Source organism: Hyperolius riggenbachi, chromosome 1 (assembly GCF_040937935.1).
Source record: "Hyperolius riggenbachi isolate aHypRig1 chromosome 1, aHypRig1.pri, whole genome shotgun sequence".
NCBI lineage: Eukaryota > Metazoa > Chordata > Amphibia > Anura > Hyperoliidae > Hyperolius > Hyperolius riggenbachi.
This window is the reverse complement of record NC_090646.1, coordinates 349,270,168-349,342,256: the sequence shown is the minus strand read 5'-3', so window position 1 is coordinate 349,342,256 and position 72,089 is coordinate 349,270,168. Positions and strand designations below refer to the sequence as shown.

At 45.5% G+C, this 72,089-nt stretch overlaps 1 protein-coding gene across 2 annotated transcripts; it reads right to left on the bottom strand.

Annotated features, from left to right (window-relative positions):
* Positions 1-14,666: 14,666 nt before the first annotated feature.
* On the bottom strand, positions 14,667-50,215 carry S1PR4 (sphingosine-1-phosphate receptor 4). Of its 2 annotated transcripts, XM_068271257.1 has the most exons (4): positions 50,158-50,211; positions 35,467-35,519; positions 20,191-20,406; positions 14,667-16,457 (listed from the first exon to the last, which is right to left on the bottom strand). In XM_068271257.1, the coding sequence occupies exons 3-4, from the start codon at positions 20,382-20,384 to the stop codon at positions 15,536-15,538; spliced, it is 1,116 nt and encodes a 371-aa protein (XP_068127358.1). In that variant the 5' UTR covers positions 20,385-20,406; positions 35,467-35,519; positions 50,158-50,211; the 3' UTR covers positions 14,667-15,535. The 2 variants fall into 2 exon arrangements, with proteins under 2 accessions (XP_068127358.1, XP_068127359.1); XM_068271258.1 differs by lacking the exon at positions 35,467-35,519 and having other exon boundaries at positions 50,158-50,215.
* Positions 50,216-72,089: the final 21,874 nt, after the last annotated feature.

Here is a 72,089-nt window from a genome sequence, read left to right as displayed (position 1 = left end):
GGGATTGAGGATGCATTACAGTATATGATAGACAGCATACAAGTGGTCCGTTGCTAGGCTGCGGACCCACGCTTTGTTCTCCGATAGGAGCAGACATTGCGCTTCCTTATTTACATCTCTGTGACGAATGAGCGGGTTCTCCCACTCGCGTCACAAGTTGCCGGGCAGAAGGGGAGTGGGCGGCGTGTTGCCGCCTTCTCCTCTACTTAGTGCGGCAGGTTTCCCATCTGGTCCGCCGGGGGCGTGGCCTGTGGGGACGGACTTCCGCACAGCAGCCCGGCATGTGAAGCAGTTTGCTCCTTCTGAGATAGGAGTTGTGCTGGAGTGGAGGGACTCCATTTCAAACGTTCCAATCAGGTAGGCAGCAACATAGTTCTCTATCAGGTCCACTAGGTAGGACCTGTCCCTATTGGTTGTTGTTTGTATGTGCAAACCAGATTGACTGCCTTGAATACATGTTGTGGGTATATAAAGCTGATTATACACTGTTCCATCTTGTCATGCACAGCCCAGCTTGAGAAAGAGGCTGCGTGCCTTGAAACGTCGCATATTGGCTGTTAGCATGTATTTTATTCATTAAAAAGAGCATTAATACATCCGATGGTGCTGGCTTCATCCTTTTGCCTATACTTTACATTGCAGAAATGCTAACGCTAAACACTACAAATGCTGCATGTCCTGCGTTTTGCGATTTAGTAATTGCAATCGCTCCAGTGGAATTTGACCCATTCATTAACATTTAGCTAAGCGTTTAGTAAAATCGCTAGTGGTTTGAATCGCTCCCTGAACGCTCATAAAATCGCTCTAGTGGGTTCCCACCCTGAGTCAGTGTTTGCACATTGTAAAATCTTTCCTCTCCTCGAGTTGCATTCTGACATTTATCACATGGTGACAGTTTTACTTTTTTGGCAGTTGGAAACTGCTGTTATTTCCCACAATGCAACAAGGCTCCCACAGTGTGATGTCAGAACAATGGTCCTGACATCACACTGCGTGGGAAGGGTTTCACCACAATATCAGCCATACAGAGCCCCCTGATGATCTGTTTGAAATAAGAAAAAAGATTTCTCATGGGAAAGGGGGTATCAGCTACAGATCGGGATGAAGTTCAATCCTTGGTTACGGTTTCTCTTTAAAGATGGACACGTTTAAAGAGCACCTCCAGCATGCTCAAAAATAACAGTGATGCAATTCTCTAAGGATAATTAAAGAATCGGCAATTGTAATGTATTTTCACTTATCCATTCTCCCTTAAAAAAAAAAGCCACCCCCCACTTGACAAAACCGCCATGTCAGTTTCCCCCAAAGACTTTCCGAAGCAGTAAGGAGTTTTGTGGTCATTCCCAGTTGTGAGGCCAAGGCTCACCCGCACCTCTAAGCATGCCTCCATCATAACACTATAAACCAATGACACTGAGCTGCTTCATGTGCATAAAAGTGCTTTAATTATACTGCAAAACAAAGTGTGACAGGATATTACTTTCAACAATAAAATCAAGTCTTGCCGCCAAGCCACGCCCCAATAAAATCAACCTATGTAAAAACATTTCAGAAGGAGTGCTCCATCTTAAGGTGCCTATACATTAGAACAAGTATGGGCAGATTCGACCAAGAGACAAATTTATCTCTAATCGAATCTGATTAGAGATAAATTTGTCTCTAATCGAATCTGCCCATACACTACAGGCCGATTCCCGTCCGATTTCAGCATGAAATCATCATGGAATCGGCTGAGCCGCCGCTGCCAGCCCCGCCGCTGCCCCCAAAATGTGTAAATGTATGTAATGTAGTGCATTTATACATTACCTGTCCTGTAGCAGTGCGCCGGGTCCATTCGTCCATCTAGCCGGGTAAGCTGCATACACACTAGCGGCGCATAGCGTCTGACGTCAGACGCTATGCGCCTTCGTGACGTCAGACATAGCGCCGCCGGCGTGTATGCGGAACCCGGCGAGATGAACGGAAACCGCATCGAGGCTGACACCGGACAGGTAATTTATAAATGCACTACATACATTTATACATTGCGGCGGCAGCGGCGGGGGTTTCGTCGTCTCGTCGCTCGTTCGCAAATCGGCCGCTGTACCATCGCGCACCCTTCCAACCAACTTCGGCCCGAAATTTTCCAACATGTGCGATCGACTGTGCGGCAAATTTCTGTCCCGAAATTGGTCACTTTGTCGGTCAGGCATGCACTTGGCAGCACCAATTTTCATCCAATTCGATTATAATAATTGGATGGTCGATTGGTTGGTTCGTCGCCTAGTGTATGGCCCCCTTAATACGTTCCACTGATCTCTTCAAGGCTTTATATTGTAGTGGGTCACCCCCAGCTACCGCATATGCAAACCATCAACAAATCATGTGTGGACCCATTGCACGTCTGGAATAGGTTGATTTTATTGCTGAAGGGAATATCCTGACACATTTTAATTGTTTTGCAGTATACAGTAATTAGAACCCGAGGCGGCATACTGCAATCCTAATAGGACTCAGAGGCATGTCATGTGCACAAAGACATGCCTCTGGGTGACTGTATCGCCGCTGCCAGCACCCCCCCCCCCCCCCCCTGCGCCGCGCTGCACTCCCTTAAAAGATCGCCAGCCTAGCGACAGTCTGCTTGTCGCTAGTTGACATTATTTATGTGAGGCAGTCAGTCAGCCTCGTAGCATCTCACCCTGATAATGCGTTACCACCCCACCACTCTCCGCCTCTATTAGCTTCCACCAATAGGAAGCCAAGCCGAGACCCAGGAAGTAGGAAGATTTAACTACGGCCGGAATTTGGTTTCTGAAAATCACACACACGCACAAGGTTGGAGCTGTTTATGTCTGAATTCCCAATCCTGATTGGTGTTAATTTAGGATAGAGCTGTTTTGATGGCAAGCACTGGCTTTGGACAACAAGGACCTGAGTTTTGTCAGCATTCAGTTTCAACCAGTTGACATTCATCCATGCGTGTAGCTCAGCTAAGCAAGATTTAATTTTTGGAGTAGGATCTGTTCCACCAGGTTTGATGGACAGGGGGATAGGATTGATCCTTGTGGTACTCCAAATTTTAGAGGTGCAGATTTGGACATGACAGGTCCTAGGGATACTCTCTGTGTTCTGTCAGTCAAGAATGATCTAAACCACTGGAGGACTGAGCCACTGATGCCACAATACTCCGAGGTGGCATACTGCAATCCTAATAGGACCCAGAGGCATGCTAAGTGCACAAAGACATGCCTCTGGGTCACTGTATAGCACCAACATTTTCTTCAGCACTTTACACAGGGGCTGGCAATCTAATCCCTACCATAGTCATGTATACATTATAGTCTAGGGCCAATTTTAGCAGGAAGCCAATGAACTTATCTGTATGTTTTTGGAATGTGTAAGGCGTGCCCAGAGAAAACCCAAACATGCAAACACAGGAAGAACATGCAAACCCAATGCCCGGGCTGGGATTTGAACCAGGAACCCAGTGCTGCAAGGCAAGAGTGCTATCCACTATGCCACCCCCTTGCTTTTTGATATAGGGTTCTTGGTTACTTTATGCCCTTTATATCCAGGTGGTTCTGGGTCACCATGAGCTGTCTGGGTATTCTTATGGGCTGCCAAGATCCTAATACTCAGAACGGTGTAGATAATGTAACATTGACTGGTACAAGCTGGGGCCAGGATCTCCACAGCCCTAATCACTGCATGCTGTGCGTTATTCCATCGGAATCTTCTTACTGCACCACAAAATTACCAATGCGAAAGCCCTCAATGAAATATAACTGCATCAGGTTACGTTGAGATTATAGTGTCTGTTCCACTGTAATGCAACTCAGGTAGTGTGAAAGGAGGCTAACAATGTATAGCTGTATTGTAAACCACAGTTACTTCTCATTGTTTTGTTATGTGGGGCATATTCTACTTCATTTGCAGTATATTAGACCATGAACTAGCAGTAAACTTTCTGCATACATACAATTTTTCGACCTTTTGTTAATAATGAATTAATGCCAGGTAGACCTTTAAAGCAAACATTTAACTTACTTGGGAGAAAATATTAAATACTCAGCACGTCCTTCTCCACCAAGCTGTTTAAGCGCTGGGACCCTGAAGCTTGCAGCCACACTGAACAGGGGCGGTAGCATGGCCCAGCTTGGGCTTCAGCAGAAAAAGCCCAATGAGGTCCATGCTACTGTGCAGGCGCAGATGGCTCCCACCTGCGCAGTAGCATGGACCCACTCTGACTTCGGCAGAAAAAGACAGGGCCTGTGGTACTGTGCAGGCGTGAGCCTTTCTGCTGGACCCAGCAGAGGAACGGCGAGGAGGAACAGGACGGGGGAAGCCTCTTGATAATCCTCCACTTAGGTAAGTACCCAAATTTTGCACTTTTTCACTACAGGTTTCCTTTAAGGGACAACTGAAGCGAGTTGGATATGGAGGCTGCCATATTTATTTCCTTGTAAAGTACCCCTGACCATCGTTTTAATACTGTTTTATTATTGGTGCTGTGACTATGTTACTATGTATATCCTTCCAAACTCAATTATCTCAAGTCTGCACACAGTGCAGCTCCACCTGCGCGCTGTGTGCAGTGAATCAAATGTGGAACTATAGCGGAGAGTGGAGGGGTGGCACCAGTAATAAAACAATATTAAAATATTGTGGGGGGGAGGGGACCAGGTCAGGGGTACTTTAAGCAATGCCAGTTGCCTGGCTGCCCTGCTGAACCTTGGACTTTAATACTTTTAGCCATAGACAATGAACAAGTATACGCAGATCAAGAGTTTCTGACATTATTAGATTAGCTGCATGCTTGTTTCTGTGTTATTTAGACACCACTGCGGCCAAATTAATCAGCAAGGCTGCCAGGCAACTGGTATTGTTTTTTACAGGGGTCCCCAACCCCCGATCCGCGGCCCACTGCCGGTCCATGGGCAGTTTGCTGGTGGTCCGCGGGTCTAGCCTCTTGCCCCCACCTCTCCCCCGCGGCCGCTGCTGCTGTTATCTTAGCTGGCGGCCGCTTTCTTTCTTATATTCTCCTCTCCTGCATGTTATTTTGCTTCACAGCAGTGCGCCACGCGGCTGCTGTGATGAGGCAGAACAGGAGAGCGGCTTCCTGTAGCGGCGATGTGTATCGCCGTTACCAGGGCATCCGCTCTCCTGCTTCATCACAGCAGCCGCAGGGCGCTCTGGGGTAGCTATACTGGGGCACTCTACTACACATACTGGGGTACTATACTAGCTATACTTGGGCACTATACTAGCTATACTGGAGCAACTATACTGGGGCACTTTGATACTAGCTATACTGGAACACTATACTAGTTACACTGGGGCGCTATACTGGCTACACTGGGGCACTACCCATACTGGAGCACTATACTAGCTATACTGGGGTAACTATACTAGCTATACTGGGGCAACTATGGTAGTTATGCTGCCGCCCATCCCCCCCCCCCCCCCCCCCACACACACACGTAACCAGCTGCGCACGACACTGTCCAACCCCGAACTCCCGGGTCCCGAGAGAAAAGTTTGATCGGATAGCAGTCCCTGGGCTGAAAAAGGTTGGAGACCCCTGGTTGAAAAGGAAATAAATATGGAAGCCTCCATATTCTTTTCACTTCATTTGTTCTTTAAAGAGGCACTTAAGCCAACCTTTTTTTTTAAACCTGACAGTCTGCACAGTAGAGGAGCCAGATAAGAGTCTTACCGCAGTGTTTGTTTTCTTATCTGGTCCTCTGTTTCTCATAAATCCGCCCGGATAGCCAGCCCTGTCGGCGCCTGACGGCGAATGACCCAGGATAGTAAACACATAAATCATTCCTCCCTCGCTGGGTTCTACTGCCGCCAGCGCCGCTGCCTGTACTGAGCTGTGCGAGTGCCTGAACATTGGAAGTGTGCGCGCGCGTGTACGGCGCGATTTGCATTGCATAGAAGCAGTGCATGAGCGAGCGTAGCTAGGAGGCAGGAGTCCCAGGAAGCTAACAAGCGCTGGCTAACCCGGAAATAGTTCCGGCCAGCAGCGCCATTTTGAATAAATTATAATTAATCACCTGCCGGTAACAACGTAACTAAAGGCTCCAGTGCGGCGCTACACAAGCGAAATTGCAGGGCTGGGAAAGAAGATTAAGGTAATATCTTCATTTTGAAAAAACGATCCTGGCTTAAGGTTCACTTTAAAGAGGCACTTAAGCCAACCTTTTTTTTTAAACCTGACAGTCTGCACAGTAGAGGAGCCAGATAAGAGTCTTACCGCAGTGTTTGTTTTCTTATCTGGTCCTCTGTTTCTCATAAATCCGCCGGGATAGCCAGCCCTGTCGGCGCCTGACGGCGAATGACCCAGGATAGTAAACACATAAATCATTCCTCCCTCGCTGGGTCCTACTGCCGCCAGCGCCGCTGCCTGTACTGAGCTGTGCGAGTGCCTGAACATTGGAAGTGTGCGCGCGCGTGCACGGCGCGATTTGCATTGCATAGAAGCAGTGCATGAGCGAGCGTAGCTAGGAGGCAGGAGTCCCAGGAAGCTAACAAGCGCTGGCTAACCCGGAAATAGTTCCGGCCAGCAGCGCCATTTTGAATAAATTATAATTAATCACCTGCCGGTAACAACGTAACTAAAGGCTCCAGTGCGGCGCTACACAAGCGAAATTGCAGGGCTGGGAAAGAAGATTAAGGTAATATCTTCATTTTGAAAAACGATCCTGGCTTAAGGTTCACTTTAAAGAGGCACTTAAGCCAACCTTTTTTTTTAAACCTGACAGTCTGCACAGTAGAGGAGCCAGATAAGAGTCTTACCGCAGTGTTTGTTTTCTTATCTGGTCCTCTGTTTCTCATAAATCCGCCGGGATAGCCAGCCCTGTCGGCGCCTGACGGCGAATGACCCAGGATAGTAAACACATAAATCATTCCTCCCTCGCTGGGTCCTACTGCCGCCAGCGCCGCTGCCTGTACTGAGCTGTGCGAGTGCCTGAACATTGGAAGTGTGCGCGCACGTGCACGGCGCGATTTGCATTGCATAGAAGCAGTGCATGAGCGAGAGTAGCTAGGAGGCAGGAGTCCCAGGAAGCTAACAAGCGCTGGCTAACCCGGAAATAGTTCCGGCCAGCAGCGCCATTTTGAATAAATTATAATTAATCACCTGCCGGTAACAACGTAACTAAAGGCTCCAGTGCGGCGCTACACAAGCGAAATTGCAGGGCTGGGAAAGAAGATTAAGGTAATATCTTCATTTTGAAAAACGATCCTGGCTTAAGGTTCACTTTAAGACAAAGAAGCCCTTTCGCAGTTCACCACAACTCCGTTGTCCTGTTCCTCTGTGAAGCACACAAGGCTAGAATCTAGCCACTGAAAACAGAGAAGACGGTTGATGTACTCTAGTGACAGCAGATGGTATTTTTATGTTGCATACAGCAAAATTAAAGGACAACTGTAGTGAGAAGAATGTGGAGGCTGCCATATTTCTTTTCTTTTTAAAGGGGTTCTGTGGAGTGCTGCAAAAAAATAAAATCTATCAGCCCCCTGTAGCTGTCATGACCCGTGCCGTCCTCCTCCAATCACTCGTTCCCCGCCACTGGTTCCGGTCTAATTATGTGTCTAACACTACTGCGGCTGCGTGGCCGCGCGTGCTCGCTCCCGCTTGTGTCTCAGAGAGCTTGCTGTGCCTGCGCACTGAGCTCCCGGAGACGCGAGCGGGAGCACGCACTATTTGTCTTGTTAGACGAATAATTGGCCGGCAGCGGGGAATGGGTGATCAGAGAAGGACGGCGCGGGACATGACTGCTACAGTGGGCTGATAGAAGCCCCAGGTAAGTGTCAGTTATTGTTTTTTGCAGTACTTCACAGAACCCAGGCGGCACCATTTTATTTGAGGTCTTCTATTGACCATTTTATGCGCGCTACTTTTTCGGGGTTCCCAGTGCACGGGCCCCGTATGTGAGTTTCTTTTATCCTTGTTTTTAAATTGTTTTACTTGTTATGTAATAAAGACGGTTTACACTTAGATGTGCCATACATCTCTTTCATGTCACTATCCTACTGGACTCCTCTTTTGCGAGTCTCTGCGACCTCAGGATATCTAATATATTCCGGAGGAATCTGTGGTGTGCAACATCGCTGGTGAAACGACACCATTTGAAAGTTCTGCGGACCATCTATCAAACTCGTTTACAACCTTATAATGTGGGTTGTTGCAATCTGGTAAGCCTTGCTTCTTTACCTTTTTGTTCGAAGATCCTGTATACCAGAAAATGACGAAAGCTGTATTACTATAGACCTGCGCTGACTTTATATATTCATTGCTTGTGTGGACTTTTGGACATTGTCCTTCTCGGCTGCGGTCGCCTTCTGCCTTGGCGCTGACACTTGTTGTTTATTTTAAGCAACTGGTATTGCTTAAAAAGAAATAAATATGGAAGCCTTCATATCCCTCTTGTTACAGTTGTCCTTTAAACAGAACCTGAGGTGGTTTGCTACATAACAAACAGATACTTACCTCTCCTCCAGATGCTGTTCACGTCCTCCTCCAGATCACTGCTCTTGCCCGTAACCCCTTTGAAGTTCACCTGCATGAGTATGGTCATGCCTGTGCACTAAGTCGAAGCCACTGGTATACGAGCAGTGTTCAGCCTTATGCGCAGACACTGCCGTATTCAGGCAGGTGCATTCCGGTTCTGCTTGTCCACTGCAGAGAGCACGGCCCCGTATCCAACAAGCTCTTTCCAAATATGTTCCGGAGGACCACATGCAACAATGGTGGGGGCCAGGGGGACTTGGAAAACTCATGGAGGATCCAGAGACTTCCCTTTTCTTGGTCCACTTTATACTTTATGCTTCAGTGTAGGCAAAACTATGAGCAGTAAAATAGTATGGACAATTGTGTCATGGTTTACTTTTACATTTAAAAAAAAAACACATTTATTTCATCATTGTTATAAAGATATTTATGAGCTTTTTACTCACTTAACCTTTTCCCTTTTCAGAAGGGTTGCCCCTCTTTGTAACAAAATATCGCCTCCACATTTTGTCTTCTATTAGGTCTGATGTACAGATCTATGTAGATTGTTATATTTCTGTATTACAAGTATGACTGTATGACTCCAAAGTTTATTCCCACTCGCTAAGCTGGTTTTTTTGTTTAGTTCCTAACATGAAGATAAGGTAGTGATGACAGAAAGGGCTCTAGTGAATTCTTTATGGTATGCATGACTAGAAGTGTGTGGTTTGAAACTTGATAATTTAGATATGTAAAATAAGTAACACTCACAATAAATGCATTTGACCCCATATATTTCATATATTTAACCCGCAGAAATACCTTTATTTCCATATGAGATTCCTGATTCCTTGTTCAGAGAGAAAGTAACAGTCAGGGATGTACCATCAGGTCCCTGAGTCTCCAAACAAAATTTCCATGGGTTCCTCTGCAACCTTAATACCCCCCCTTCCCCCCCGCAGCAAGAAATGAGGGAGAAGGAACGGGTCCCCATAGCCCCTAGCACCCCATCATAGTGGGGATAATGGCTCTATTGTTACAGTGTCCACACCAGTATTCCTGTATTGACAGGTTTGTTGTAAAATGCAATAAATAAGTATTAGTAATCAAAATGTAAACGTCATATTACATGATGACTCTGGTAAAGATGATACCTTTATAGATATGTCACGGTATCAGCTCCTATACAGTGGGACGTTATAACACAAAAGCAGAACTACACATGGATGTCAGTTTAATCGTAATATATGCCTAAACAAATGTATATTTTGTAAGAACGACATATTTGTGCATTTAAATATATAGAGATATTTACATATATACAAACATACACACCAAGAATATGTTAGTGATGGACATGTCTAGGAGATCTCATGGAGAAGTATGTGATTTGTTTAAACAGCTGACAGATTTGCAAAGCTCGGATTTGCTGTGATCACATCCTGCTTTAGCACATGATCATGACTAGCAAATCAGAGACTTGATATGAATTACCTGACCACACTGATCACATGCTTCTCCATAAGTTCTATTAGACTATCACTATATGTTACATAGCTCATGACATCACATATTCTAACACAGGTGCTCAATAATAAACATTCATGTCAGGTGAGTAATCCATTTCCATTTCTGATGCATAGTACAACAGTTTATAAACCTAAGAGGTATTTGCCCTTTATTGAATACAGTCCATTGTGTCAACAGAAATAAACAATGGCATCAAAGAGAAAGAGAACCTAATGGGTGAGGAATATGGAGGCTTATATCTTCATATGGAGGCTTATATCTTCATTCCCTTATAAACAATGCCAGCTTTAGTTGTTTTTGAGTCACACACCTGCAACAAGCATGCAGCCAGTGGAGTCAGACCAGAGTTAAAGCATCTGCTCTGCATGCTCATTCTGGGCTAGTGTCAAGGAGATAGTCACTAACTAGCTTCACTAGCATAACCGGGATACTTCTAGTGAGGTATCGTGGTCGCACTACTGTACATCACCTCTTGCGCCATTTACAAGGAACGCGCGTAACAAGAGCGCACGCTACACAACAGGATCGTGCGTAGCGTGCGTGCGCTCTTTTTATCCGGAGCTGCTTGTGCGCGTTAGATGTACAGCTAGTTAGTGAATCTACCCCTGACAGTTTTAGAGGCAGAGCATCAGCACACAAGTAAGGCAACTGCAATTGTTAATAAAGAATTGAAGGTGGCAGCCTCTGTATGCCTCTCACTTCAGATTCCCTTTTAACGATTCAAAGGCCTGGTGCACACCAAAACCAGCTAGCAGATCCGCAAAATGCTAGCAGATTTTGAAACGCTTTTTCTTATTTTTCTGTAGCGTTTCACCTAGCATTTTGCGGTTTTGGGATGCGTTTTTGGTGTAGTAGATTTCATATATTGTTACAGTAAAGCTGTTACTGAACAGCTTCTGTAACAAAAACGCCTGCAAAACCGCTCTGAACTGCCGTTTTTCACAGCAGTTTGCGTTTTTCCTATACTTTACATTGGAGGCAGAAACGCCTCTGCAATCCAAACAATGCCTCACCCCGGGAGTATGCGTTTCTGCAAAACGCCTCCCGCTCTGGTGTGAACCACCCCATTGAGATACATTGACCAAGCGTATCTGCAGCAGCAATCGGCTGCAAAAACGGCAAAAAACCAGCTCGGTGTGCACCAGCCCAAAATATGTTTTAAGACTGAGTTGTAATAGTTATTTTAGGCTTCAGTTGTGTTTTAATATTGTGGCCAAGATAATGATATTAACGCATACCTGATTTGACTTTCTGCCCACTCTAATACACATAAATGTGTGATTAGAACAGCTGTCACAGTCTTTCTCTTATGATCTGTGTAATTAACTCCATTATTAGCTGGACTGTCCAGCAGTTAGGTATATGCCCCCAAAAACGACTACCTTTCTTTCCAATCCCTTCCCATGCTCCTCCCATCGCAGGCTGAGCTCCTAAAGTTGGTTTTTCTTAGTGCAGCTCAGTTACAGCAGTTTTTATGAACTAAGACAAGAGGCGCTGCTCTTACACAAATGGAATAACACACATGAGCATTCTCAACTCTGCTATCATAATAATGACCTTGTTATGATGACTAAAAAGTTAATGCCCAGGTGGATTGTGGTTATAAATGAGAGCTGCTAACACACTTTTGTAGATAATTTTTGCTTCAGGTTTACTTTCATGATAACGCTTATGTCACTGAATAGCAGCTCTGTCCAAGAAGTCAAGGGGCTCTAGATCATGATTGCCACAGGAAAACATCCTGATAATCATATTTTACAGAGTACCTAGTTAGGTCATGGGTACCTAGTAAAACTGGTTTACTAGAATTTGACACAGGGCTGAACAGAGCTTAAAAGTCCCCCTACTGAAAAAAAGCTATGCTAAATGAATTTTTGCCTTCTTAAAACAGAAGGTATTTGCAGTTATGTATCTTACATGAGCAAGAAGGTAATCCCATACTGCATCTCTTCTGCTCAGTGAGTGAATTTCCACATCATTCCTATTTTCCACTGAATAGCCATACACACATCCAAAGCTGCTGGTCTTGTATAGTATGGCTATGGGCTTTTAATTCTACAGGTTCACATAATCCAACCTGCAGAAAGCTGTCTGGCTTGGTCCACAGTGCAAACTGTGAGTGGATATGGCTCTATGGTTAAGACTTGGTAAGCAGTTTTACAGAATACCCAGTTTAATTTTGCAGCATTTAGAGAGTGCCCAGTTATGCCATGACAAACCAAAAGAACCACTGTTAAAGGGATACTGTAGGGGGGTCGGGGGAAAATGAGCTGAACTTACCCGGGGCTTCTAAAGGTCCCCCGCAGACATCCTGTGCCCGCGCAGCCGCTCACCGATGCTCCGGCCCCGCTCCGGTTCACTTCTGGAATTTCTGACTTTAAAGTCAGAAAACCACTGCGCCTGCGTTGCCGTGTCCTCGATCCCGCTGATGTCTGCGTTGCCGTGTCCTCGATCCCGCTGATGTCATCAAGAGCGCACAGCGCAGGCCCAGTATGGTCTGTGTCTGCGCAGTACACTCCTGGTGACATCAGCGGGAGCGAGGACACGGCAACGCAGGTGCAGTGGTTTTCTGACTTTAAAGTCAGAAATTCCAGAAGTGAACCGGAGGCGGGGCCGGAGCATTGGGGAGTGGCTGCGCCAACACAGGATGTCTGCGGGGGACCATTAGAAGCCCCGGGTAAGTCCAGCTCATTTTTCCCCGACCCCCCTACAGTATCCCTTTAATTTATAACCAAAAAGCCCCCTCCTCCCCCACTTTACTGACCCATTATTTTATGAGTAGGAATTTTACAGAGTACCCACTTAACTCGTTGCAAACCACTAGAATTTTACAGGGAACTAAATGGAACCAAAAAAACATCCCTACTAAGAAAAAGCTATGCTAAATAAGATTTTGCCTTCTTAAAACAATTGGTAATTGAAAATATTGGGGCCTGTTTCCACTACACGTGGTGCGGTGCGAACACCGCACCACAGGCAAACTGTATTCAGTGTTAGTCAATGGAACCATTTGCATTGATGCAAATTTCCGGTCGTGATGCAATGCGGTGCGGCTAAATTTATGGATAGCATGCTGCAGTTTTCTGCAGTTCACATCCAGGTCCCATAGGGTTTGTATTGAGCCACGCCGCGGCACAATCGGAAATGCCTGCGAGTGTGTGTGGTGCGGTGATCGCGCCACATGGCGGCTGTGCGGCCTGTGGAAACGGGCCCCTAAGCTTTACTTGAGATGTTTTTTATTTTGCTCTGTTCAGCCCTACTAAAACACCAGTGGTTCTGGTTCACCATGATTTAATTGAGTACCCTGTAAAGCTTCTTCTCTCCAAGACTTACTGAAAGCCCACATCAATTCTTGCACTGATGAAGGCCAACATAACCTGAAACAACTGTGGGGTAAGATGACATTTTTATGGTAAATCAATGTACAGACACTTTCCTGTTTCATTCATGAATTCTCTTTTGCTAGCACAAACTCAGTGCAAAATTATTTACATTTCACAATGGGAATATACTGTATGCTGTATTCAGTTTCTGCCTGTGAGCCTAAGTTGATCAAATATCAACATTTGTGTAGCATGAATGATTTAGGGCCAGTTTCCACTTGTGCCGCACGCGTCAGTGAGACGCGTGGTGGCACTTCTGGGTGTGCCATGCACGGCTATGGGATTCGCAGCCTCCCGCGCGAAAACTGTGGGCAATGTCGGGCGAGTCACTAGTGCAAGCGATTCGGCCGGCGGCACCATAGTTTCCTATGGCGGAGTTTCCCCGTGCGATTTGTGTGCGGGGAAACTGCGGAGGATTCGACCGGAAACAGCTCCAGTGGAAACGGGCCCTAAGAAGCTGAATCTGATTTCATTAGGTTGTGTATAATAACGATCTGTATACCACAATACACAGATGTGAAGATATTGCAGAAATAATGTTGATCAGTTTGTATTTACACTTTATATTTGCATTTTTATTGTTGTCCCCGCCCAGAAAAACATTCCTAATTACCTGTCCTGTCTAAATAGGTAGACAGAAATAAAGAAACAAACCCCTCTATTAGCAGACATGGGAAAATGTTCTTGTCACATTGCTATTGCTATCTCCCATGCATTGTCCCCAAGACAACTAGGGCTTTTCCTATGTCGCAGTCACTTACTGTAGGTAGTATTGATCAGATAGCTCAGATCCCTGCGTGGGGTATTCTCAGAAACTCCTGTATTTTTAAATGACATTGGCACAATCCAACAGCCTGAACAGTGCATGCATGCAGGGGCGTAATGAGAAATCACTGGGCCCCCCTGCAAAACCTTAGATGGGCCCATTCCTTCGCTTTCTGCCCAGGTAAACTAAGAACTAATGTTCTTCAATTGGCAAGAGCACACTTGAATATGTTTTCCCAATGCAGATAAAAACAGACAGCAGTGAAGCACTGGGAGCATGTTCTCTATCAATTACATTAGGTTCTGTGATAAAACATGCATGTTTTCACACATACAGTCACATGATTGCTTGAGTCACTAAACCGTGATAACTCATATAACAGCCGTGCTAGCGTTTTTGCGCGCATTTTCGCACATTCCTCTGTCAATTTCCTGTGTCAGTTTTCTGTATGCATTTCCTGCACACCATGGGCTTGATTCACTAAACCATGATAACTCATATCACAGCCGCGGTAGCGTTTTTGCGCGCAGTCGCAAATTTTTGCACGCAAATACTCGTGAAAATTCGCAAAAATAAACACTAGCACGGCTGTGATATGAGTAATCACTGTTTAGTGAATCAAGCCCCATGGTGTGCAGAAAATGCATACAGAAAACTGACACAGGAAATTGACAAAGGAATGTGCTCCCAGCCTCAGCTTCTTATTACACTTACTCTGTCCTCCCCTGATGGAGCAGAACTGGCTCTGCAGACTCCTCCAGCATCACTACAATACATAGCACTTGGGGAGGGGTAGAGAGGTTGGGTGCTGGGCACTGTACACAAGAGCCTTCTGCACACTGAATTAGGACTGTCTACTAATCTTTGTCTACAAAACTTTGTATGATTCGTTATCAGTGGCTGAGTAGATGCAATCATTAGATCGATTATGCAGAGAGCAGAAAGCTTTTTCTCTCCACGCCCTTAGTTGTCAGTCTCTCAGGACAGGCTTCTGGGCCCCCCTGCAGCTGCTGCCCTTGCAAGGTCTATTGTTATGCCCCTGCATGCATGATCAGCTGGCTTCTTTGTGTAGGTCCCTTCCAGGGCAGGACTTTGAAAAGAATAGTGGAAACTATGAGAATATTCAGAAACTTGAAGGACATCAAGAATCTTGAATCACGTTGCCTTGCGATGTGAAATACATATATTGGTAAAAGAACCTGCTTGCTTAATGCTTTCAACCTCTGGGTTCTTTTAGCATGTCTAGATTAGATTAGGCAGGAGAAATGTTTAAATCATACACTTTTGCTTATTTGCAAAACATATTGGATATTTCATAACATTTTCCTTTTTTAACCTACTGTCATGGCCTTTAAGGCTAATAGTAAAGGTAAAAATGCCTTACTGACTGGGAACACTTGAAACACTGGTTACTGGACTTCTGAAACTCATTGTTCGAGAAAGACGAACACTGCTTTTCCGTTTAATAGAACTTTCATTTGAGGAACCTGAAGTTATTTCTGAGGCCTCCTGACAACAGGAAGGTGGTCTAACCCCTGTGTGTATGCAAGCATAGCATAACAGTGCCAGTATTGCCTTACGGACCTCTGAGCTCCTCAGGGAATAAATAAGGGGGTTACAAGCTGAGTTCAGAACTGCTAAAGCCAAAACCCATTCCAGTCCCAGTGGAGACTTGCAGGAAGGGGGAGAACATGCAGCATCCACCAATAGGTAGATAAAAAGTGGACTCCAGCATAAGACAAAACACCCCAAGATTATAAGAACTGTTTTAAGCAAGTGGAATGAGCGCCGGCTCTGATTTGTGACCAATTCACGTTTGGCACTAGAACACACAAAGTAATAAATAGTGCAGTAAAAACCAATTATACCAAGCAGAGTAATTCCTAACAATCCAAGACTAAATACAATGTAGGTCCGTGAGTACAGAGGAAGAAGGCTGGAACACTGCTCTATTTGGCATAGGCAGTTCCATCCAACTAAAGGTAAGGACCCAACAGCAGCAGCCATCACCCAGCACAAGATGATCAATCCCTGAACACGTATCAGCTTGGCAGTGCGGCTCTCTGACATTGGAACTACCATAGTACTGTAACGTTCCACAGCAGTTACCAACAAGCTGAATGTGGAGGCAGCCAGAGTAGTAAACAGGAGGCCTTCTCTTAGAAACCATAGTTCAGGGGTCAGAAGAAATGTAGTAGAACCAGAGAGGCAGATGTTGAGCAGGTATGAAATCCCAGCTAGAAGATCACTGAAAGCAATGTTTGCTAAACAGCAGTGAACCCAACGTCTCAAACGCAGGAACCTGAAAGACAAAGAAGAAAATATATTGTAATTCTAGCAATATGATTTAATAGTGTGTGTTATAAATAGAGATGGCCCAGCCTTGGAGAACACATGGAGAAGCACATGATCAGTTTGATCAGCTGATAGATTTGTAAGCCTCTGATTTGCTGGTCATGATCATGTGTTAAACCAGGAAGTTATCTCAGCAAATCAGAGGCTTACAAATCTGTCAGTTGATCAAACTGTGCTTCTCCATGAGTTCTCCAAAGCTGGGCCATCTCTAGTTATAAATAACATGACTTGCTCATTAGCCAGCAGGGGCACAAGATAAATAACAAACACTGAAAATGTTAAAGGAATTCAGTAATAAAACTGATCTTACTGTCTTTGCTCCTTCATTTACCCTTGACTGTGACCCTTCCTTCATTCTAATTATTCAGCACATTGGCATATACTAGTTCTTCTATGTACATGTCTTCATTACCATCTACCTCAAATGCTGTAACATTCTTCTCTCAGTTTCTCTACCAATTAGAATGCCACTCCTACAATTAGTCAGCTGCAAGACTTCTTCTTCTATGCATTCCCACCATCACCCCTTATCTGTTGTCTGTTTAACCAAATTCCAACTTCGACTTTGACTTTTGATCAACCAAGAATAACCTACTATGCTTTGCCTTGAAATATCTCAAGTAAGAGAATCCCTAGCCAGCTTTATAGATATGTGACTTCTGGGACAGGTTGGTTAAGGAAGGAAATACTGTAGATCTATATGTAAACATATACAGTATTGTTATTGTTGAAATACACCTGTCATTAGAGAAAAATAACGGATGACCTCCCTCTACAATATGCTAGTTTCATGGTAACTCATCCACTGGCTAGAATACTGTCTAAATCATTTACCCAGAACAACCATGCAAATCAGGTGGTGGGATTTTTTGGAATACCTATTCAAGGTAAATCAAAATATATTTTAGCTCCAGGATAATGAATACAACCAGGCAACAAGGATACCCAGATTGTAAGCTGGGAGGGGGCTCATATGTTTAACTAGCTGATTACCCGGCGTTGCCCGGCAATGTATTTGGCTGGTGTCGGCTCCGCCCACTTTTTCTAACCCTAACACACAAACACTCAAGTTTGAGTGTTCAAGACCGAGTTTGTGAGCTTTGGCATCAATAATTTGTATATTCCCATAGAAATTAAACTTAAATCAGATTGACTGTTTGTGACTCTGCCCCTCTCCAGCATTTGAACCCCAGGCACCCAATGACTAACTGCAGCAGGTTCGAGGCATCTTCTATTAACAGTGGCAGCAATTTAAATATTCCCCTTGAAAATCAACAAGTGAATTTTGATTGACAATTATAGGCTCCACCCACTTCCCTGATTATGAATCCCAGTGACCATCTGGGCAAAGTTTTAGAACCCTGCCATTAACAGTGTTAGAAGGCCGCAGTTTATTTTTTTCCCAGTGAAATTTGTATTTGGCTCTGCCCACTTTTTGTAACCTGGAAAATGACGTTTGTGAGCTTTCAGGTCCTCGGCTTCAATAAAAACAAATCTGATTGGCTGTTTGTGGCTCCGACCCCTTTTCTGAATTTGAACCCCAGTGACCCAATGACCAACTGTACCAGGTTTGAGGCTTGTGCCATTAACAGTGCAAGAATGGCAGCAATTTTAATGTTACCTTGAAAATCAACAGATGAATATTGATTGGCTTTTCTCGGCTCCACCCACTTTTCTGAATATTCATCCCAGTCACCCAGTAACCAACTGTACAAAGTTTGAGAACCCTGCCATTAACAGTGAAGAAGGGCTGCAGTTTACATTTTCCCAGGGAAATCTGTTTTTGACTCCACCCAGTGTTTGTAACCTTGACACACAGTCACTCAATGACTAAGTTAGTGAGCTTTCGGGTTCCTTGCATCAAAATTGTGTGAATGGAAGCAGTGTAGCAGCAAATAAATCTGATTGGCTGTTTGTGGCTCTGCCCCTTTAGTGAATTTAAACCCCAGTCACTTAATGACTGACTGTAGCAGGTTTGAGGCCTCTGCCATTAACAGTGCAAGAATGGCAGCAGTTTCAATATTCCCCTTGAAAATCAATTGGTGAATTTTGATTGGCTGTTGTAGGCTCCACCCACTTATCTGAATCTTAATCTCATTCACCCAGTGGCCAAGTGTGCCACGTTTGAGAACCCTGCGATTAACAGTCTAAGAATGGCTGCAGTTTACATTTTCCCATTAAAAATGAATGGATGAAATTTGATTGGCTGTTTTATGCTCCGCCCACTTTTCCTGGATGTGTAACCTCAGTCACCAAGTGACCAACTGTGCCAAGTGTGGGGACTCTGGTTTGATTAACGTGAGAATGGCAGCCTTTTACATTTTTTCCATTGACCTGAATGGGTGAAATGTGATTGGCTGTTTGTAGCTCTGCCCAGGTGTGCAGGGGGCTGCGAGACCCCCAGAACATATCATCCCAGGTAGTAAGGGATCTGTATACCAAGTTCTGTTCAAACTGGTCAAGCCGTTTTACACACACACACACACACACACACACACACACACACACACACACACACACACACACACACACACACACACACACACACACACACACACACACACACACACACACACACACACACACACACACACACACACACACACACACACACACACACACACACACACACACACACACACACACACACACACACACACACCGTCACAGAGCAGCTGTATTTGTACTGACATTAGATTACACACGGGCGCACTCCATTTAGTTATTAGCATTTATCAGGCAATGTCTATGGGCAACTGGCTGCACTCATGCACTTAGACCACCCACCCCACACCCCACTTTGCAGTTATTTATTTAAAAATAAAAAATGTTTGGAATCATGTATGATTTTCGTTCCACTTCTCACGTGTACACCACTTTGTATTGGTCTTTCATGTGGAATTCCAATAAAATTGATTCATGTTTGTGGCAGTAATGTGACAAAATGTGGAAAACTTCAAGGGGGCCGAATACTTTAGCACTGTATTTTACGGTCAGAACCCGAAGTGTGGCCACTTCGCGTTCTGGTCGGCCACTTCGTGTTCTGGTTGGACAATGTTCGAAGTGGCCGCTGCGCTGCGGCCAATGTTAGAAATGGAATGATTCCTGTTAAGATGAATGTATTTTCTTGGCCGTCTCTGGCCAAATGTAGTAAATGTTAGTTAATTTAATGAAATGAAGCCGGCGGCAATGTAACGGATGAAGCCGCCGGCCTCCGTTCTCTCTCCTCCCCCCTGCCTCCTCTCCTCCCCAATACTGGCAGCCGTGGGGGGGGAGACATGCGTGTCCCCCCAGAGTCGTTCATCACGGCAGGCAATCCTGCTGTTCGTTCCTGCCACGAACGACTCTCGGGGACACGCGTGTCCCCTGGCTACCCATAGGAGAGAGAGAGAGGCAGGGGGGAGGAGAGAGAGAGAGCTGAAGCCGCCGGCTTCATTTCATTAAATTGACTCACTTTTGCTACATTTGGCCAGAGATGGCCAAGAAAATACATTAATCTTAACAGGAAACATTCAATTTCTAACATTGGCCGCAGCGCAGCGGCCACTTCGCATATTGACTGGCCAGAATCCGGAGTGGCCGGCCAGAACGCGAAGTGGCCACACTTCTGGTTCTGGCCGTAACATATATAGATAGATTTCTCATAGATTTATTTTAACAAGAACTTAGATGCCTCATACCTGACCAGGGCCACCAGCACTATCAAGTTCTGCACAATGATGAACAAGCTGAGGATTATGAAGAGCATATTCAGGAAAGGGATTCCTGTTCGTGGTCGACCACTAAGCCGTCCAGTCAGATTGTAATGCAGTAGGATAATGTTAATATTCCTCCTGGCTACCATCTCCAGACATTGCTCAGTTGTCAGGTTCATGGTGGGAACCAGGAACCAAAGTCTGAAAAATATAATAAGTGGATTGAATTCTCTAGAAGCTTTTAAACATTCTTATGCTTACAAAAATGAACAATTGTATTACTATTACCACTATATGTGATTAAATATGTATGTACTTAGACAGTGAATCTATTTGGCAAAGTTACAGTTATGTTCCCCCATACCAGACCATTTTACTATACTTAATCAAAGACACATTAGGTATAATTTAATACATTTCAACTATGTTGAAGATCACAAGTGGTCGTAAAGAGCTGACCTGTATTAACCACTTCCCGACCGCCGTATTGACAAATGGCGGCCGGGAAGTGCACCCCGCAAGGACCGCCGTATTGACAAATGGCGGCGGTCCTTGTAGGGGCATGGGCGGAGCGATCGCGTCATTCATGACGCGATCCTCCGCCGGCGCCTGTCTCCGCTCACCCGCCGCAACATCCCGCCGGCCATATGGAAGCGCCGGCGGGATGTTAACCCGACGATCGCCGCATACAAAGTGTATAATACACTTTGTAATGTTTACAAAGTGTATTATACAGGCTGCCTCCTGCCCTGGTGGTCCCAGTGTCCGAGGGACCACCAGGGCAGGCTGCAGCCACCCTATGTCGCACCCAAGCACACTGATTTCTCCCCCTCCCTGCCTCAGATCGCCCACAGCACCCCTCAGACCCCCCCCTGCCCACCCCCCAGACCCCTGTTTGCACCCAATCACCCCCCTAATCACCCATCAATCACTCCCTGTCACTATCTGTCAACGCTAATTTTTTTTACCCCCCCCCAGTGCAATATTTACATCTGTGCTTCCCTGTAATAACCCACTGATTACCTGTCAATCACCTGTCAATCACCCATCAATCACCCCCTGTCACTGCCACCCATCAATCACCCCCTGTCACTGCCACCCATCAATCAGCCCCTAACCTGCCCCTTGCGGGCAATCTGATCACCCACCCACACCAATAGATCGCCCGCAGATCCGACATCAGATCACCACCCAAGCGCAGTGTTTACATCTATTGTCTCCTCTAAACACCCACTAATTACCCATCAATCACCCCCTATCACCACCTGTCACTGTTACCCATCAGATCAGACCCTAATCTGCCCCTTGCAGGCACCCAATCACCCGCCTACACGCTCAGATTGCCCTCAGACCCCCCCTTATCAATTCGCCAGGGCATTATTTACATCTGTCCTTCCCTGTAATAACCCACTGATCACCCATCAATCACCCCCTGTCACTGCCACCCATCAATCACCCCCTGTCACTGCCACCCATCAATCAGCCCCTAACCTGCCCCTTGCGGGCAATCTGATCACCCACCCACACCAATAGATTGCCCGCATATCCGACATCAGATCACCTCCCAAGTGCAGTGTTTACATCTGTTCTCTCCTCCAAACACCCACTAATTACCCATCAATCACCCCCTGTCACTGCTACCCATCAGATTAGACCCCTATCTGCCCCTAGGGCACTCAATCACCCGCCCATACCCTCAGAACGCCCTCAGACCCCAGCCCTGATCACCTCACCAGTGCATTGCTTGCATCTATTCCCCCCTCTAATCACACCTTGCGACACCCATAAATCACCTCCTGTCACACCCTAGCACACCTACCCATCAGATCAGGCCCTAATTTGCCCCGTGTGGGCTCCTGATCACTCGGCCAAACCCTCAGATCCCCCTCAGACCCCCTTCCGATCACCTCCCCAGTGCATTGATTGCATCTATTTTCCCCTCTAACCACCCCCTGAGACACCCATCAATCACCTCCTGTCACCCCCTAGCACTCCTATCCATCAGATCAGGCCCAAAACAACCTGTCATCTAAAAGGCCACCCTGCTTATGACCGGTTCCACAAAATTCGCCCCCTCATAGACCACCTGTCATCAAAATTTTCAGATGCTTATACCCCTAAACAGTCATTTTGAGACATTTGGTTTCCAGACTACTCACGGTTTTGGGCCCGTAAAATGCCAGGGCGGTATAGGAACCCCACAAACTGACCCCATTTTAGAAAAAAGACACCCCAATGTATTCTGTTAGGTGTATGACGAGTTCATAGAAGATTTTATTTTTTGTCAAAAGTTAGCGGAAATTGATTTTTTTTTTTCACAAAGTGTCATTTTTCACTAACTTGTGACAAAAAATAAAATCTTCTATGAGCTCGCCATACACCTAACGGAATACCTTGGGGTGTCTTCTTTCTAAAATGTCTTCTTTCTAAAATTAGGATTTCACAGGTCATTTTGCGACATTTGGTTTCAAGACTACTCCTCACGGTTTAGGGCCCCTAAAATGCCAGGGCAGTATAGGAACCCCACAAATGACCCCATTCTAGAAAGAAAACACCCAAACGTATTCTGTTAGGAGTATGGTGAGTTCATAGAAGATTTTATTTTTTGTCACAAGTTAGCGGAAAATGACACTTTGTGAAAAAAACAATTAAAATCAATTTCCGCTAACTTGTGACAAAAAAATAAAAACTTCTATGAACTCACCATACTCCTAACGGAATACCTTGGGGTGTCTTCTTTCTAAAATGGGGTCATTAGTGGGGTTCCTATACTGCCCTGGCATTTTAGGGGCCCTAAACCGTGAGGAGTAGTCTTGAAACAAAAATGACCTGTGAAATCCTAAAGGTACTCATTGGACTTTGGGCCCCTTAGTGCAGTTAGGCTGCAAAAAAGTGCCAATCATGTGGTATCGCCGTACTCGGGAGAAGTAGTACAATGTGTTTTGGGGTGTATTTTTACACATACCCATGCTGGGTGGGAGAAATACCTCTGTAAATGACAATCTTTTGATTTTTTTTCACACAATTGTCCATTTACAGAGTTATTTCTCCCACCCAGCATGGGTATGAGTAAAAATACATCCCAAAACACATTGTACTACTTCTCCCGAGTACGGCGATACCACATGTGTGGCACTTTTTTGCACCCTAACTGCGCTAAGGGGCCCAAAGTCCAATGAGTACCTTCAGGATTTCACAGGTCATTTTTGAGAAATTTCGTTTCAAGACTACTCCTCACGGTTTAGGGCCCCTAAAATGCCAGGGCAGTATAGGAACCCCACAAATGACCCCATTTTAGAAAGAAGACACCCCAAGGTATTCCGTTAGAAGTACGGTGAGTTCATAGAACATTTTATTTTTTGTCACAAGTTAACGGAAATTGATTTTTATAGGTTTTTTTCACAAAGTGTCATTTTCCGCTAACTTGTGACAAAAAATAAAATCTTCTATGAACTCACCGTACTTCTAACGGAATACCTTGGGGTGTCTTCTTTCTAAAAAATACACCCTAAAACACATTATACTACTTCTCCCGAGTATGGCAATACCACATGTGTGGCACTTTTTTGCAGCCTAACTGCTCTAAGGGGCCCAAAGTCCAATGAGCACCTTTAGGCTTTACAGGGGTGCTTACAAATTAGCACCCCCAAAATGCGAGGACAGTAAACACACCCCACAAATGACCCCATTTTGGAAAGTAGACACTTCAAGGTATTCAGAGAGGGGCATGATGAGTCCGTGGCATATTTAATTTTTTTTTTGTCGCAAGTTAGAAGAAATGGAAACTTTTTTTTTTTTTTTTTCTGTCACAAAGTGTCATTTTCCGCTTACTTGTGACAAAAAATAATATCTTCTATGAACTCACTATGCATCTCAGTGAATACTTTGGGATGTCTTCTTTCCAAAATGGGGTCATTTGGGGGGTATTTATGCTATCCTGGAATTCTAGCCCCTCATGAAACATGACAGGTGGTCAGAAAAGTCATAGATGCTTCAAAATGGGAAAATTCACTTTTTGCACCATAGTTTGTAAACACTAAAATGTTTACCCAAACCAATAAATATACACTGAATGTTTTTTTTTTAATCAAAAACATGTTTGTCCACATTTTTCGCACTGCATGTATGCAGAAATTTTACTTTATTTGAAAAATGTCAGCACAGAAAGTTAAAAAAATCATTTTTTTGCCAAAATTCATGTCTTTTTTGATGAATATAATAAAAAGTAAAAATCGCAGGAGCAATCAAATATCACCAAAAGAAAGCTTTATTAGTGACAAGAAAAGGAGCCAAAATTCATTTAGGTGGTAGGTTGTATGAGCGAGCAATAAACCGTGAAAGCTGCAGTGGTCTGAATGGAAAAAAAGTGGCCGGTCCTTTAGTGGGGTAAAGCCCACGGTCCTCAAGTGGTTAATTATCTGTTATTATATTGCAAGGGTTTGCAACACTTAACTTGGTCAAACTGTACTATATCGAGAGGTGGGGAAAGTTTATGAATGTTTGTGAATAAGAAGTCCTGCAAGAACTTTTTTTTATTAAATGCATGCTACCTGGAATTATTTTAAAAAGTCCTTTACATGTGTATATGTACAAGCCTACAAGTTATAGTGCCTCTAATTATTTACTAACCTTTTGGCAGCTCTTTCTGGGGTGTTATATAAACTACAATAGATGAGGAATGCAAACCTTTGCCACATTTTATTAAATCCGGGTCTGTTTTGCATGATCAATTGTATGTTCAGTAATCTTTGACCCAAAGATGCCTTTGTATTACATTTTTAAAAAAGCAAAGGCTACAATAGGGATGTCTAATTCCTCACGCAGAGCAAAAAAAAAGCACCAAATATCTAATGTTTTTAAGATCTTCTCTACCCTTTTCAAACATGGTACTTGTACATGTACCTGTTCTGATGGATTTCCATTCAAATTCTGACAAGGAGTAGCAAAAACATCAAAACTGAGATTTTAGGTGGTACTGAATGGTGCTCTCAGTATGGAACAAAGCATAAAAAATAGACAATTAATGGTGAAAATTGTATTGCTCAACTGCAATTCCATACCATGTGAAAATCAGCTCAAACGTCAAAGTTATTTTTTTAATTGCACAAGCAGAGTTTTAAGGATGCACCTAATCATGCTTCACTGGAAAATCTGTAATATGCTTTCAGATATCAAATGCTTTGATAGTTCTCAAAGCGTCACGTGTCTCTGAGGTTTCCTGTTATGAGACTTAGGCGTTGTTCACAGACACAGGAAGGGTGGAGTGTGTAAAGTCTCACAAGTACATGGCAAACTGTTATTTCCCAGCAAAGAAAGTGTCGGTAAGATGTTACACTGATATTCATTATATTTCCGCAACACACATCACAATACACACAAGTTCATAAAAATAGGAAAATTTACCATGTACCAATTGGGTATAGTAAGGCCCCAACCATTCTCTCCAGTGTGGCCCCATTAGCCTAAATTCGTTAATTGTGGATTTTATCATAAAAAAAAATATTAACTTCAGGCAGGAACAGATTTCTGAAAAGGCCACAAAGGCCCAGGCCTAAGGCAGCTGCTGCCCAAAATGGGTAGCTGGACGTGTAACTGCAGCTGCTACATATGGAGGTGGAAGCTGCAAATGGAAAACGGAGGCTGCAAATGGGGAACAACAGATGGAAAAAGGGAACTGCTAGCTAAGGGAGTGGTGCATGATAAGGAGGGGCTACCGGACGTGGATGTTACACATGGAAGAGGGGACTGCACATGGAATGGGAGCGTGGCTGCTGCACATGGGAAGGGGAGCCACAGGACATTTGGCTTAGGGCAGGACAAAGTATAAATCCAGCCTTGACTTCAAGCCATTCAGAGAGCATAGCTAAGAGTTTTGTTACATAAATGTTTCTACATTAAGGAATGTTGTTCTCTAACTACTGTTTGCTTAGCTCGGATATTACCTGATTTTAATTTTTTCACGTTTGAATTTTGCCACTTTTTTTGCAGCATTCAGTATGCAGATACAGGTGTAAGGATCCCTCCTGTAGCGTATTCTATCCGTTGCAGTGGAGCTGCAAATGGACAGTTCTGGCTTATCTGCTTGCATTCGGTTGTGCATTCGCAGTAAGTCTCATTGTCATTTGCAATCGCTCTGCAGTTCTGGGAAGCTCAGGATGCTATCATCATTCCACCAATTGCTTGTTGCAGCTGAGCTGCGGCCAGATACCCCTGGATTTCCTGCATGCAAGTTGTTACATAATACTGCATGTATTTCTTACGGGAGTCCTTAGCATTCACAGCCAGCTAGCAAATGGTAATCAAGCCAGCTCAGGATTGAGTGATTACCATTCAGCTGTGTGGAAATTTGCATGCTTGCATCCATTGGCTGATGCCAGCATAAAAGTCTGCCTCCCATTTCAGACCCCGCCCAACATAGCGTTCAGCTCTCTGAGTTGTCGTTGGGTCTATGCTGTGAAAGTTGTTATTGTAAATGTATAATGCCTTGCTCTGTATTGTCATGTCTGCTGGACGTTTGCTGACCTGCGGGGGTCAGTTAAGACCTTCTGATCCTGATAGTTAGATTCTGCCAGCACCACGTTGGTGACTGGTAGTATTCCTCCTAGCCTTGTCTTTGAGGATGAGCTATAGCAGCGGTTGCCATTAGTTCGCTCTTACCTGTTAGTCTTGTCTATCTCAGTGTGAATGTTGCCGTCGCTGAAAGAGCGATTAGATTGGCTGAGCATTCCGTCTGTCTGTTGTCAGTCTTGTTAATTGTCATTACTTGTGCTTTAGCTAGTGAGTTATTTGAGAGCTACATTTCATATATTGCGCATCAGCACAATATATATGTACTCTAGTCAGTCAGTATTGTATTATTGTAATATTGTATTGTGTACCGACCTTTGCCTGCCTCTCGACTACGAATCTGCCTAATACTTTCAATACGACTGACATCTGAATTAACGTGTATGACCCAAGCCTGTTACCGACTACGTCTGTTGTTAATTGGATCACATAGCATCTAGTAGTTCCTTAACAACTGGAGGGCCAAGTTTGCCTATGCCTGATCTAGCCTGATAGGAGGCCCAGAGCTGCAGTTGCTCTGGGAAATCTTGCTCCCTTGTTTATTACTCCTGTGACCATCTGTGGAGCCTCTTCCATTATCCAGCTACTTAGCCTTTTTGCGCTGGGTGGTCAGAAAGTATGACCCCCCAGCATTACAGCAGGTGAGTGTTTAGGGAGGGGGGCATTAAGAGGTTTACCTGCACGTGGTGCCCCCTGCTGGTCACATAGTCTACGATTATGTGTGATCGAACCCTCTCACCTGTTTTTTTCTGACCCTATACAACCCCTGCTAGATTTGGTACTACAGACACAGGTGTATACTATTATACTTGATTGGCTGACAGGCTGTTTGTGAACAATATAAAATGGCAGATTGGGAGTGAGCACTTTCATCTCTTGTTTTTTAAGTTTTGATTGAAACAGATACATCCTCTGGAAGCACAATTATTTTACTATGTATTACAATTACCTGTAGTTTTAAAATAATAGGTTTGCCATATTTTGCATACCACCCCTGTTATATGCACTAACTTAAATGTAAACATTACTTTATCCAGCTTTTAAACACAATGGGGGATTTACTAAGCTAGAAAAACAGTAGACAAATACTGTAATCAAGTAAATCTGGAAATTTTTTATTCTGTTATTCAGTAGCAAACAGGCCCAGTCCGCCCATGATGCCAAGTGAGGCAACTACCTCAGGCGGCAGAAGTCATGGGGCAGCACCAGGCAGAAACAGGAAGAGAAGAGAGTGCCTGGCCAACCTATACTGGGGGCAACTGTACTTGGCTAACCTATACTTGGGACAACTGTACCTAGCTACCAATACTGGAGGCATCTATACCTGGCTACCTACCTATACTGAGGGTGGTTTTTGGGGGGCTCACCGCAGCTATAACGTGCATTGCAGATTGCTGGGTGCTTTGCAGGGGAGGGGTGCATCCTCACAAGTTTGCCTCAGGCAGCAAAAAGTCTGGAACCTGTCCTGGTAGCAGAATTGTTAACCCTCACATGGAGGATCATGTCAGAACGTAGTTGTGTAACTGTTAAACTTCTAAGCACTGAAATAGGAAGAAATTTCCCAATAATAATTAGAAACATTTCATCATATCCACTGAACTAGTTAATAAAAGGGTTGGAGAGGGAGAGGGAGAATAGCTTCACCGAATTAGGCACACTAGAGCAGGGCTTCCGAACCCTGTCCTCAAGTACCACCAACAGTGCATGTTTTGTTGAAATCAGGGGAGGACTGGCCCAGGGGGACGGGGGGCAATTGCCCCCCGGGCCGCCCGAATCTTAAGTAATTAGGGCCGGCCGCTGCTATACGCAGCGGCCGCAGACATACCACAGGTGACAGGTTCGCAGTGGGGATCGCAACCTGGCGCGATACTTCCCGGCAAGTTAAAGTATCCAATCAGAGAAGGGGCTGTGGCGGCCGGCCGTGGTGTGCCCTTGTGCGTGGCTGCGCCTGCGGTGGATGTGAGCGGCACAAGGACACAAATAGCTTAGGTCCTCTCCGGCCCGGTGGGTTGACCCTGCTTGACACCGCCCCCCGCCTGGAGCCATTGCCGCCTGCAACGTGCTGCTGTGCCTGCGGTGTCATCGGAGTGAGCTGTCTCACTCTTCAGCTTTCTGTGCTGGGGGGGCTGGGGGCCTGGAGCTGCGGCTACGAGTGGCTGGCTGGAGGAGTCGGACACAGTCCTCCCCTGTGCTGCTGTGCCTGAGGTGTCGTCAGAGTGAGCTGTCTCACTCTTCAGCTTTCTGTGCTGGGGGGGCTGGGGGCCTGGAGCTGCGGCTACGAGTGGCTGGCTGGCTGTCCTGGCTGGAGGAGTCGGACACTCTGGGGGCTGGGAGTCGGAGATGCCACCTATAGCTGCTTGCTGCTGTGGTGGAGGAGGAGGTGTAGGACCGAGGAGACGGGAGGATAGAGGAGGTCCGGTGGTTTTTATAAATTTTGTTTCTGTACTTCTTCTCCCTTCTTGTCACTGAGTTAATCACACTTTGCTGCCTGCCTGCCTGCTACTGCTGTCAAATTCAATTCTCTGCCCAGGCCAGTGCCCTTTGAGGTTTTTTTTTGTGTGATAATCATCCCCATTCTGACCCTGGCCTGAGGGCAGGGCCGGATTTAGGGCAAGGCCGCCTAGGCCATGGCCTAGGGCACCACAGGAGCAAGGGCACCAAAGCAGCAGACTAAACTGGTGCAAGCTGGCAAATTCTGCAATGCAGGGAGATCAGGCAAGCACCTGTACTCTGCTGCTAGCTGCCTGTGCAGCAGCCACCTTGCTCTCTGTGCACGTTTGCATTGTGGCTGGCGGCTATGAACTTAGGCAGCATTGGAGACAGAAAGGAAGAGGAAGCTTCTGCACTGGAGATGAGTGGAGAAATGAATGACACTGATGAATGCTGTGGTGTGAAGGCGAGCTGGCTACCTATACTGAAGGGGGGTGGGAAAAAGGGGGGATTAAGGGAGTCAAATCGCCACCTATAACGAAGGGGGGTGGCTGGTGACAGTGGCCTTGGGCGGTAAAGAGTACAAATCCGGCCCTGCCTGAGGGGGAACATTTTTTCTTCTTGTGGTGTGATTGGCGGCAGGGGAGGGGGGAGGCAGGCAGTTAGGCACTGTCAAACAGGTAGTTGGAGGGGGGGGGGAGGTAGGTGTCAGACAAGTAGTTTGTATGGTGGGTGGGCAGGAGTGGGGTTAGGCATCACCAGGTAGGTAGGTTTGTGTGTGTGTGTGTGTGTGTGGGGGGGGGGGGTTGTTTAAAGGAGTTATAAGGCATTTTTAATGAAATAAGTGCTACCTCCAGCCCCACGCTCCCAGCATGTCCCTCGCCGCAGCTCTGCAGTCAGCCATTCGCTGCCGCTGCCTCCCTGTCCCCGGCGATGGCACCAGTCCGACCTGGATGTCGGCCTGTACTGCGCCTGTGCGAGCAGCACTGTCAATCACCGCCACGTGGACCGGAGTGTACTGCGCAGGTGCAGTAGTTCTGCGTCTGCACAGTATGCTCTGGTCCATGTGGCGGTGATTGACAGTGCCGCTCGCACAGGCGCAGTCGGCCTGACGTCATCGCCGGGGGCTGGGAGGCAGCGGCAGCGAACAGCTGACTGCAGAGCTGCGGCAAGGGACATGCTGGGAGCTTGGGGGTGGACGAGCCCTGGGTAAGTAGCACTTATTTTCATAAAAAAAAAAAAAGCCTGATAACTCCTTTAAGGTTAGGCATCAGACACAGCCAGGTAGATTGTGCGGAGAAATGGGGTTAGGCATCAGGTACATAGTGTGTGCGTGCGTGTGTGTGCGTGTGTGTGTGTGTGTGTGTGTGTGCGTGTGCGTGTGCGTGTGCGTGTGCGTGTGCGTGTGCGTGTGCGTGTGTGTGTGTGTGTGTGTGTGTGTGTGTGTCTGGGGCTGTTAGTCATCACAATTTGAAGATTTGCACACAAGAAAGATATGGCTTTGGGCTGGGGATGCCGTGAAACGGGCCTCTAGTTTGTGTTGTCCTCCCAGGCCAAAAGGTCCCAGTCCTCCCCTGGTTGAAATCCACACAGGTAGTAGTAAATCAGCTCTGATGAGACAATAATTACCTCACCTGTGACTGTTTGTGGTTTTCTGCAAAACATGCATTGTTGGTGGTACTTGAGGACAGGGTTAGGAAGCCCTGCACTAGAGGCACCAGTGTGCTGAAAGATGGCTGTCATGGGTTTGTGAGCTCATGCTTACCATTCTGGAGCCACACTGACTCATTGCCCCAGAGCATAGAGAGCTGGTTAGGTGGGCTGGATGGGCAGTCCCAACCATCCTGCCTATCTAGATCTCTACGCTACATACACAGAATCAGACTGGTCACCCCTGAATATGTATACTGAACTGAATGGGCTGACTGTAAAGGCAGTCCTATCCAGCCCACCCATCCAGCTTTATATACTTCAGGAGTGGTGACATCCGCGTGGCTCTGGTATGGTAAAACGCACACTGGTGCATGATGATGGGAGGGCCAGCCAGGGGACAGGTGCAGCCAGTGCACTTCGGTGCGGTTCAGCATTTGTGTTGTGATTTGCGTATGCATATGACAGTACTTCTATTGAAGGAAGAATAACCATGTAATTCAGCTCATTTCCTAAGTGAATAGCCATGTTTCTCCACCTTTAACCTGAACAAAAGTCTGTTTACACCCATGTTTTCAAGCATGAGACCAGTTCTTTCTCAGTCTGACTTGAATCCTGGCTACTAGGGATAGTCAATAAAATGCAAATAATTCTGTCCTGATGCAAATTATTCAAATTCTCCAAATTATCTATGCAAACATTTGCAGCTTGAAAATGGACCAATCAAATTCCTCCTTAATGGGATTTGACTGGTCCATTTTCAAGTTGCATATATCTGCATATAAAATTTACATAACCCTGCATCAAATTGGAACTATTTGCATCACATTGATTGTCCCTAGTGTCTTCGCCTTGGAAAAATCATAGAGCATATAAGCGGCTGAAAAGCAAAATCAAGAGATTGTAGCTTCTGATTATTTCTTTCTACTATCCAATGTGCAATTGTGCTTTAACACAACAGTCATATACATTTCAGGAAACAATGTTGCTTTTGTGATACATTACGGGAGCACAATAACTCAGCCACATAATAGGAATGTTACTATATATGGCTAGAGTGTCTGTTCCTGAAAAGAAGTCTATCCAACATATGACAATGCATGGTATGAGCACGTGGCTATGCTTAGAATAGGATTGCTCTTTATATAAATATAGCTGATAACATAATACTCTAACTGCACTCATTGTGGTTCAAGTACTGCTATGACTGTTCTCTAGGGTTTCCACCACAAACGCTATGTCTGATTCTGACCACAAACCATTTCCAGCTGTTTACATCTATGACTATTTTAACGTCTTATTTGACCACTGCACCCATACAAATAATTTATTCTCGAAGTGAGGTTTACCAGAATGCACAATACTCTTACAGGGATGAAGTCAAAACCTGTAATTAAAAAAAAAAAAAAAAAAAAGCAAAAGTTAGAAACTTACCGCTGTAGAGGGAAACCTCTGGATCCTCCAGAGACTTCTCATGTCCTCCTCCTGACCACCCATACAGTGATGGGACCCTCAGAAGTTTGTGACCATGCTCCCATCTACAGTATAAATCAAGTGCAGGACACCTCTTACCTGGGCAGCAGAAAAGGCTGAGCCCGATTGGCTCTGAGGCTACTCCGAGCTAGGTTTGCACAGTGCGGCCATGCTCATTCACGGACAGGAGCTCATTCTCCAATGAGGGCTTTTCAAAGTGGTTCTGGTGGCCCCAGCGTGGATCGGTGGAGGTGAGGAGGACACGGGAAGCCTCTGGATTTTCCAGTGGCATCTCTTTACTGAGGTAAGTATCCATTTGGGTCACTTTTTCCCTTCAGGTTCACTTTAAATACCAGGAAGCTGCCTTTGCTGACGTCAAGTTTCCTTTACATTTCCTTAATATTAGGTCTTCACTAGATTTGGCACTTTATTGCCTACATGATTATTTCATGGCAGAGTTTCAGTAAACATTGAAACCGTAGGTCAGCAATACTCCCATATTTCTTTCATGACAGGGGCACATAGGGATGCTTGGCAAAGTTCAAAGATGCACAACTTAGTGTGTATGTATACTTGACAAGTGTGACATTTGGATGGAATATTCTCTGGGCTGCCATCACAATCCATAAAAATGGTGTGGGGACCATACAAGGCACCGCCCAAGGCCCCTCTCTGGACTATAAAATACAGGTCTTCCTCTCCTTGGGCCCAGATCTGAAGTACTATCTATAATGTATATTATCTCCCAAATAGCATCCCTGATTATTCTTTTCAGACATTTAATAGAAATACTTAGATAGGATATAGAAGTGACAAATCCACTAGAGTTTGTCTAGAGTCAAAAAAATAAAGCAGTCCAGTACTGAATAAAGCCACTGTAATAACAATGTTAAATGGGCGTGTTGCACAAAAGTGCATTAATATTGCCATGTACAAACAGTGCTTGGCAATATTACTGTTACTACCTGCATTGTGTACCTTGAGTTGCACTATTAGCATGACCCACAAGACTGGGGCAGGGGTAGCACAAATGACGTTACAATAATGAGCATTACTAACAGTAATGTTCGCTATGAACAAGTGTTACCAAAGCAATCCTCACGCTATTCTGAAGTAACAGTAATATTGCCATGCGCTGTCTGTGTACAGCAATATTACCACACTTTTGTGCATCAAGTCTAATTGCCTTTAATCAATTCACTATTTCTTATTAGTTTTCTCCTAGGTGATATATTCACACCTTATCAATAAAATGCCTTTTAAGCCACAAGAAGGCAAAAAATACTAATTCATTTTGGCAGTACTTTTCACCTGCTTCTTGGTACTTTTTCAGTTGAAGAGTGCTGAAAATTTATTTTAAATAAAAGGAGAATTTAGGAGAATAAGTGAATTGAACAAGGGCCAATATCTGATGTGTATGGCACACACTGGAGCTTGTATATATACAGTTGGGATCTGAAAACAGATCAGCAGCAGTTAGATTTTATACCCTGACGGTCAATGCTCAAACAGTTGGTGACATGTAGTAAGTAATAGTAGTAATAGATAGTGGGTTGACAAGTTGTGGGTGACAAGTAATAGTGCATGCCAAGTAAAGGGAGACAGACAAGAAGTAGGAGACAAGTAACAGGGTACTGTTCCCAAATGGGGGTTTCCAAGTAACAGTGGACACTAAGTAACTCTGTTTGCCTAGTGGCATAAGGTTGCTAGTAACAGTGGATTCCAAGTAGCAACGGGTGCGAAATAGCTGTATGTGCCAAAAGGCTTTAGGTCCAAAGTAATGACAGGTCCTAATTAGTAGTGGGTACTGAGTAACTGTGGGTGTCTTCTAACAATCGGTCTGTCAGAGCACTGGTGATCTTGGCATCAGGTTGGTGTAGATTCTACCAGGTTGTATAGTCTAAGTGACCACAGGTCTTCCCCAAAGCAGCTTAAAAAGGATGATGGGCCATCATCCCTAGTGTGTGATGTACGACTCCTGGAATTGCCCCACCAGTGGCAGGAAGGAAAGGAAGGACTGGATGTGAGGGGCTGAAGGGGAAAATGGAAGGAGAAACTTGCATGGCAGACTGGAAGGAGGGGCCAAAAGGACGGACTGGCTGGAAGAGCTGGAAAAACAGACTGGAATGGTTAGAAGGACTAAAGGATGGACAGGCAGGGCAGACTGGCATAGTGGACTGGAAGGGAGGTCTAGAATGATAGACTGGACCCTGGGCCTGTGGTGAGTGTCACAGGCTCATCTGTCCGCTGACACACCTCCTCCTTTGTCCCCCATCTTTCACCATGGCCACCAGAGTGCTTGAATCCCATGAACATGCCACATGTACGTGAGTCAGTACATGTGGAGGGGTCACGTGGTACAGGTGCCTCTGGCGGCAATGGAGAAAGACACAAAAGATGAGGGACAGAGGAAGAGGTGCACCCAGGAGACAGGTGAACTTGTAACACTCCCCATTGGCCTGGGGGGTACATAGCACATGGGGGGCATGGCAGGCGAAGGCGCCTGGACAGAAATATATATTGGAAATCCAACACACTACTGGCAGCAATAGATCCCTTTCTGCTCAGATGAGATCAGAGAGGAATCTATTTAACATTATATGGACACCTTAATTCTACAAAGCGTGCTAAAACCTTTGGGGTCTGTCAGTCGTCAGGGAATAAAACGCAGCTACAGCTGCACACCTGACTGGGCCCTTTTGAGCTAAATGTTTCCATATAAACAAAAGAGAGGGAGCACCGTTTCCAAAAAAGAGTATGCAGCGTGGCTTTGAGCAGTTTGATAAAGGTGTAAACCGAAACAGCAGTCTGTCACTGCTGCCACTTTGGTGCTATTAAAAGAGCTTTGATACAAGACAGCGGTGCCGGTCCTTTCTGTTTTATCTGAGCTAAATGTTTCCAGCATGCCTGGATCAATCCTTTTGATGGATTTTGGCTGAAAAGAGTACAAATGCAAAAATCTATGGGCAAAATCTATGGGCATGTATGTGAAAATTCATTTTCACCGAATGCATGGAAGTCAATGAACATCTTCACATTGATGAATATCTTGAGTTCCCATCACGAGTTTGCATTGTAATTGCACATTTCACAGAAAAATTACTATTATGCGAAATTCAAGCTCATCACTACTGTACATACCTTCTATCCTCCAGTAGAAACCTCACTTATCATGGACTTCACACCCCTCTATCCTACAGAAGAGATAATGGCACTATATAAATCAATAATAATTATAGGCTACTTTATAAACAGGTAAAGTCAACAGAGAATCCTGTGCAATAATGGTAGGATGGTGAAAAGTGCTCTTCACCATTTCATTGCTGTTTTTTTTTTTTTATATAAATAAGCCCCTAGCTGTATGTCCTCTACATTCTTGGGTGGCAGCTGCTGTTTTGTTGCATTGCTAAGGCTTCTGACATTATACTACACAGTGTTTTGGACTGAGATTGCAATGGATGAATTAGCTGATTGTGGTTGTTTGTCAGTGCCCCAGTGGCCCATTTTTAAAAGTCTCATATTCAACTTGGGCTCAGTAGAGTGTCCACCTAGATTCTTTTATGGCTTTACAGTGACATCGTCTCTCTCACTGGAGGAGTGTAGTCAGAATGTGCTGAATTCTTTCTTGGTCTCATCTATTCCAGTGCTGATACGTATATATCCTACCAATAATGGTAGGATGGTGAAAAGTGCTCTTCACCATTTCATTGCTGGTTTTTTTTTTATATATAAATAAGCCCCTAGCTGTATGTCCTCTACATTCTTGGGTGGCAGCTGCTGTTTTGTTGCATTGCTAATGCTGGGAATACACGGTTCGTTTTTGCCTTCGTTTAAACCTTCGATTCGTTCGGTAAACGAATCGAGTGTTGAAAACGTATGTGAAAATAGTCATAATCTCATTATAGTTTTGATTAATAGACCCCAAAAACGAACGACTAGTGATCGAACATGTTTGATATTATCTCTCTTTATCCATCTAATCGAGCCATTGGTAGGCTTGATGGCTGTTCAGATCGATTATATATTCGTTTATGCTAGTCCGTCCCTGTAAAAAGGGATTTTCGTTTCGTTTCTTTGCAGCCTTCGATCATTGGAAAAACGAAACCATCAGAATCGAAAAAAAAAACGAAACCGTGGGTGGTGATATTAACCGTATGATAGATTATTTCGGGATCGAAATGTAATGATCGCTGCTGCAGCAGCTATTGCTGGAAGTAGTGCTGCAGCTCAGGCAGTTCTGATCTATTTCCATGCAAGCTGTATAGCTTTGTCTGTTTTTCCCTGCTGTCAGCTTGTGACTGATTATCATTCACCTGTGTGGGAATCTGCATGTCTGCTCCCATTGGATGACCTCAGTATAAAGATCTGCTTCCTGCAGGGTTTCCTTGGGTTTTCATAGCTTCAGCTTAAGCCTGCCTTGCTGTCGCTTTAGCCCCCGATCGTGTTTCTTGTTAAAGATACTTTGCTGGTCTTTGCATCATATATTGGTTCATTGCCAATATATATGCATACCAGCACGTTTATTATTTTCCTTGTATTTGTGATACGTTAATACATCAGTGTCGCTGATGTATACGTACACGAACTGTTTATATCCTGTGTGCAGTTAGTCAGCTTTCCAGCGCGTTTTGGTAGGTTGCGCGTACCGTGACCACCCGTGCTGAGGTAGTTACCCTGCTCCTGGTTCTGTTTGTGGATTGCGTTCATCTCTGCGAAGAGATAGCGAATCCTTCTGAATCCTGTCCTGTTACCGTTTGTGGATTGCGTTCATCTCTGCGAAGAGATAACGAATCCTTCTGAATCCTGTTCTGTTACTGTTGGTGGATTGCGTTCATCTCTGCGAAGAGATAACGAATCCTTCTGAATCCTGTTCTGTTACCGTTTGTTGATTGCGTTCATCTCTGCGAAGAGATAGCGAATCCTTCTGAGTCCTGTTCCCTGTGTTACTCCATTCTTAGTCAGCGTTCCTGCTTATGTCATATATCGGTTCATTGCCGATATATACATATGTTAGTCAGAAGTTACAAATAGTTTCATTGATAGCTGTAATTGTATACGCTAGGAAAACATACTTATTGTATATTTATCTGTGTTACGTTTATCTATCTTAATCCTGCTATTTTCTGACTGTCCTGTCCTGTCTTTGTGAGGCACGCCATCGCCGCAGCGCATTGGCTGCCTCATTCCAGTCTGTCTGGTTTTGGACGCTTGCTGTCGCTAAGTAGCCGCTGGCTAGCAAGCGTTCATTCTGTCTACCTGTCCTGATCTCCTCAGTTCTGGTTTATGCGCTCAGCGCTACTTTGCGCTGAGACGTTATAACGAAAGCATTGTTTGTGGCTGTCAGATCTGCACCGGCTCTGTGCGCCACAATCTCCTATTGGAGTCAGTCCTCCCCTCCACTATACTAGGGATAGCCTGTTTCCTGGTGCTAGTGTGTGTACCTCCTCCACGCCAGCTCATGCGTTGCATGCTGACTGTGGAGAATACACCACCAAGCCTTACCTTATGAAAACCCCATTACCAATCCCCATTGTGGGGGGGATTCCCAGAAAGTATGACACTGATAATTATGGTTCCTGTTCCTTTAAGAAATTTGAAGAACTTAGCTCTGAAACAGAAAATGAGTTTTTCTCTGAATGTGCCAGGTTCCTGACCAATCCTGATCTCCAAGCGACTCCTGTTTCAACCTGGGCACTCCAACTAAGTTATATTTTGTTTAAAGGGGAATTATTCCAGTGGGCATTTGATGTTCTCAATCATTCCGATTTGAAAGATAGACCGCTGGAATTTCTAGCGTTTGTGATCCATAACTGGTTGCGCATAGATCCATTGCCTTTTCCTCTTAATGAACTCCTGGCAGCAGGCCAATCAGCTGCTCCTTCAATTGCTTGCAAGAATGAGCAGCAAGCAGAAAGTGTTACTGATAATTTTCCTGCAGCTTTGAATAAATCACCAAAAACCGCAAGGTCAAAGGCAAAACGCAAACGTTCTAAGAAACGTGTCCAATCTGCAGAATCGTTATCCTTAGCGACTGAGACCTATAATGAGATTCTGCCATTAACAGATAATGAAATGCAATTGTCTTTCAGGGGAGTTAAATGGACTTATGAAACTACTAATGAACTTTCCTCCCTGGCTAGGGAAAATAAAGATTTGTGTTTAAAAGAATTATCTGAGTATGATTATGAGGAGATATTACAGAGTATTGAACAAATCAACTTATTTGTAAAGCAAGGAAAGTTTGCATACACTACAGTTAAACACTTGCTACAGGTATTGGAGCTTCTTAGGAATAAGGAATCTGCCAATCACCTGCTAATTAACCCTATACATGTGCCTGCCACAATCATATCTGCAGACTGTGATCAGCCTAAATGTTTCGCTGTTAAGTATGCATGGGATCCTCCATTCGAGAGGGGAGAGATGGAAGCCCTGGTCTGTGAATGGAAGAATGATTCAAGTTCATTTTGTCAATTTTACAGTGCAAAAAGTGAAATGGTATTGAACGCATGCATTAAGTCAGCCTATAACCTAATAGAGGCTGGTGTGTGTAGGTATGACTGTGTGGCTCCCTTGATTGATGTGTGGGAACTGATTTTGGATGATTTTTATGTGACTCCGAATTCGCAAATTTGGCGTTCTGACCCGCCTGCTTCAGCACCTTTGGCTGATTCAGCAGGTGATTCGGAGCTCTTTTTGTGTGAAATTGAAGTTCCTGCAATTCCACCCTGTACCATGGATAACTCAGTGTTACTTCCCAGTAAAACAGAAGCCACTGATACATTCTTAACCTTGCCCTGCGCAAATTTCTCAGCAGAGAAGCCAGAGGTCCTGCTGACTTCCGAGTCCAGCCTAGCCAGTACTCATGACTCTTTGTTTAGTGAAACAGACACCAGAAAAATCTTGCCTGTCTCTGCAAACACTTCTGCAGAAATTACCTGTGTTAATAAAGTTCAACTCCTGTCTGATCCAGCAGATGCCAATAGATGCACTACATCAGTTTCCGAGTCCCAGCAATCCTGTCTAGTAAACTCAGAACCCCAGCATCTGAATTTTCCAATTTTACAAATGAATGGTGATTCAGATGCGCAAACATTGTGTCTTGATCTTCCTGTTTCTACACCTCGCTCTAGTTTCGTGAATAGCTCAGAGCATCTGCTATGTGAACCTGAAATCGCAGAATTATTACCTTGTTCAGAAAATTTTCCAATAAATTTGCCCTGTACCATGAATTGTGCAGTAGATCTCTCCAATGAAACTCAGGTCACAGAATCATTATGCTGTCCAGCAGGTGCTTCCATGGTTTTGCCCTGCAATATGGACTGTTCAGTGATCCTGTCCAGTGAAGCTGTGGTCGCAGAGTCTTATGCTTCACCCAGTACTTTGGATACTTTAAACCCTCTAGCAGAGGAGGCTGAAGCACTGCTTACCTCAGTTGGTGTTGCAGTAATATTCACTTGTCTAGCAGCTGTTTTGGAATTACAGTCTGCTCTAATAAAACTTGATGAATTTCTGCCCAGCAAAGCAGAAGCCATTGAAATATTGTCCTCGTCAGCAAGTGTGTCAGATACCTTGTCCTGTACACAGTCTGATTTAACCAATGTTGTTGAGTCCCTCTCCAGTGTTGTAACAGCCGAGGAACTCCAGCCCTGTCCTCTGAATGTTTCAGAAGTCTTGCCCTGTAACATGGATAATTCTGATTCTCTGGTCAAAATAATGGAAATCTCAGAATTTCAGTCCGGTCTGATGTGTGTTCCTGAAACCCAGCCCTGTATCCTGAAAGATTCTGGTTCTCTGGCCGCTGTGGCAGAGGTTCCAGAGTCCCCTTCCTGTCCAGGGAATTCCTCAGTTTTGCCTAGTCCAGTGGGGGCTGCTGCAATGCTGACTTGTTCTGCAGCGCCTCATGAGCTCCAATCCAGTGTATTAGATGAGTCTCTGTCCAGTCCAGAGGTAGTTGTGGAGTCCCTATCTGGTTCAGTGCATACATCAGAAGATTTGTCCTGTCTTGTTAGTGCCCCTGAATCTGATTTGTTACTGACTTTGCTGGAATCAGCGACATCTAAGTCTGATCCTGCATTCTCGTGTAAAAATCCAGTAGTTGCGAAGTCTAGTCATGATGATTTTTTTTTGGCCAGTCCTGGTTTTGGTCCTGTCTTGGCTGACCCTGAGGCTCACAGTTCCTTGACATGCCCAGAGGTTTCTCTTGTGCCAGTGTGCCCAGATGTTCTTTGTGTGCCAGAATGCCCAAGTGTGTTTAAGGTGTTAGCGTGCTCTGATGCTTCCTTAGTGGGAACATGTTCTGATGTTGCCAGTCTGCCTGCATGCCCAGAGATGGTTCTGGTCCCTGAAAGCCCTGATATTGATGTTTGTCCTTGTGGCCCTGACTCGGGAATTGCCCTAGGTTCCATAGGGGTTCTTGATAGTTCTCCATGTGAGCCTAAAGGGCATTCTGACCTATGGGGATCTCTTTGGAGCTTCAAGGTGTTCTGGGAGGTCTCTGAGAAAACTTGTCCTGGTGCCTTGGACTGGTTCAACAGTGGGTTTTGTGTTGGTAAAGACAGTACCGGTGGGCATTGCAAAGGCTTTGGCGTTTCTGAACGGTTCCTGGAAGGCGGTGGGTATCGCTCAGGGAGTTTCGGAGGGCTTTCTTCTGGAAATCATGGTTCTGATGGGTGTCACACTGGGGCTTGTAGTACTGATGGGCATGGTTCTGTAGGTTCTGGTTCTGATGGGTCCAGTCTTGTGGGGACTGATTCTGGAATTCGGTCTTGCCGGGCTGTTCCGGTCATCATGAATTATCAGTCAGACTGTTTTGTTGGAAATTTCAGTTTTGAAAAGCGTCTGGAATCCACTTTTAAAGGCGGGGGTACTGTAATGATCGCTGCTGCAGCAGCTATTGCTGGAAGTAGTGCTGCAGCTCAGGCAGTTCTGATCTATTTCCATGCAAGCTGTATAGCTTTGTCTGTTTTTCCCTGCTGTCAGCTTGTGACTGATTATCATTCACCTGTGTGGGAATCTGCATGTCTGCTCCCATTGGATGACCTCAGTATAAAGATCTGCTTCCTGCAGGGTTTCCTTGGGTTTTCATAGCTTCAGCTTAAGCCTGCCTTGCTGTCGCTTTAGCCCCCGATCGTGTTTCTTGTTAAAGATACTTTGCTGGTCTTTGCATCATATATTGGTTCATTGCCAATATATATGCATACCAGCACGTTTATTATTTTCCTTGTATTTGTGATACGTTAATACATCAGTGTCGCTGATGTATACGTACACGAACTGTTTATATCCTGTGTGCAGTTAGTCAGCTTTCCAGCGCGTTTTGGTAGGTTGCGCGTACCGTGACCACCCGTGCTGAGGTAGTTACCCTGCTCCTGGTTCTGTTTGTGGATTGCGTTCATCTCTGCGAAGAGATAGCGAATCCTTCTGAATCCTGTCCTGTTACCGTTTGTGGATTGCGTTCATCTCTGCGAAGAGATAACGAATCCTTCTGAATCCTGTTCTGTTACTGTTGGTGGATTGCGTTCATCTCTGCGAAGAGATAACGAATCCTTCTGAATCCTGTTCTGTTACCGTTTGTTGATTGCGTTCATCTCTGCGAAGAGATAGCGAATCCTTCTGAGTCCTGTTCCCTGTGTTACTCCATTCTTAGTCAGCGTTCCTGCTTATGTCATATATCGGTTCATTGCCGATATATACATATGTTAGTCAGAAGTTACAAATAGTTTCATTGATAGCTGTAATTGTATACGCTAGGAAAACATACTTATTGTATATTTATCTGTGTTACGTTTATCTATCTTAATCCTGCTATTTTCTGACTGTCCTGTCTTTGTGAGGCACGCCATCGCCGCAGCGCATTGGCTGCCTCATTCCAGTCTGTCTGGTTTTGGACGCTTGCTGTCGCTAAGTAGCCGCTGGCTAGCAAGCGTTCATTCTGTCTACCTGTCCTGATCTCCTCAGTTCTGGTTTGTGCGCTCAGCGCTACTTTGCGCTGAGACGTTATTACGAAAGCATTGTTTGTGGCTGTCAGATCTGCACCGGCTCTGTGCGCCACAATCTCCTATTGGAGTCAGTCCTCCCCTCCACTATACTAGGGATAGCCTGTTTCCTGGTGCTAGTGTGTGTACCTCCTCCACGCCAGCTCATGCGTTGCATGCTGACTGTGGAGAATACACCACCAAGCCTTACACGAAAAGGACAAAAGGCACAATCGAAACGAAGGTTTAAACGAAGGCAAAAACGAACCGTGTATTCCCAGCATTAGGCTTCTGACATTATACTACACAGTGTTTTGGACTGAGATTGCAATGGATGAATTAGCTGATTGTGGTTGTTTGTCAGTGCCCCAGTGGCCCATTTTTAAAAGTCTCATATTCAACTTGGGCTCAGTAGAGTGTCCACCTAGATTCTTTTATGGCTTTACAGTGACATCGTCTCTCTCACTGGAGGAGTGTAGTCAGAATGTGCTGAATTCTTTCTTGGTCTCATCTATTCCAGTGCTGATACGTATTGGGGTCATTGAGATAGAATGGAGATGGTAAAGGAGGACAAGCAGACACCACATCAAAGAGAACTCAGACTTAACTGCTTCATTTGTCAAGAGATCTGCTCTCAGCTTGATAAGTACAGATGCTATAAAAAGATAAGTGTTTACAAGTGTAGGTCCGGTTTCTTTTTAAGGCAATTAAGCAACAAATGAGCAGTCCACGGCCAGTACTTGTTATTGCACTGCCAGAAGGTAGCATAGTCCACATGACCAAAACAACACTTTACAATTTGCTTACAAGAAGCAAAAATCTTTCCTTGGAGTTCGGGAGCACACTACTTCAAATGTACTATATAATCCACCTCACTTCCTACCTGTACAAGGGGTTCGGTGGTTCTTGTAGGGACCAAGAGCACCTAAACCACAAGTAAAGAGAGACCAGAAGCCCAATGGTGCAGTATCTTTAGGTATAAGGGGACAAAAGTATATAGGATTATATACACACAAAGGTGGGTTACAATTCCTGCAACCACCATATAAGCCTGTGGGAAATTCACTATCTCCGAGGCATCTACACTCTACTCCTTAAAGGGTACCAGAGATGTACTCTAGCTGAGAAAATGAAAAAGAAGTTATACATACCTGGGGCTTCCTCCAGCCCCATACGCGCTGATCGAGCTTACGCCGCCGTCCACTGCTGCCCGCAACTACGAGAACAGGCTCTCGTCGCTGACGTCATCGGAGCCGGCCTACGCAGGAGAAGTGCGCCCTCTACGTATCTCTCCATACACTGCTGCAGAGATACGCAAAGACTGGCTCCGACTGACGGAACAGCGCAGAGCCGGTTCTCGTAGCTGCGGACAGAGGAGGATGGCGGCGTGGGATCGATCAGCGTGTTTGGGGCTGGAGGAAGCCCCAGGTATGTATAAAATCTTTATTTTTGCAGCTCTGGTTCCCTTTAAGCTGCTAAGGCATTTTCTAGATTGACTTGAGGAAGTGGACCATGACCCGTGTAATGCATTGTCAATTTTTCCAGTTGAATTGGTGACTGTAATTTCTAGAGAAGTAAGTGATTACTTCTCGTTTATATGTTATGCTTTAACGTTTTAACACCCATATAGTTTGGGCTCCTCCACCCCACTTTTCAAGTGGTTTCTGATTTTGGTGAAAGGGCAGGATATTTTCTCACTCTTATTGGTCTGCAACGTCACATGATGTTTACAGCATTATGTTATCTGACAGAGCCAACAGAAGGTCAGTGGCTGCACAAGGAACATCACTGTACACTGCTGTAATTTATGTTTTAGCGGAAAGGCTTCAATCTTTTATAAATAGTATACTGAAATGGCGGCTAAGCCCCCTCTTTTGTGCAAGTGCCAGAAAGTTTCATAGCCTTCTTCTCCAACTCTGCATGTATATTCATAACCATTGACCTGTACATGATCTTAAGATGGGTATATATAAATTGATTTTAAGTGTAGCTGAGGTGACAAGTAACATGATGAGACAGACACGTGTATGTACAGCGCCAATCATATCAATAAACAGGATGTATTATTTTTTATGTTTCTGCCTGAAAGAGTTAAACATTCAGGTATGCAAGTTCCTCTCCAGTCAAGACCTAGTTGAACTATAGCAAAACATTCACTAATAATGAATTGCAGATCTAAAACTTCTGCCTGGAAGAAAACAGCTTTTGAGTGCAGGGGATAGATTGAAAAAAAGGGGCAATAGTTCATATATTTTCTGGGACCAGGAGCCTTACTATACCCCTTCGGGCCTCCATCAACTAGCAATCATGGGGCCCCCCTGCAGCAAGCAACCCCCCTTCCCCTGAGGGCCCAAGGGATATTGGTGCCTGCTCCTCCTCCCATTCCTTTAACCATTTAGTGGCATCCTAACGCATTAATACGTCATGCTTTACCCTATTAACGGCAACATGACGTATTAATAAGTCGCGCGTTCCCGCCGCTGCTACCGCCGTGTGCGCGCCGCTACGGCCGCCGTTTCCGTCAGGATCCCGTGCTGTGGGATTGGGGAAGAGGACCAAACGGTCCTCTACCCAATCGCAGTGCCTGGAGTGAATGGACGTGACCGCGAACAGTGGCTACGTCCATTCACAAAAACAGGAAATGTAACAATTAAATAAAGTGTAAAAAAAAAAAAAAAAGTGAACACTTACTATAACGAGTGTTCACTAGCGCCATCTTGTGGCCAAAAAGTATATGACACGTACAAAATACATACATTTACAAGTACATACACATGAGTAATACAATTTATAAAATTCCACTTCCAACACTCCCCCTCCAAAAGAAAACACTTGTAAAAAAAAAAATCAGCTTAAAATAAATAAATAAATACTTGCCTTAGGGACTCAGCTTTTTTTAATCTATATTTTATGGGGGAAAATTAATTTTAATTTATTACATTGGGGCTTGTAATTATGGCCAGAACAAAAAAAAAAACAGAACAGAAAAATAACACCTATATTTCAAAATAATATACTGTCGCCATACATTGTGATAGGGACATAATTTAAATGGTTTAATAATCGGGACAACTGGGCAAATACAATGTGTTTGTTTTATCCACAGGAGAATGTTTAATTTTAAAACTATAATGGCTGAAAACTGAGAAATAATGATTTTTTTCTATTTTTTTGTTTTTTCTCATTAAAATGCATTTAGAATAAAAAAATTCTTAGCAAAATGTACTACCCACAGAAAGCCTAATTGGTGGTGAAAAAAACGAGGGATAGATCATTTTCTTGTGATAAGTAGTAATAAAGTTATTAGGGAATAAAAGGGAGGAGCACTGACAAGTGGAAATTGCTCTGGTCCGTTAGAGTAAAAACCCTTGGGGGTGAACTGGTTAATAGAGTGCAGCAGAGCTGTGTAACTATATTTACCTGCTCTTCTTATTATGACTATTGTTACGCACCAGTCTAAGACACCTGACAAACTGTATGATTAAGCAGAGACAATAAGGCATGAAATCTACTTTTTAAGTTTTAAAACATAAAATGAAATAGTGGGACATGTAAAAATGTTGTTGTTTATCTCATCAGTTTATCTGCACCTTATTTGCATCAACCTTTTGCTGGGGAGGGGGGGGGGGGGGATAATTTATAGCTATGTCCCTGCTTGTAGTTTCATTAAACAGGAATCTATCAAAAAATCTCAAGAACCAAATTAAATATTTACACAGTAAATGCAAATTTTCAGGATAATGTTCAATAGTTCTTGTGATTTTATGTTTAATATTGGTTACAGTTGGTCAATTGTATTTAAAACAATCAATTTGTGATCAATTCAGTGGCTGAATTGAGAAGATTGAACAGAAAATTGTCTTGTGTATTGCAGGCATAAGCTCTTCCCCTGTGTATCAATGGAGTCCACTGCGTATTCCTGCACTAAGTACAGTCAGTCATGCACATATCCTTTTCTAGTCAACAGCCTTATCTTCCATAGATTATACTGTAGTATCATCACTCTCTAGAGAGTCATTTTGGTGTGGTTTGTGGTTTCCACTTACAATACAACTGGAATCGTGTGCATCTTAAATTACTGTCTAGTGGCAATAATCTGTTTTTAAACAGATCACTTTTTCTTAGACTGATCTGTCAAAACCGTTTCCCCATATACCCCGCAGACCCCCATCACCAAAGTACATTTTTGCTGAGTAGAACCGTCCGTTTTTTAGCCAATGTGTGCAGGGTTGCCACCTTATCCCTTTAAATACCGACACATCTAAGTTATACAGGTTCTAGGGCTACTCACACATAATCCGTGCCTAAATGGCAACTAACTAGTTACAAGGCATGTATAATTCATATGTGCTGTATTTAAAGGGATGAGGTGGCAACCCTGAGTGTGTACCACAGGATCCAGTTCTCATTGCACCCAATGCAGTGCTTCAGCATCCGTTCTGCTGGGGTCAACTGACCAGAAAAATTGCTGCAGCACCAAACTTGCGGTCCGTTCAGCAGAGCGCGTGGAACGGATCTGTTAGAATGGACCAATGCAAACAGATTCATTGGTTAACATTGGATTAGTTCGCATCCGTTAGGATCCATTCCTTGACAATCCTTTTTTACTGCCAGTGTGAACCGGGCCTTACAGATTTTAGAGTTCTGGAGAAATGTCTGCACTGCGCACTTCATGTAATAAAAAAAAAAAAAAGTAATATTAATATATAGTATACAATTTACTGATCTGCCGTCCATTTTCATTTTAAAATGTTACACAGTAACAAATAGCACTCAGTAACAGTTATTTTTTAATGTCTAACAAGGCTTCCACAGCTTATACATTCTGTTTTAAAATGTGCTCACGTTACATGAAGCATCTCAACTGAAGGAGTTAATAGCAGGCTCTGTGGTCATTGCTGCTACTGCAACTTGTCTGAACATTATTATACTATTTAATGTAGGGGAAGACCATAAAAGGAACAATCTTAGGCCTTGTTCACATTGCGTTCCGATTGCGTTATTGTTCGCGTTGGGCGTTTTTTGCACCTTTTTTGAGATTCCCGGCAATTTCTGTGCAATGGGCATTTTTGGTAAGCGTTTTTGTAAGCGCTTTTTTGGGCGTTTTGCGATCTCAAAGTGTTCTAGGCCTTATTTGTAAAGGGAAAAGGACCTAAAATCCCGGAAACTCTTCACATTTAAAATGACAGGATAAAAAACGCCCATGAAATCTCTTTTTCTAGCGCTTTGCGCTTTTCCTATACCGCCCATTATTGCAAAATCGCCCCGAAAATTGTCCGTGCATCGCTTTTCGTTCGGAAAGCGAATGGAACGCTCCAATCTGAACTAGCACATAGGAAAGCATGGTGTATGCGCTTCCAAGGCGATTTTAAAAAATGCCAGCACTTAAAAAAATGAAAAAGCGTCTCTAGTGTGAATGAGCCCACTAACACAGTTCTGTCCACTTTTCAGCATCGGTAACATTGATGTGGAGCTGAAAAGCGGACACAACTGCGCACAACTGCGTTAGTGGGCTCAGGCCCTAAGAGGGTCGAAACCTGTAGCTTTAAAATAAAAAAAAAATCAAGGAGCTAATACACAGATAAACTCTTCCACCAAGTTCCTACACAACAGAAGGAAAACGTTTAAGGCTGAGTGTACACTTGGCAGTGTGGGAAATGTAGCGTTTTGATGCACATATGCGTTTCAAGTGCATTTGCGTTTCCCCCGCACATGCGTTTTTCTTGCGTTTAGCGTGCGTTTTATTGCATTTGCGGTTCGCATATACAAATCGAATATGCGTATTGTATGTGCTTTGCATGCGTTTTTGCATTTTCTTTTTGCATTTTATGCAAATCACTAGGAAGTCAATGAAACCGCATGCAAAATGCACTAAAACACAATACCTCTGCATCACCATTGACTTTCATTATGTTTTAAGTTTTAGAAATGCATATTGCAAAACGTAAGTATATGCGTTTTTACATGCGGCCCATTGACTTTTGCAGCGTTTTCCGCAACGCTAGGGTTTCTGCTTAGTGTGTACCCTGCCTAAGAATTTGTCCTTTAGGCTGGTTTCACACCAGGACGTTGCGTTTTAGGGGACGTTATGGTCGCATAACGTGCCCCTAACGCAACGCCTGGTGCTCTCTAATGTGGACGTCAGAGTGAGCCGCGTTGTGCAGCTCACTCTGGCGTCCGTGATGCCGTGATGCGCACTCTTGGACACATGCGGCATCACGTGGTCCCACCCGGCCAATCGCCGCACAGAGCGGCCGCTCCAGGAAGTAAACACTGCACGTCACTGAGTGCAGTGAATATTAATTAGCCATGTGCTTGGCCGCTCTCCGCTCCTCCCCAACATTACAGCGCATGTGCAAGCAGTGTAACACGGCTCTGCCGCTTAGAAAGTACTGCATGCAGTACGTTCTGTTATGGCGCAGCGTTACTGAGTAACGCAACGTGGGCACTGTGAACAGCCCATTGATTTCTCATTGCTGTGCGGTGGGCTGCGTTACAGGCTGCTTTAACGTGCGCCTGTAACGTCCCACTGTGAAACCGGCCCAATGCAAGAGCTTTACACATCACAATCACATTGTTTACTCTGTGGAGAGCTATGCATACTTCTCACTAGTGCCCTAGTGCAGGGACTATACAGTATACTGCTGCTGACGCTTGAGTCTACTATATATTGCACATACATACATCTGCTTTTTATCCCAGCAAAGCATTCACCTGTACTTAGCATGTCTGTGTGCTGTAAATACAGTGCACCCAGCCGGATGATCAAGTCAATCTTGGGCCTGGTGAATGTGCAGGGAATTGCCATCTACTCCACTCCCCCTCTCCCATTCCTCTACTGAAAAAGGTACAAGTAGGTGTATCCTAAACTAGTCCCTATATCCCTATTTGCAGTGTACTGTTCACTGCACCTTGTATCCCTACTTTCTAGTGCACAGCACAGGGAAAGTATCCCTACTTTCTAGTGCACAGCACAGTCCTATATTGGTTTGTGTACTGTACTTTTTTCTTTGAAGTTTCCTGCATTACATGATGGTCATTTTTGTTTTAAGCTATCCAGTGCAATGCCCTTACCAAATGACAAAGGCAATGCCTGTGTGAATTTGTGATGTTTGCATCAATTAACAGATCTCTCATTCTATGTCTATTGGCTGCAAGCAGATTCAGCTGTTAAACCTCACACTATAGTTGGCAAATTAACCATACACAAGTCAGTTGTTGTCTCACTATACAAGCCATCAAATACTCAGTAGTCTGATTTGTTGAGAGTCATCCATTCAACACATTGCAACATTTAATCTTGATTGAACCGTTTTTCTGCTAGCTTTTACAGTTCTTGATGTAGCACAAATCTACGGGGCTGACAATCGATCCATTGCCGATCAATAAAAATGTACAGCTGCTTCCTGTCACACCGTGGGCAGCACGGTGGCGTAGTGGTTAGCGCTCTCGCCTTGCAGCGCTGGGTCCCTGGTTCGAATCCCAGCCAGGGCACTATCTGCAGAGTTTGTATGTTCTCTCCGTGTCTGCGCGGGTTTCCCCCGGGCACTATGGTTTCCTCCCACATTCCAAAAACATACGGATAAGTTAATTGGCTCCCCCTAAAATTGGCCCTAGACTACAGTACTTACACTACATAATATAAACATATGACAATGGTAGGGACTAGATTGTGAGCTTCTTTGAGGGACAGTTAGTGACAAGAAATATATATACACTGTACAGCGCTGTGTAATATGTCGGCGCTACATAAATACATAATAATAATAATAATACTTCTAAAATCGATTGGTTTGATTTGGCAAGTGTCAGTAAAAAAAAGAATAAAAGCAAGCATCCACTCAGCCAAACTCACCTGGAGGCAGCTTATGGTCACTGGGAGAGAAGAGGCAGGTGATGCTGACAGATGTGGTAGCTAGATGACTGTCAAGAATTTTTAACAGGAAATATTTGTAGCTTCTGTCAACCACAGGTACAGGATGGACCCCACCCAGGGGAGAGGCAGGGGTTCTGATAAATGCTAACTGCAAATGCTACTTGCCGCTATGAGCTTTCGGAGGAGTTCTGAAACAAAACTTTTCCCTATTGCATATTATTTTGCATTAAAGAGGTAGTAAAAAATAATGAATAAAATGTTTTTTTTTTTACAATATTTATTTATAAATTATTTAGTTAGTGTTTGTCTATTGTAAAATATTTCCTCACCTTGATTTACATTCTGAAATTTATCACCGTTAGCGGCATCTTTAGTTAGTTCTGTCAGTTGCAACTCTGTGGAATGTTTGTTTCTGAGAATTCCAAAGCCAGTGAAAATAATGCCTGGTTTCCCAGAATGCTCTGGGAGGAGAAATCTGCATATCGTACCAACCTAGGCTGTGACATCACTGGGAGGGCAGGGGTACATACTAATATGCAGCAATATATAGGTGTAGGAAGTGTTACTGTAAAAGTGGGTGCCCTGAATAATTTACTGCATTCTACTATATGTTGTTACCGTGCTTCTTTAAGCGCATACATTCAGTGTTTTTGTCTTTATTTGTTTGGAGAAATGTTATATGAAAAAAAGTAATGGCAATAGTTAGAGTATCTGTTTTGTTATATACACATTCCAACTGTGAAAGTAGCACTGAAGTCCATGAAATATTTAGTAATGTAGTAACATAGTTTGGTTGAAAAAAAGACATCCATCTGTCAAGTTCAATCAGAAGAAAAAAACGCTAGGCATGTTTAGAAAATCTCTCTAAACATGCCTAGAATCGCTCTGAAAAACCTCTTCAAAAACCGCTAGCGTTTGCGGATCCGCTAGCGGTTTTTGATGTGCACTGGCCCATACTCCAGTTGATCCACATTTTCATATTAAAGAAATCCTATCACACCTATGTCTATGCATTAATATACATTTCAATGCAGCTATAGCCTACAATTGTATTATAGCCTTCTTTCTCATTGTGTTTTAAAACATTGATGAGATCTGCTATGCGGGGAAAAGGGGGTGGAGGAGCGGCATCTTCAAAGCAGTCGGCCATTGTTGTGGTGAGTTGATCCACCGGGCTGATCATTTGCATGTTGTGGGCCTCTGTACACATGCTTGATTATTGGCTGAGGTGGTTGTTATCGGGTGCCTCAGCCAACTCTTTCTGATTTGGCATGGACGCCTCTGGTCCCTTTAAGGAGAAGAGGCTTGTTTTTCATTTCTTCTCTTCCCGATCACTGTGATTGGCTTACAGTGATCAGGAGGTCAGGAGCCAATGAAAACGGCTCCTAACCGATAGACTGCCACATGGCAACCAAGTTTACTTCCTCAAGGAACAGCGATCGGCTCAGGACCACAGAAAGCCGCGCCATAGAATCTTTGCCGCTTCAGAGTTAGAGAGCCACAGATGCGGCATAGATTGTACTTACCGCAGTCCAGAACCGGTTAATCAAACGTGTGTGCGGGGCTTAAATCAGCTGTTTACAACTGCCAAAAAAGCAAGCAGCATCTCCTTCCAGGGACATCACCTACCAGCAGTAAAAATGTCACCATGTGATAAATATCAGAATGTAAATCAGGGAGAGGAAAGATTTTACAACGGGCAAACACTGACTAAATCATTTGTACACAATTATTGTAAAAACTAAGCACTTTTTTTTATTACATTATTTTCAATGGAGTTCCTCTTTAACTACTTCCCGACCGCCGTATAGACAAATGGCGGCCGGGAAGTGTACACCGCAAGGACCGCCGTATTGACAAAATGCGGCGGTCCTTGTATGGGCATGGGCGGAGCGATCGCGTCCTCCGCCTCCGCCTGTCGCCGCTCACCCGCCGCAACATCCCGCCGGCCATACGGAAGCGCCGGCGGGATGTTAACCCGACGATCGCCGCATACAAAGTGTATAATACACTTTGTAATGTTTACAAAGTGTATTATACAGGCTGCCTCCTGCCCTGGTGGTCCCAGTGTCCGAGGGACCACCAGGGCAGGCTGCAGCCACCCTAGTCTGCACCAAGCACACTGATTTCTCCCCCCCCCGCCCCAGATCGCCCACAGCACCCATCAGACCCCCCCCTGCCCACCCCCCAGACCCCTGTTTGCACCCAATCACTCCCCTAATCACCCATCAATCACTCCCTGTCACTATCTGTCAACACTATTTTTTTTTTATCCCCCCCCCTGCTCCCTGCCCCCTCCTGATCACCCCCCACCCCTCAGATTCTCCCCAGACCCCCCCCCCCCAGCCCCCCCCCCCATGTACTGTATGCATCTATCCCCCCTGATCACCTGTCAATCACCTGTCAATCACCTGTCAATCACCCGTCAATCACCCCCTGTCACTGCCACCCATCAATCAGCCCCTAACCTGACCCTTGCGGGCAATCTGATCACCCCCCCACACCAATAGATCGCCCGCAGATCCGACATCAGATCACCTCCCAAATCCATTGTTTACATCTATTCTCTCCTCTAAACACCCACTAATTACCCATCAATCACCCCCTATCACCACCTGTCACTTTTACCTATCAGATCAGACCCTAATCTGCCCCTTGCGGGCACCCAATCACCCGCCCACACGCTCAGATTGCCCTCTGACCCCCCCTTATCAATTCACCAGTGCATTAATTACATCTGTCCTTCCCTGTAATAACCCACTGATCACCTGTCAATCACCTATCACCCATCAATCACCCCCTGTCACCCCCTGTCACTGCCACCCATCAATCAGCCCCTAACCTGCCCCTTGCGGGCAATCTGATCACCCACCCACACCATTAGATCGCCCGCAAACCTGCCGTCAGATTACCTCCCAAATGTATTGTTTACATCTGTTATCTTCTCTAAACACCCACTAATTACCCATCAATCACCCCCTATCACCACCTGTCACTGTTACCCATCAGATCAGACCCTAATCTGCCCCTTGCGGGCACCCAATCACCCGCCCACACGCTCAGATTGCCCTCAGACCCCCCCCCCCTTATCAATTCGCCAGTGCATTAATTACATCTGTCCTTCCCTGTAATAACCCACTGATCACCTGTCAATCACCTGCCAATCACCTATCACCCATCAATCACCCCCTGTCACTGCCACCCAACAATCAGCCCCTAACCTGCCCCTTGCGGGCAATCTGATCACCCACCCACACCAATAGATCGCCCGCAGATCCGACATCAGATCACCACCCAAGCGCAGCGTTTACATCTATTGTCTCCTCTAAACACCCACTAATTACCCATCAATCACCCCCTATCACCACCTGTCACTGTTACCCATCAGATCAGACCCTAATCTGCCCCTTGCGGGCACCCAATCACCCGCCCACACGCTCAGATTGCCCTCAGACCCCCCCCCCCCCCCTTATCAATTCGCCAGTGCATTAATTACATCTGTCCTTCCCTGTAATAACCCACTGATCACCTGTCAATCACCTGCCAATCACCTATCACCCATCAATCACCCCCTGTCACTGCCACCCAACAATCAGCCCCTAACCTGCCCCTTGCGGGCAATCTGATCACCCACCCACACCAATAGATCGCCCGCAGATCCGACATCAGATCACCACCCAAGCGCAGCGTTTACATCTATTGTCTCCTCTAAACACCCACTAATTACCCATCAATCACCCCCTATCACCACCTGTCACTGTTACCCATCAGATCAGACCCTAATCTGCCCCTTGCGGGCACCCAATCACCCGCCTACACGCTCAGATTGCCCTCAGACCCCCCCTTATCAATTCGCCAGTGCATTAGTTACATCTGTTCTTCCCTGTAATAACCCACTGATCACCTGTCAATCACCCATCAATCACCCCCTGTCACTGCCACCCATTAATCACCCCCTGGCATTGCCACCCATCAATCACCCCCTGTCACTGCCACTCATGAATCAGCCCCTAACCTGCCCCTTGCGGGCAATCTGATCACCCACCCACAACAATAGTTCGCCCGCAGATCCGACGTCAGATCACCTCCCAAGGGCAGTGTTTATATCTGTTCTCTACCCTAAACACCCACTAATTACCCATCAATCACCCCCTGTCACTGCTACCTATCAGATTAGACCCCTATCTGCCCCTAGGGCACTCAATCACCCGCCCACACCCTCAGAATGCCCTCAGGCCCCAGCCCTGATCACCTCGCCAGTGCATTGCTTGCATCTATTCCCCCCTTTAATCACACCTTGAGACACCCATCAATCACCTCCTGTCACCCCCTAGCACACCTACCCATCAGATCAGGCCCTAATTTGCCCCGTGTGGGCTCCTGATCACTCGGCCAAACCCTCAGATCCCCCTCAGACCCCCTTCCGATCACCTCCCCAGTGCATTGATTGCATCTATTTTCCCCTCTAACCACCCCCTGAGACACCCATCAATCACCTCCTGTCACCCCCCTAGCACTCCTATCCATCAGATCAGGCCCAATACAACCTGTCATCTAAAAGGCCACCCTGCATATGACCGGTTCCACAAAATTCGCCCCCTCATAGACCACCTGTCATCAAAATTTGCAGATGCTTATACCCCTGAACAGTCATTTTGAGACATTTGGTTTCCAGACTACTCACGGTTTTGGGCCCGTAAAATGCCAGGGCGGTATAGGAACCCCAGAAACGGACCCCATTTTAGAAAAAAGACACCCCAATGTATTCTGCTAGGTGTATGACGAGTTCATAGAAGATTTTTTTTTTTTTTTCAAAAGTTAGCGGAAATTGATTTTTGTTTTTTTTCACAAAGTGTCATTTTTCACTAACTTGTGACAAAAAATAAAATCTTCTATGAACTCGCCATACACCTAACGGAATACCTTGGGGTGTCTTCTTTCTAAAATGGGGTCACTTGTGGGGTTCCTATACTGCCCTGGCATTTTAGGGGCCCTAAACCGTGAGGAGTAGTCTAGAAAACAAATGCCTCAAAATGACCTGTGATTAGGACGTTGGGCCCCTTAGCGCACCTAGGCTGCAAAAAAGTGTCACACATGTGGTATCGCCGTACTCAGGAGAAGTAGTATAATGTGTTTTGGGGTGTATTTTTACACATACCCATGCTGGGTGGGAGAAATCTCTCTGTAAATGGACAATTGTGTGTAAAAAAAATCAAACAATTGTCATTTACAGAGGTATTTCTCCCACCCAGCATGGGTATGTGTAAAAATACACCCCAAAACACATTATACTACATCTCCCGAGTACGGCGATACCACATGATTGGCACTTTTTTGCAGCCTAACTGCGCTAAGGGGCCCAAAGTCCAATGAGTACCTTTAGGATTTCACAGGTCATTTTTGTTTCAAGACTACTCCTCACGGTTTAGGGCCCCTAAAATGCCAGGGCAGTATAGGAACCCCACAAATGACCCCATTCTAGAAAGAAGACACCCAAAGGTATTCCGTTAGGAGTATGGTGAGTTCATAGAAGATTTTATTTTTTGTCACAAGTTAGCGGAAAATGACACTTTGTGAAAAAAAACAATTAAAATCAATTTCCGCTAACTTGTGACAAAAAAATAAAAACTTCTATGAACTCACCATACTCCTAACGGAATACCTTGGGGTGTCTTCTTTCTAAAATGGGGTCATTAGTGGGGTTCCTATACTGCCCTGGCATTTTAGGGGCCCTAAACCGTGAGGAGTAGTCTTGAAACAAAAATGACCTGTGAAATCCTAAAGGTACTCATTGGACTTTGGGCCCCTTAGCGCAGTTAGGCTGCAAAAAAGTGCCAATCATGTGGTATCGCCGTACTCGGGAGATGTAGTATAATGTGTTTTGGGGTGTATTTTTACACATACCCATGCTGGGTGGGAGAAATACCTCTGTAAATGACAATCTTTTGATTTTTTTTACACACAATTGTCCATTTACAGAGTTATTTCTCCCACCCAGCATGGGTATGTGTAAAAATACACCCCAAAACACATTGTACTACTTCTCCCGAGTACGGCGATACCACATGTGTGGCACTTTTTTGCACCCTAACTGCGCTAAGGGGCCCAAAGTCCAATGAGTACCTTTAGGATTTCACAGGTCATTTTGAGAAATTTTGTTTCAAGACTACTCCTCACGGTTTAGGGCCCCTAAAATGCCAGGACAGTATAGGAACCCCACAAATGACTCCATTTTAGAAAGAAGACACCCCAAGGTATTCTGTTAGTAGTACGGTGAGTTCATAGAAGATTTTATTTTTTGTCACAAGTTAGCGGAAATTGATTTTTATTGGTTTTTTTCACAAAGTGTCATTTTCCGCTAACTTGTGAAAAAAAATAAAATCTTCTATGAACTCACCGTACTACTAACGGAATACCTTGGGGTGTCTTCTTTCTAAAATGGGGTCATTTGTGGGGTTCCTATACTGTCCTGGCATTTTAGGGGCCGTAAACCGTGAGGAGTAGTCTTGAAACGAAATTTCTCAAAATGACCTGTGAAATCCTAAAGGTACTCATTGGACTTTGGGCCCTTTAGCGCAGTTAGGGTGCAAAAAAGTGCCACACATGTGGTATCGCCGTACTCGGGAGAAGTAGTACAATGTGTTTTGGGGTGTATTTTTACACATACCCATGCTGAGTGGGAAAAAGATCTCTGTAAATGGACAATTGTGTGTAAAAAAAATTAACAAATTGTCATTTACAGAGATATTTCTCCCACCCAGCATGGGTATGTTTAAAAATACACCCCAAAACACATTATACTACTTCTGAGTACGGCAATACCACATGTGTGGCACTTTTTTGCAGCCTAACTGCGCTAAGGGGTCCAAAGTCCAATGAGCACCTTTAGGCTTTACAGGGGTGCTTACAATTTAGCACCCCCCAAAATGTCAGGACAGTAAACACACCCCACAAATGACCCCATTTTGGAAAGTAGACCCTTCAAGGTATTCAGAGAGGGGCATGGTGAGTCCGTGGCAGATTTCATTTTTTTTTGTCGCAAGTTAGAAGAAATGGAAACTTTTTTTTAATTTTTTTTTTTGTCACAAAGTGTCATTTTCCGCTTACTTGTGACAAAAAATAATATCTTCTATGAACTCACTATGCCTCTCAGTGAATACTTTGGGATGTCTTATTTCCAAAATGGGGTCATTTGGGGGGTATTTATACTATCCTGGAATTCTAGCCCCTCATGAAACATGACAGGGGGTCAGAAAAGTCATAGATGCTTGAAAATGGGAAAATTCACTTTTTGCACCATAGTTTGTAAACGCTATAACTTTTACCCAAACCAATAAATATACACTGAATGGGTTTTTTTTTATCCAAAACATGTTTGTCCACATTTTTCGCGCTGCATGTATACAGAAATTTTACTTTATTTGAAAAATGTTAGCACAGAAAGTTAAAAAAATCATTTTTTTGCCAAAATTCATGTCTTTTTTGCTGAATATAATAAAAAGTAAAAATCGCAGGAGCAATCAAATAGCACCAAAAGAAAGCTTTATTAGTGACAAGAAAAGGAGCCAAAATTCATTTAGGTGGTAGGTTGTATGAGCGAGCAATAAACCGTGAAAGCTGCAGTGGTCTGAATGGAAAAAAAGTGGCCGGTCCTTAAGGGGTAGAAAGCCCTAGGTCCTCAAGTGGTTAACCTCCTTGGCGGTAGGGTGCCGCTCAGGCCCTGCTGGGCCGATTTGTTTAATTTTTTTTTTGCTGGACGCAGCTAGCACTTTGCTAGCTGCGCAAGCACACTGATCGCCGTCACCCCGCGCACGATCGCCGCTATCCGTCGCGCCGCACGCCCCCCCCCCCCCCAGACCCCGTGCGCTGCCTGGCCAATCAGTGCCAGGCAGCGCCGAGGGGTGGCCCGGGACTCCCAATGACGTCCCGACGTCAGTGACTTCATCCCGCCCCGTCGCCATGGCGACGGGGGAAGCCCTCCAGGAAATCCCGTTCTTTGAACGGGATTTCCTGATCGGAGATCGCTGAAGGCCCTGGGCTCGCTACATGATATAGGGAAAAAAAAAAAAAAAAAAAACTGCTGCGCTCCCTCCTGGCGGATTTTTTTATACCGCCAGGAGGGTTAATTGCCACTGTTCTGTATATAAGTCATGCAAGAAACCCCTGCCCTGAATAAATGTTGATTTACTGACCCCACCTTGTGTAGCTGCACACTTCTATATCTACAGCTATCGCTAGGGCTGTGCTGCAACTCCAAGTCTAGGCATTTGTAGAGTGGTTCAAAACTGGTCTTTGCTTATGGTTCCCTGTGATCACTGCAACTGGGCAATCATAATGATCAAAGGAAACGTTAGTCATATTCACGCTAGATATTATTTGCTGAGACCACCGGTCAGGGCTGCCTCTGCCAGGAATCTAGCGTGTGTATGGTTGCCTCAATGCATTGATAAAAGATCAGGGGTGTCGGTGTGCATACTTTTTAGTCTGGCCATTGAAGCACCATACTCGCATGCGCAGAGGGGACATTAGCAGAGGCGTATCTAGAGGGGTGCAAGCATGGCTTGTGCCAAGGGCGCCACTGCACCATGGGACGCCATGCCCCATGCCTCAGACTCAGAGCAGATGAATTGTTATCTGGGGAACATGGCTACTTAATTTCTGTATGGAGGGCTCACTTAGATTAGTGTTAGAAAAGAGGACAGAGAAGAAATAAGAGATATTACCCAAAAAGTAACTTCAGCAATATCTTGAGCCAAAAAAACACAGGTGTCACGGAATAGCTGTGAGAAACGCAGGTGAATCTAGAGAATTCACAGTCGCTTTCCTGCTCGCTCCCTGTCGGATCTGAGCAGTCGTGCAAGCGATCCGACAATGACATTTTTGTGTTGTTCTAAATCCAGAGATCTGTTCCCCTGTGAGCCAAAGCAGTCTCCCTCTGCCTAGGAACAACTGGGGGATTTGTCTTAACTGAGTAAGAGCCTGGGGGGAGGTGTTAATTAGCTTGGACATATTCCCTGTGGAAGGCAGAATAACATGGAGGCATGAATTCCCCTTTCTGTTCTGGGAACCAGGTGACACCTAGATGTTAATTAGCCAGCAAAGAGCTCACTCTGCCTTTTGGGAAAAGACAGGATGAGCTCACAGCAGGGGGCTATTCAAAAACCTGCTTTGCCCTAGACTGGCCGGAGCCATATAGGCAGAATAAGAAAGCATGGAGTTTAGGATTTTGAGCATGTTTAAGCAATACCGTTCAGGTGAGAAATGTGAAAGTTATATAATTCTGCTGGTCTGGATCTTGTGAGTATTTTGATATTAAATTTGGGCCACTGGCATAACCAGAACTCTGGGAATTCCACCGTTTTTTAACCGGGCATGCAAACATGCCTAAGTTTGATATCATAATAATCGGTAGGTTCTAGGGATCGAGAATATGTAATTATTATTTGTGTGCCGGCCGCGCAGGTCTGTCTAGAGAAGTGTCAGGGTTATGAGGGCTTGTGGAGGCCCCTGCCCCAGATGTGATTACCATAGTCCGGCCTGGGGGCCGACTCTGGAAGCCCGCCTCTGAACTCAGCTCCATTAAAAGTGAATGAGCTGCCCGGGCAAATTAGTCCTCCCATTCCATCTTCCTGAGAGCATGCTGCCAGCCAGAGGACACATGGTTGGCGGCCATCTTGTCTGAATTGAAACAAAGGACATCCTCCATTTTGTTTAAATTTTAAATCTTGCTGAACTTTGAGTTCATCTCTGGAACAAAGAACTTTGCGAACTTGAAACCGTTTTGCTTGGGCTTGATGATTTTCCCACAAAAGGACATATTTCCACAAACCCTAGGTATTTTCTCCCTTTTATTTTTCATACTGGCTATTACTGTTTTAATAATTGTTGATTTTAATAATTGTCTGTATATATTAATTATTTATATTGCTTTCAATAAACCGACGCTATCGTCAGTTGTTGTTCTAGCTACCCTACTATTCAGCACGCACACAACTGAACCAGACCTCTGAAGAGACGTTACTATTGGTTGTTTTGGCTAGATAGAATACAGCGTGTTTTAACCGTTTTTATTCGCAGGATCAGTCAGGCAGTCGGGTCCACGGGCCCCTACCCGTGGTGGTGGCAGTTATACCCTGAATCGTGTGTGAGTTGTAATTACCCGTATCTCACAGGCTAAATTTGTAGAGATTGATGACTTACTCCCTGCACAGTACAGTCCGGACAACGTGGACTCGACTGACAACGGCGCTCGCGCAGGTGCAGTAGAGGATGACCTCCAGGTCGGCCTCTGCACCGGCTGGGATCTCGGAGCTGCGGCGTGAGACATGACAGCTGCAAGGGGCTAGAGGAAGCCCCAGGTAAATAGATCTGGGGGTAGGATAAATAGCCTGCAGACTCCTTTAATTACTAGCCAACCACTTCACGCCAACGGGCGTGGATGCGGTGGCAGCCCTAGGAACGCCTAATGCGTAAGGTCCTTGGGGCGTGGTTTGCGGGCGATTGCACGCACCAATGTGCGCGCATCCCCGCTCTGATGGCGGAGCTCCGCTCCGCTTTCAGTCTCCCAGCAGCGATCGCCACTAGGAGTCTGTTAGACGGCGAAACCACCATCTATTTACTAGGTACAGTGCTGCAATCTAAGGCAACACTGTACAGGGGACAGCCATGACACGGCTGTCCCCTCCAGAGGCTCAGGGGTGATTGGCTGTCATAGACTGAAGCCTATGAGAGCTGATCACGGGGATTGGCTGGCGGGGGAGGGAGGGAGGGCGAGCTGGGGAGAATTTTTTTTTTAAAAAGGACACATTTATTAAAATAATAATAAGATAAATATTTATTAAATAGTTATATAAAAAAAAAAAAACACTGGGGGAGCGATCAGACCACACCAACAGAAAGCTCTGTTGGTGGGGAGAAAAGGGGGGGGGGGGGGGGGGAATCACTTGTGTGCTGAGTTGTGCGGCCCAATTAGATAAAAATGGCCTGGTCTTTAGGGGGATTTAACACTGTGGTCCTAAAGCTTGCAGATGGGAGCTACTTATGACCCTGCCATCGCGCAAGGATTACCGGTAAATCTTATTGCCGGTTTCCTTCACGCGATGGCCGATCGTTAGGGAGCATTATTTTAGGTGAAAGCATCTGGGGCTGTCCTTTAATAAGGAGACTCCCAGAGCTCCCTGCCGGGCCACCGCACATCGCTGAAGCCTCCTCCCTTCCCCCCTCTCCCCCGCAGCTGCGCCATCACCCCTGTCAAATTACCTACTGCCACTGGACATCCATCACCTCTCGCCACAAATCCCGATGCTGTAATTACAGTGTATCGCTCACTGTAATTACTGTTAATTACTGTTATTGGAACGCCAGAAAAGCAAGTTTGTCTGAACCTTTTTTATTGACTCAGACAGTGGATCAATGGGGAGCCCCAGCGGGAGCTTCAAAGATGCTTTGCTGGGGCTCCAATAACAGTAATTACACTGAGAGATACACTGTAATTACAGTGTCAGCACTTTCGGAGACAGGCAGCGGGTGTCCAGCAGTGGTAGGTAAATTGACAGGGGTGACACGTCGCAGCTGGGGGGGAGGGGCTTCAGCGATGTGTGGCGGCTAGAGATGGCCTGAACAGTTCCAGGCGAACTTCCGGTGGTTCACATTCACCATGTAAGGCGAACTTTTCCGGAAGTTCGGTTCGCCCCCATAGTGCACCATTAGGGTCAACTTTGACCCTCTACACAGTCAGCAGGCACATTGTAGCCAATTAGGCTACACTCTCTCCTGGAGCCACTCCCCCCCCCCCCCCTTATAAAAGGCAGGCAGCACTGGTTATTACAATTACACTCACTCAGATCTGATGAAGGCGTGGAACGCCGAAACGCGTCATGACGTCCTAGGCGCAGGGCAGCTGCCGACATACTCCCGTGTACCCCATCCCGCTGGCGCCATTTGATCCCCAGGATTACCACATCTACTGGCCATAGTGTGGAGGAGGCCAGACTGGTGAACCTACATCTTGGACACGGTGATCCATTATATTGTGATAAGCTCTGTTTCATTTTTAACATTGTAAGTTTTAATTTGTCTTTGTGCGAGAAGCATAATTAAATAAGTTAATGCACTAGAGAGCGCTCCTCTCCTCTTCCTTTTCTGTTTTTACCAGCATACTTACTCTTATCCCAGAGTAAATCAGGAGCAGCACTCATTGGTGGCTAAACGACTTTTTGTGGAGACACCTACTGACTGAGCGCAGTGGAACACTTTTGAATTGTTACACTCACTCGTGTGCCTGCAGTAATTAGTGAAGGGACAGCTAATGGCAGACTCTCATAGGGAAAGATTAGTTAGGCTCTACCTATGCCTATCTACCTATACTGGGACACCTACCTATGCCTATCTACCTATACTGGGACACCTACCTATGCCTACCTATCTATACTGGGACTCCTACCTATGCCTAGCTACCTATACTGGGGCACCTAACTATGCCTACCTACCTATACTGGGACTTCTACCTTTGCCTAGCTAACTACTGGGGCACCTACCTATGCCTATCTACCTATACTGGGACACCTACCTATGCCTATCTACCTATACTGGGACACCTACCTATGCCTACATATCTATACTGGGACTCCTACCTATGCCTAGCTACCTATACTGGGGCACCTAACTATGCCTACCTACCTATACTGGGACATCTACCTATGCCTAGCTAACTACTGGGGCACCTACCTATGCCTACCTACCTATACTGGGGCACCTACCTATGCCTACCTACATACAAGAAGATAATGAGGTTGTTGCTTCATTGTGGACAGACCAAATTTGATCAGCTGGACAGTCACTGTTGTTCTGTCATTCAGCTACCTCAGCTCGACCATATGGGCTTGAAAACTGCCATGGCCTGCACTCTCGCCATGGTGCGCACCAGTCCAGCACTACCGTCACTACGCAAACAGATGTTTGCGATGCATTACACAGTGAGTTTGGTGTGTCAGTGTGAAGCAGAACTCTAATTACACTCCCTGATTGATGTATATGTTACGGCCAGAACCCGAAGGCTGGCCACTTCGGGTTCTGGCCGGTCAGTATGCGAAGTGGCCGGCTCATGCGGCCAATGTGAAAAACGGGCTTCAGTTTCGGACTTTGGCCGGCCAGAACGCGTTGTGACTTCACGTGGCCGGCCAAGTCCCGAAGTCCCGCTCACCGCCACCAGGAAGCCCCGCTCACCTCATCCCCTGCTGCGGCTGCCGCTAAGTATTCAGACCTCCGATCAGGGCGACCATACCAGGGAGGCAGAGAGAGGCATAGCAGCTGCCAGCTCACGCGAGACCCGCTGGACCCGAACACTTCAATGCAGAAGTGACGTCATTGAACACTTCTGCATATGAAGTGTATGGGTCCGGGCGGGTAGCGTGCGCGCTGCTCTGCCTTTCTCCGCCTGGTGGTCGCCCTGATCGGAGGTCTGAGTACTTAGCGGCAGCAGGGGATGAGGTGAGCGGGGCTTCCTGGCGGCGCCTCCAGCAAAGCTCCCCCAGCCCAGCAAAGCTCCCCCAGCCCAGCAAAGCTCCCCCAGCCCAGCAAAGCACCCCCAGCGATGCAAAGCATTTCCAGCCACGACCAGCCCAGCAAAGACCCCCCCCAGCCATGCACAGCCCCCCAGCAAAGCACCCACCACAGCCATGCACAGCCCCCCCAGCCAAGACCCCCCAGCCATGCGCAGAACACCCACAGCCATGCACAGCCCCCTAGCAAATACCCCCCCAGCCATGCGCAGAACACCCACAGCCATGCACAGCCCCCTAGCAGAGCACCCACAGCCATACACAGCCCCCAGCAAAGCACCCACCACAGCCATGCACAGCCCCCCAGCAAAGACCCCCCCAGCCATGCGCAGAACACCCACAGCCATGCACAGCCCCCTAGCAGAGCACGCACAGCCCCCCAGCAAAGACCCCCCCCAGCCATGCACAGCCCCCCACAAAGCACCCACAGCCCTGCACAGCCCCCAGCAGAGCACCCACAGCCCTGCACAGCCCCCAGCAGAGCACCCCCAGCCATGCACAGCCCCCCAGCAAAGCACCCCCAGCCATGCACAGTCCCCCAGCAAAGCACCCACAGCCATGCATTCCCCCTCATCTGTGACTAATCACCACTGTAATTTGATCTCTCCCCTGTGTCACCTGACTTCCACAGCAGAGCAGGTAATTTAAAAGCACAGGATGTTAACAATGTCTTCCCCCAAGAAAGCAGGATGTAGACACACTGCAGATTTATTGCAGGATTTGTATCAGCTGTAATTAAGAAATGCTTTTCTTTAAAAAAAAAAAAAAAAAAAAGATTAGTATGCTGTATCTTTCAGAGCAGAGCGGAAGTGCCATTCATGGTGCTGGACAGGACCCGGGATGTTCTGGAATTTGTGCGTTTTGGACTTTGGCCGACTGACTTTGGCTGTGTCTAGAACTGGCCGGCCAATGTCAGAAATTCCCAGCATTTTGGACTTTGGCCGACGTCAAATCGGCCAGTTCTAGAAACGGCCGGCCAATTCTAGAATTGGCCGATTTCTGGTTTTGGCCGTAACATATACACATGCAAGATGTTTTAAAACACCTTAGGCCTGCAATTTAGCATTCAATGTGATTTCTGCCCTTAAAACGCTGCTTTGCGTCAAATAGAAACGACTGCAGAAAACACGTGTGTGTGCGTGCGTGTGTGTGTGGTGTCAAGTAAAATGTGCAGTTTGGAGCTGGTCAGGGCAGTAATTTAGGGTCAGTAGGGGTGCCTGCATAAACTTCGGCACCACTGCAGAATGTCTGTGTCACCAGGGGCTCAGACACTCTTTCACGATTGGCAAAATAGCATGTTTACCTCTCTGTTCCATCACCAAATGAGTGAGCACTCTTTAGTTCCTTTATAGGGCAACCAATGGTTATTATTATTATTGAAGATTTATACAGTGCCATCATCTTCCGTAGCACTGTACATTGGAAGAAACAAATGGGTACCTAATATACAGATACTAGCAAAAAAGGCCCACCCGTTAAATAACAACTGCTAGGTCAATGGTTGCATGCACGTGCATGGCCACAACGCGTACGACAATTAAGGGCACCTGTAAATTTGGGCACGTAGTTAGGGTCGATAGTAAAATATTGTTATTAAATACCAATATTTTACTATAAAACGTAAAATATCGATATTGAATCCCGACATTTTACTATGGTGAAACCCTAACCCTACTCTCACACAAAACCCTCCACCCGCCGCCTAACCCTAACCGCCCCACCCGCACAGTACCTGCCTAATGCCTAAAAACGATCCCCCCCAACACACTACCTACCTAATGCCTAAAACTAAGCCCCCCCACCCTCACACAGTACCTGCCTAATGCCTAAAATTAACCGCCCCACCCCCGCTCACTACCTATCTAATGCCTAAAACGAACCCTCCACCTGCACACAGTAACAACAGCAGCAACAACAAATAACATTTGCAAAGCGCTTTTCTCCCGTAGGACTCAAAGCGCATAAGCATGGCTCAGATCAATAATTGGTTGATTGGTAAATTGTGGTACAGAGGAAGAACTCTATATGTCCATAAATGCCAGGCTAAGCAGGTGGCTTTTCAGTCTGGATTTGAATAACTCCAGGGAAGGGACTGTCTCTACTGGGTATGGTAGGAAGTTGCAAAGGGAAGGGGCAGCATGACAGAAAGCTCTGGCTCCAAAGGTTTTGAGGTGCACTCTAGGAGTGACCAAGTTTATGGAACCTGTTGATCTGATGTTGTGAGAGGTGTAATGCAGTTTTAGCAAGTCCTTCATGTATCCAGGGCCCAAATCCGCAGGAATTTGAATGTCAACAGTCCAGTCTTGAAGAGTAGTCTTCATTTTACGGGTAGCCAGTGCAGTGAGCGAAGAATTGGTGTAATGTGACAGTGGCAAGGCTGGTTTGTTAGCAATCTGGCAGCAGCATCCTGTAGTAATTGCAGGCGGTACAGGTCCTTGTTTGGGAGGCCTACATAGAGGGCATTGCAGTAGTCCAGCTGTGATGTGATGAAGGCGTGAACTAGGGTTGAATGATCCTCTGGGGGAATCAGATGTTTAATTTTTGCAATGTTCTTCAGATGAAAGTAGGAAGATTTGACTACAGCCAAGATTTGGTTTCTGTAGCTCAATTCCCCATCGATTAGCACACCAAGGCTGCGCATGAGGTCAGAGGCAGAGCTGTTTATGTCTGAATTCCCAATCCAGATTGGTGTTGATTTAGAATAGAGCTGTTTTGATGCCAAGCGCTGGCTTTGGACAACAAGGACCTCAGTTTTGTTTCAACCAGTTGTCATTCATCCATACCTGTAGCTCAGCTAAGCAAGAATTTATTTTTGGAGTAGGGTCTGTTCCACCAGGTTTGAAGGACAGGTATAGCTGCGTGTCATCGGCATAGCAGTGGTACGTCGGGCCATGCTGTTGGATAATTGTACCAAGTGGTAGCATGTAGATTGCAAATAACAGAGGGGATAGGATTGATCCTTGTGTCACTCCAAATTTTAGGTGCAGGGTTGGACATGACAAGTCCTAGGGATACTCTCTGTGTTCTGTTAGTCAAGAACGATCTGAACCACTGGAGGACTGAGCCACTGATGCCACAGTACTCCTGCAGTCTGTTGAGCTAGATACTGGCCTAATGCCTAAAACAAATCCCCCAACCAACACACACTACCTACCTAGTGCCTAAAACTAACCCCCCCACCCGCACACACTACCTACCTAGTGCCTAAAACTAACCCCCCCCCCCCCCACACACACACACACACTACCTACCTAGTGCCTAAAACTAACCCCCCCCCCCACACACACACACACCTGCACACACTACCTACCTAATCCCTAAAACAAACCCCCCACCCGCAGAAACTACCTAGCTAACGCTGCAAGAGAAAGCAGAGAGGAATAAGACAAGTGAATACATGGCAGTGACTGCAAGCCAGATAACTAGAGATTAGGGGGGGGGGGGGGGGGGAGTTCTTAGTCTAATAGCAATCAGTTAGTGATGGCTGGGGTGGGAGGAATGGAGGGGCACACTTTGGTGTCTCAACCTTGGGTGCTGGAGGACTTTATCCCGGCTCTGATAACCACACATGCGTCAGAAGTTGACATGTAGTATTCTACTTACTGCTGCTCTGTAAAATATGCTGTTGCATGTCACGGCTAGTTGTGGCTTGCTACCTGTACATGTAAATGTATGGAAGTTTACACAGCATATCTAGCTGCAAACAGCTTCAAAAGTTTATGATTATTTATTCCTGTGATACAATTGGGCAGTCATGTTCTGTTTGTCACAGGCTGAGGGCTGGAGATGCTATCAGCTTGCCTGTGTGTAAATTCAGTCCCCTCTCCTCCTCCCTCCTCCCCTCTGCCTCTGAAATCTCAGGCTAGTAACCTCCTCCTCCTCCTGCTCAGACTGAGCTCCCATAAGCCCTTGCTACAGTGCCAAGGCACAAAAGGAACTGTGAGTGAAGCTTGTTTAGTTTATAGGGAATCAGAGTATTAAAACAAAACAAAAAAAGTATTTGCCTTGAGGAATGCCCTATAAACTATATGAAAGGAACACAATTATGCAATGAGTAAAAGTTTATCTCGGATCTATTTTAAAGCAAACCTATGAGGAGAAAAAGTTGTTATTTCCATACTTTCCTAAGTAGTGGGAAGCCTTTGGATGCCTGGGATCTTTCCCTTCCATAGCTCCCTACTGTCCTCTCTTTGGGAACCCAATCCCTCTGTCCTTCTTTCTTCATTTGTTCCTCTTTCAGGACTGATGTACTGTACATATCTATGTACATATGCAGGGCCGGATTAAGGCCAAGGCCACATAGGCCATGGCCTATGGCACCATAAAAGCAGGGGCACCGAAGCAAGATAAACTGGTGCATCATTTGCAAGCTTGCAAATACTGCAATGCAGGGAGTACAGGCGAGCACCGGACCGCGGTACTCTGCTGCTAGCCGCCTGTGCAACAGCCACCATGGTCTCTGTGCACGTTTGCATTGTAGTCGATGGCATTGGATTAAGTGAGTCATCTGGCTACCTATACTGGGGGGAGGGATTAAGGGTGTCATCTGGCTTCCTATACTGGGGGTGGGGGAGGGAATAAGGGAGTCATCTGGCTACCTATACTGGGGGGGGGAGGAAGGATTAAGGGTGTCATCTGGCTACCTATACTGGGGGGGGGAGGAAGGATTAAGGGTGTCATCTGGCTACCTATACTGGGGGGGGGGGAGGAGGGATTAAGGGAGTCATCTGGCTACCTATACTGGGAGGGGGGAGGAGGGATTAAGGGTGTCATCTGGCTACCTATACTGGGGGGGGGGGGGTTATCAGGCTGCCTATACTAGAGGGAAGAGAGAGGGGTCATCTGGCGACCTATACTGGAGGGAAGGGTCATCTGGCTACCTATACTGAAGGGGACGGATGGTACTGACAGTGGCCTTGGGCGGTAAAGAGTACAAATCTGGCTCTGTACATATGTATATTTTTCTACTGGAAAATGAGTTTAACTGACTCTAAACTATCATTTAAATTGAAATATGTTTTATTTTCCAATGTTAAAATGAAGGAAATCTAATGGTTATGGAAAGTACCAGCAGGGTGAATGATAAAACTACATCTTTTACTACTTCTGAATTCTTTCTGATATGCATAATGAGGGATTTGGTGCAGGCGTGGTTAGGGAGTGGCAGGGGCATGTCTTAAAGTGTCCCTCTTATCTAAAAATGTTGGGAGACATGCCGGTCTTTGTGGCCATGCTCCCATCTATGTACCAGCATGGCCGTACTGAGCATGCTCAAGTACCATCTGCTCCTGCACAAAGCCACTGTGCACCGAGGGAAAAGAATGGCTTTGCACTACTGTGCAGGATTGTAAACCTTGTCAAATATACTTAGAGGAACCCTGTACTGGAATGGTGGGCCACAGAACGATTGGGGAATCCTCTGGACTATCCAGAGGCTTCCCTCTACTAAGTGTGTATTTTGCACAGCTGCTTATGTTCATTTTGTGCTTTTGTTTGAATTAGCTTAGTTTATCTTTTTTTTACTAAATCTGACTTTTTGGAAAAAAGTAGCATGGTTCTTACATGATAAAATGTGGTGCCCTACCCCATATCAACTTCATAAATGAACACTGCTCACTCAGACATTTCTCCCAGGTGTGGGTCAGAGGTGGTTTCACACCTACATATGTCCCTACACACCTGGGTTTGGTGATTTACTGGGCACAAATTGAAAGGGGGATGATCGGAAAGAGCAAATTACGTTCCCCCGGAATTTGCGGATTCTGCCAGCGCTTAATTCCGTCGCTATGAAAAATTCCGGCGGATTTTTGCGAAATTCCGCGGAATTCCGGATTCCAGCGGAAAAATTAAACTAATCGCAAATTTATGCTAAATGGTAGCCCATAGAACCTATTGACTGTTCCCTTAGTCCTTTTTCCCTCCTCCCTCCCTTCTCCTCCTCTTCCGATACGGAGGAGGGTCCTGTTTTCCAGGGAATTGTTGGATTTCAAAAACCAGCGTACATACATTGGCCGGGAATCGAACCCAGGTCTAGTGCTTGGTAGGCAGCTCTCCTCACCGCTATACCACCACCAACACTACATGCTGAAGCCAGCCTAGCATGTACCATTATGATATATCCAACAGAAAAATGAGCTTGCTTGGGGATTTGTAGGATGTCAAAAGCCAACTCACATACATTGGCCAGGAATCGAACCCAGGCCAACCACTTGGTAGGCTGCTATCCTAACCATTATACCACCAACACAACACACTACAATGCTACATGCTGAAGCCAGCCTAGCATGTACCATTGTGATATATCCAAGAGAAAAATGAGCTTGCTTTTGTAGGATGTCAAAAGCCAACTCACATACATTGGCCAGGCTTCAGCATGTAGCATTGTAGTGTGTTGTGTTGGTGGAATAATGGTTAGGATAGCAGCCTACCAAGCGGTAGGCCTGGGTTCGATTCCTGGCCAATGTATGTGAGTTGGCTTTTGACATCCTATAAATCCCTAAGCAAGCTCATTTTTCTCTTGAATATATCATTAAGGTACATGCTAGGCTGGCTTCAGCATGTAGCATTGTAGTGTGTTGTGTTGGTGGTATAATGGTTAGGATAGCAGCCTACCAAGCGGTAGGCCTGGGTTTGATTCCTGGCCAAAGTATGTGAGTTGGCTTTTGACATCCTGCAAATCCCTAAGCAAGCTCATTTTTCTCTTGGATATATCATAATGGTACATGCTAGGCTGGCTTCAGCATGTAGTGTTGGTGGTGGTATAGCGGTGAGGAGAGCTGCCTACCAAGCACTAAGACATGGGTTCAATTCCCGGCCAATGTATGTAAGCTGGCTTTTGAAATCCTACAATTCCCTGGAAGACAAGACCCTCCTCCTCCGAAAATAAGGAAGTCTGTCGAGCAGAAATTGTTATTATTAGGCAGAAATCAGTTTGGGGGGGGGGGGGGGAGGGGAATTTGCATTCCGTAAAATTTAGCGGAATTTCAAATTTTTCCGCAGGAATTCCGCCATAGTGATATAGCAATTCCGTTCCGTCACAACAGAACGGAATCGCCAAATTCCGACCGGAATCACGGAATTCTTAATTCCGCGGAATCCAGCGACCATCCCTAACGGAGTGATAACTCGGCTGCTGGATCGTCCACTCCATCTTGAACCCAAATTGGTACTGCCGGGGCTCTTTGGGGAGGAAGCCTTCCCCAGATACAAATAAACTCCTTCTTTTCACGCTCTGTCACATAGCCCAAGAAAGTGATATTGCAGCATTGGAACCAGACAGAGGTACCCAATAAATGTGAAAAACCTAGTAAATAAATACCCTCCCCTCTATAAATTAACCTATGCGGGTAGAAACTGTCCAACCAAATTTGAAAAAATATGGTCCAAATGGTGTGAATCAATGCTCACTAGAGAAAATAGAGATGCTCAGGGTTACATTACCGATATGTACCTAACACCCAATACTCATCTCCTTGGGTCAGATATTCCCATTTCATGAATTTTTAAAGAGACTCTGTAACATCAAAAACATCCCCTGGGGGGTACTCACCTCGGGTGGGGGAAGCCTCGGGATCCTAATGAGGCTCCCCACGCCGTCCTCTGTCCCACGGGGGTCTTGCTGCAGCCCTCCGAACAGCCGGCGACAGACCCGACTGTCAATTCAATATTTACCTTTGCTGGCTCCAGCGGGGGCGCTGTGGCTGCTTTCGGCTCTGAAGTAGACGGAAATACCCGATCTCAGTCGGGTCCGCTCTACTGCGCAGGCGCCGGAAACTTGCGCCTGCGCAGTAGAGCAGACCCGATGGCGATCGGGTATTTCCGTGTAGTTCGGACCCGACAGCCGTCAAAGCGCCTGCGCAGGAGCCGGGAAGGTAAATATTGACGTCATCTTTCACGGAGGGCTGCAGCGAGATCCCTGAGGGACGGAGGGCGGCGTGGGAAGCCTCATTAGGATCCGGAGGCTTCCCCCACCCGAGGTGAGTACCCCCCAGGGGATCTTTTGACGTTACAGATCCTCTTTAAGTTTTCAAGCCTGAGCTATCATCTTTAAAGGACTACATTGAGCAAAATCTCATAAAGTGCATCATCAGACCTTCATCTTCACCTACAAGTGCTTTTACATTTTTTTATAGAAAAGAACAATAAATCTCTTACACACTGTATTGATGCCCAAAATCTAATTAAAATGACATTTAAGAGCAGATATCCATTGTTACTAATATGTCACTAAAATGTAATTTATTTTAAAGATTTTTAACTGCCAATATCTTTATAAAATTTGAATTGACAGCGCTCCTCTTCTATTTCCCTTAAACCTGCAGAATCAAAAACTAAACATAGTGTATTACTGAC

Coding starts and splice junctions, on each gene's coding strand:
- S1PR4 (XM_068271258.1), bottom strand. CDS start 20,384: ATGAACCTGACAACTGAGCAATGTCTGGAGATGGTAGCCAGGAGGAAT. Junction 16,458..20,190: donor GTGCTGGTGGCCCTGGTCAG/GTATGAGGCATC, acceptor TTTGTCTTTCAG/GTTCCTGCGTTTGAGACGTT.